This window comes from Capricornis sumatraensis, chromosome 3, assembly GCF_032405125.1.
Source record: "Capricornis sumatraensis isolate serow.1 chromosome 3, serow.2, whole genome shotgun sequence".
Taxonomy (NCBI): Eukaryota; Metazoa; Chordata; class Mammalia; order Artiodactyla; family Bovidae; genus Capricornis; species Capricornis sumatraensis.
Genome location: NC_091071.1, coordinates 38004617 through 38063959, shown reverse-complemented (window position 1 = coordinate 38063959; position 59343 = coordinate 38004617). Strand labels below are relative to the sequence as shown.

Below are 59343 nucleotides of genomic sequence, written 5' to 3'. Positions count from 1 at the left end.
AGAGCGTTCAGTTTAGCCGAGGGCCAGGTAGTCCTCGTTGTTCCAGCACTTTTTCGACAGTCTTTTTGGCAAGGCCCTACGGCAGAAGCGTCGTCCCTTGAGCCTTATCTTATCCCTCCCCCGACTGCTCTGGGACTTCGGTCTCAAGCCCAGCTTCGGGTGCGAGGGTCGCCTCAGGGCCTGTGGGCTCAGGCCGACGCTGCCCTTCCCTCTCCTAGGCCAAGGGCGTTGAGGTAAAGGTGTTGGTTTGCACATTTACCTCAGCCCTGCCCCGTACACGGAGGGCGAGGAGAGACCGAAGAGGACAGCAGGCCCCTCCAGGTTGGTGGGTGGCAGTTTTAATACGTGAGGGAGCTTGCTTGAGAGGCTTGTGTTGGGCACCCAAGGAGTGAATAAACCCCCACAGCCTCCTGACAGAACCCTAACAGTGTATGTGGAGGCCTTCACAGGGTCCAATCAGCACGTGGTCCAGTGTCTCCTCAGCGCCTCGCTCTCTCAAGGCTGCATTCCTGAAACAACTTCTACTGTGGGGACCGTGGGCAGGCCATATTTCTGAGGGCGGGAGAGGGATGAGGAGGCCCTGGGTGCAGCTAGGAGGCTCACCTCATTACCCAACCAGACTCATTTGCCAGACGCTGAGATTTGAGGCAGAGAAGGGATTTATTCATGAGGCAGCAACTCGATAGGAGGAAACAAACCTCAAATCTGCCTCCCTGTGGACGGGCAGGGGAGGGGCTGTGGGGTGTTTATGGACTAAAGAAGCAGGGTGGTTTGGCACCAAGGTGGGCGTGGAGTGAGGTGATTGGAAATAAGTAAAAGTTGAGGTCATAGTTGTTTCATGCAAGGGCAACTAAACTATAGGCTTCTTCATGAGACCATTGTTCAAAAAATAGCAGGTTCTGAAGGTGGAGTTTTTGACCCTCTGACGTCAAAGATCACCAAGCTCCCCCATGCCCAGTTGGAGGGTTGGTGGTCCTAATCAGTCTTAACTGGCTTGAATTAGACACAGCTGACTCCAACTTCCTGGAAAACAACCTGGGTGAACATTTTATTGTTTAGGCTTGGGGGTACGTGAAAATCATTTGTAGCATCAAATAAAGTGAACTTGAACAGTGGAGGCAGGCTATAGGTGTGATGGGTTTAACCATGATTACTCTGATTACATTGATTTCTCCCAACACAGATAGGAACCCTTGCTCCCTGAGACCCCAATTAGGATGTCTCTAACCCACAGAGTCTTTAATTCACCAAATACTTTTTAAGCATAAACTACGTTCCTGGTATGGCTTCCCTGGTGGTTCAGTAGTAAAGAATCTGCCTACCATGCAGGAGACCCAGGTTCGATTCCTGGGCTGGGAAGATCCCCTGGAGAAGGGAATGGCAGCCCACTCCATTATTCTTGCCTGGAGAATTCCATGAACAGAAGAGCCTGGCAGGCTATAGTCCATGGTGTCACAAAGAGTCGGACATGACTGAGCGACTAATACCTCACCTCATGTGCCTGATACTATCAGACACTGAGGATGTAAAAGTGAGAAGAACCAGGAGTGGTTCCCTGCCATCCAGGGGCTCAGGGTTTCATGGGGGAAATAGGTATTGAACTAATTATCACACAAATAAATATAGAAGCACAATGGCAATATATACAGTGCCAGTGAGCACATGGAACTATGGGGGCTTACAGTGGGAACTTTGACTTTGCAGGGGAAAGAATCTGGAAGAAGAGTCAGAATGGTATACAGGTGGGAATGGGGAAGAAAAGAAAAAAAGTTACTTCCATTTGACCTTATTATGTCTTGAGTAAAAAGCAGGACAGTGAAAGGCACTGGTGCTGCCCCTGGAGTTTGAACTGTGTTCAGAATCTAATAAGTTTACCTTCATAAATCTCTTGAAATAACTATTTGGAAGCATTTTGGGAGCTAATTTGTTAAATATACCTGGACAATGCAGTTGATGGGGACAGATGAGTCTTATTACCCCTTTCATATGAGAAACACTTGAGCCCTGCTCAGCTATGAGAACGAGAGGAAAATTAATTCTAATTGAATGCGTTTGTTCTCTTATATCTGTTCTTCTACAAGAACCATGTGAGCACAGGATCGGACAAAAATTGTCTTTTATTCCATCAACAGTTGATTGAAGTAAAGAGTGTGAACTGTGGTTATCACTGTGTTTCTACAAGGAATTAAAGGTTTATGGGTCTGAGACATTGCATAAATCCTGAGTCACAGCATCCTGGGGTAGAAACATCTGATGTAAGATGATTGGATCTTGGTCCTGAAGGAACGATGTTAGAGCCCGGTCATGCGTACTGGCTCACTTGTGCTGTTTTGGTCAGCTCTCTGCCTGCAGTTAAGAGTGGAAACCAATGGGAATGGGTCAAACTCATGAATACCAAGCTTTCTATTAACACACGTCATAGCTATTAATTATTTTTCCTCTGAGGAACCAAAGGTCATACAGGGTCAATACCAGAGTAAGTGATGCTGCATGATGTTATACTAAGATATTAATAAATCTAGGCTTTTCTAGCCTCCCTGACACCATAGATGGGACACCATAGATGGGAGGCAGATTGTGGAAGGCCCCTGAGTGGGCCACACCACTGACCTGCACACAGACGATACCTGTATCTTTGTCTGTGGGCTTTTGGGAGGGACAAAGGTCATAGGTAATATATCTCACACCTGAGCTTGGAAGGATCAAGGCACTGAAGGGATTTGTAATGGCCTATGGACCTCACAGATGTGGTGTGTAGAGGTGTTAGTGAAGATTAGGTCTGCTATTGAACATAGAAAGTGAAAATTCCAGTGGTATTGATGTGGAGAGAAGCTTTAGGGTATATCTAAACAGTCCTTTCAGTGGCAGAAGACATGCATGTATGCATACACTATAGTAAAGATTCAACTTCTGGATTTGAGACTTTCTTTAATAATGATGATGATGGTGATGGTGGATGATGAAAAACCAATACATTTTAACTATATGAAATGGTTATCTTTTAGAAATTATGCTGTGGGAATGGCCATTCAATCAGGACCTTGAGGTTTTTCCTTTCTCTCTTCTATGGCTAATGGTTTCTGCAGAAAAGGACCAATTGATTTCTTTCTAAAATGTTGCTTCAGGGTATAGAGACTTTTATAGGTCATGTTTCAACTTATAGGAAAATTTTATAGTTCAAATATAAATTACATTAAATGTGGGCTTTGTAATGGAGTTAAGGTTAAGTAAAGTTCTGACTTTCCTTAGGCTGTTTATGGTGTTCAGGAGGCCTCCACACTGTTAAGACAGGAGCTCTTTGAAAGCAGAGGCATGGTCAGGATTGAGTGTCACATGGGATGTGAGAGGCTCAGTCTCCTGATGTAACTATGGAGATGTAGAAAGCAGTGTACCAGGGCCAGCGAGTGCTTTTGTTGATGGCAGGACCAGTGTTATGGGTTGAACTGTGTTCCCCCGAAAGGATGTGTTGGAAGTCATGACCCTTGGTACTTAGGAATGTGACCTCATTTGGAAATAGGGTCTCTGCGGGTGTAATTAAGTTAGGAGACCATACTGGAATACAAGTGGCTGTGAATTCCATGATTAGCATCCTCTTAAGAAGAGAGAATGCCATATGAAGACAGATTCAGAGAGAAGTTGGCCATGTGATGGTGGACACAGAGATTGTGTCTACAAGCCAAGGAATGCCAAGGATTGCTGGCAACCAACGGGAGCTAGTAGAAGCCAGGAAGACTTCTCCCCTACACATTTCAGAGGGATCAAGTGAATATCTTGATCTTGGACTTCTAGCCTCCAGTTCCACAAGACAAGTTTCTATTGTTGTAAGCCACTCCAGTATGTGGTGCTTCGTTATGGCAATCCTGGGAAACGAATGCAACTGGAACATAGTTTTTGGTGCCCAGTGCAAAATGAAAATGGAGTCTTTGTTAAAAATCAAGATTTTTGAGATCAAACCAAGCTGGGGGCTCTTCTGAGTCCTGGTCCCTGTACCACTGCCCAGACTGCAAGTTCACAAAGATATCCCTGGTTGTTGGGTCCTCAAAGTGCTGGACCCTGACACACTCAGAAAGTGGTTGAAATGGGTTATTACAGTGTGCACAACCACAGAAAACTCTCAGACTACTCACATCTTTTTCCGACAAAAGACTGTGAATGTCACACCAGCAACAAACAGAACCACAAGGACTCCTGTGACAACTGTGAGACCGATTGCTGTGTTTTGGAGAGCAGATGCCCTCTTCATCTCTGCTCCTGTTAATAAAAAATCAGATAGTTTTAAATGATCTGATTAAGAGGCTGCTCCTGGGTCTCTGGGAAGTTTCCTATCCAGGCACTGGTGAATATTAATTATGGAAACGAAATGTACATTTAACCCAAGAAAGTGCTCACTGTAGAGAAATCTCATAGGACAAGTCATTGAAAGCCGATTTACTAAATGACCTATTCGCCAAATGACCCATTTGCCTAACGACCACTTTGCCAAATGACCAATTTGCTGAAAGCCAATTTGCTGAAAATCAGTTGGTGGGATGTCCTGCTTATCAATAATGGATGATCAAACACACCTCACCCCAGGCTCCCAGGATTACATATGGGGCAGGTGTAGGGGCCAAAGAGTTGTAGCAAAACTCTAAAACTTAAAAAGAAATTCTCAATAACTTAGAGAATTGTCATTCATTTAGTTTTCTGCAGAACATCCTGTTTATAGTAAATTCACATGAAGATTGTGGGTCTAGTTTCAAGTTGCTCAGTTGTGTCCCCAACTCTGTGACCCCCATGGACTGTAGTCTGCAAGTCTTCTCTGTCCATGGTATTCTCCAGGCAAGAATACTGTAGCGGGTAACTATTTCCTTCTCCAGGGGATCTTCCCAGCCCAGGAACCAAACCCAGGTCTCCTGCATCGGGCAGATTCTTTACCATCTGAGCCACCAGGGAAGATGTGGGTAGTGGCTTGGCGGAAGGGAAGAGTGCAGGGAGCTGTTCCTTGTATTCCATTTCGACTGAGTGTGGTTGCTCTAAGCATCTGATAAATCACTGGGCACTACGTCTCCCCACAGAAGAAATGCTGGCGAGTGTTTGTAAACAGCCGAATTCCCAGAGATGCTTCCTTTCTTCCTTTATATCACCGAGATTTAGTTTTTTGAAGTCTTAAGGATTCTCAACCTCATTTACAGGAACCCCTGCCTCCATTTCTAGCCATGAGAAGAGCACTAAAGCTTGTTCCTCTCCTGTGAGCAGCTTTCCTCTGGGTACCAGCATGCACAGAGTTGCTGAAGGAAGGCCGCTTTTCAAAATTTACAAGGGGCATCTGGGGGGCAGACTCTACATGCTTTCTGAGGCTCAGAAGGATTATTGCCTGGTTTCCTTTATGGAGAGCCTTCCTTTTTGCCCTGTAGGCACTGTATAAAATGTCACCAACACAGCGAGGGATTTCCTCCTTCATCTGCTACCTGTTCACAGCTGCTGATGATAATCTTGTGCTGGGGGCACTGAAGCTGCCAGGAAACAGGATTGTTCTACTTGATATTTCCCCCATTCAGAAAACCCCTTTTTGAATCTTCTCTATCTCAGGACAGAACAGGCCACACTACCAATCTCTTGGTGGTGGCTTTTGTGTCTCACCTGTTTGCTGGTCGTAAGTGTCTACCAGCATTTCCTGGGTGACTGCCAGGGAGCCATTGTGGGGCTCAGGGGTAACCCCCAGGAGCTTACACATGAGGGGGTAGATGTGGATGCTGTCAAAAGGCTCAGCCAGGTGATTCTTCTTGAAATCAGGCCCAAAAGCTCTGAATATAGTCTTCATGTCCATGTAGACATTATCAAAACCATGATCTCCTTTGTTGAAATATAGTATAATTCGCTGAAAAATAATAACAACGAAACAGTCATTTAAGATTCCAGTCCTCTGAAAGAAAATTGCCTCTTAGTTAATTCCATAGTTGTTAGATCCAGGAAATCTTTGAGCGTTTAAATGACAAGGAAGGACACTGCTCTCTGCAGTGGCAGAGAGGAGCAGGAATGGAAGATCTTTAAGGAAGAGAATAAAGCTCACAACTGCCCTGGTAGCTCAGATGGTAAAGAAGCTGCCCACAATTTGGGATTCCTGGGTTCAGTCCCTGGGTCAGGAAGATACCCTGGAGTGGGAAATGGCAACCCACTCCACTATTCTTGCCTGGAGAATTCTGTGGACAGAGGAGCCTGCTGTGTGGGGTCACAAGGAGTCAGACACTACTGAGTGACTAACACTTTCTTTTTCAAAGAAAAGCACACCTGTTAGAAACAGTAAAGGAGAAGGCAATGGCACGCCACTCCAGTACTCTTGCCTGGAAAATCCCATGGACGGAGGAGCCTGGTAGGCTGCAGTCCATGGGGTCGCTAGGAGTCGGACAGACTGAGCGACTTCCTTTTCTCTTTCCACTTTCATGCATTGGAGAAGGAAATGGCAACCCAGTCCAGTATTCTTGCCTGGAGAATCCCAGGGATGGAGGAGCCTGGTGGGCTGCCGTCTATGGGGTCTCACAGAGTCAGACACGACTGACGTGACTTAGCAGTAGCAGCAGTAGAAACAGTAATAAGATAGTAATACTGATGGTCCTGAGAGGTGCAAACATAGAGGGCTCGCTGTGCACCAATAATTGTTCTGAATGTTTTATAAAGTGAAGGCTCTATCCCCATCACTGCCATTTTACAGATGAATAACCTACCCTGAGTCATGTAGTAGCCAATGTTGGAGTAGGTATTTGAACCCAGACTGGGTCTAGAGCTAGGAGCATTTATTTTCTTTTTCTAAAATATTTCTTTATTTATTTGGCTTCGCCAGGTCTTAGTTGTGGCACACTCCTAGTTGGGGCTTGTGGGGTCAAGGATTGAATTTGGGCCCCCTGCATTGGGAGCTCAGAGTCTTAGCCAGTGAACCAACAGGAAAGTCCCCAAGTATGTTGTTTCTTATGGCACAAAATTGCGTATATATTTTTTTTTGTGGGAGGTGGGGAGAGAAGGATTAACGAGGAGGGTATCAGGACTATAGGTAATTGTTTAATGAGTACTAGATAGACTTTTGTCTGACCCCTTTTCAAGTGACAAGGTAACATCAGTCACACCACAGCACTGTTTATATTTTCTTATTTTCTTGGGACCAACAGATACTCTGGCATGTCAGACATGTGATCTCTGGGTATTGAAAAGTTGGTCTCATAGTCTTGAGCCTGTCTGCTCAGCTCAGGCTCCCTCACCTGGCTAAAGAAACCAGTCCAAAGGCATTTGAGGTCATGCTGTGCTCTTGTGCTCAGTCACTCAGTTATGTCCAGCTCTGCAACCCCATGGACTGTAGCCTTCCAGGCTCCTCTGTCCATGGGATTCCCCAGGCAAGAATACTGGAGCAGGGTTGCCATTTCCTACTCCAGGGGATCTTCCCCACCCAGGGATCAAATCCATGTCTTGTGTCTCCTGCATTGGCAGGCGGATTCTTTAACACTGTGCCACCTGGGAAGAACTTGATGCCATGGGGCAGCCTGTTAAGAACAGTTAAGTGATCCCAGTAATGCCTTCATGTTCTTTGCAAGCTCTCTAATTCTAAGAGAGAAGAGTCACACCCACTCTGCTGTGCACATCAAGGCAGGCAGGTGGGTGGGAATATGAGCAGTGGACTCAATTAGAGCATTGAGACACAAAAGATTTTCGGTCTAACAGACAGTTTGCCAGAAGATTAAACTGATCACTGCATCCCATCCCTTAAACTATCTGGTTGGTCATGCTGGGAATATGACTGTCCAATTAAATGTCTTATCATCCCTCTCAAACTGTGACATCATTAACCAGGTTTACAAAGAGGTCAGTGCTATGGAAACTTCTTGGCAGGGCCTTTGCCCCCAGCCACGTGGGGGCTTGCAAAATACCAGTTAAGTTTTGCATTTTACTGTAAATGTTTCCACCAATATTAAACAATAACCTTATGAGCTTTCCCAGACCTGTTATACTCTGGACTTTCAGCAACCTAAGAGTATACAGATTGAAAATGTAATTATGATTTTTGGCTTCTGTTCATAGCCTTAGACAAGGATTCTTCAGGTTGTACCTGAGACAGTCTTCTGTCATGTGATATTGAAACATCACTTAAACTTTGTTCTGTCATGAATTACTAGTTGGTAGTTTAAAAAAAAGACCTCATGTATGTCTCACAATTAGCATTGATTTTGGTGTTTTCTTCTTTAGACTTCTTTTTTTTTCATAACAGCTGTGTTGAGATATAATTCATATACAATGGAATGTATCCATTTAAAGTATACGATTCAATGGTATCTAGTGTATTCACAGAGTTGTGAAACTATTATCACAATCAATTTTAGAACACTTCCATCACCCCAAAAAGAAAGCCTATGCCCTTCAGCAGTTACTCCCCAATCTCCCTACAACTTTCTCTGGTCCTAGACAACCACTAATCTATGCTCCATATCTATAGATTCGTGTATTCTGGACATTTCATTTAAATGGAATCATACAATATGTGGTCTCTCCTATCTGACTTCTTTCACTGAGCCTTATGTTCTCAAGGTTCATTCAAATGATAATGTGTTTCAGTATTTCATTTCCTTTTAATGGCTGCATAGTATTCCACTGTATGGCTAGACCCTGTTTTGTTTATCCATTCATCAGCTGATGGGCATTTTGGTTGTTTCTACCTTTTGTTTATTATGAATAAAGCTGCCATGGGCATCTGTGTATAAATTTTTATGTGATCAGGATTGCCTTTTTTCTTTTGACTATATGCAAATAGGAACTAGAAGGTGTTTTTTGGGGGGAGGGAGGGGTGTTAATCTCTTGTTGATCCAACACATAGGCTTGGGTTTGTACATCAGCCTTACATTTCTAATACCAAATCACTCCTCTCCAGCTTTGGTTTCTTCCTCATTACAAAGGGAAGATAAGAGAATCAACCTTTAGGGTTGTTAGGAAAACAAAAATAAAATGTGTGTGTGTGTGTGTGCTCAGTCGCTAAGTTGTTTCTGACTCTTTATGATCCTATGGACTATAGCCTGCCAGGCTCCTCTGTCCATGGGATTCTCCAGGCAAGAATACTGAAGTAGGTTGCCATTTCCTCCTCCAGGTGATCTTCCTGACCCAGGGATCAAACCCACATCTCCTATAATTCCTGCATTGAGGTAGATCATTGAGCAACCAGGGAAGCCCAAACATGAAATAACTCATGTTAAAATTTTAACACAGCCGTAGACACAACCTTGGTCAGAGATATATGTCATTATCGTTGCATAATGGTAACATGGAGCAGGGTGGGTAGGGTGGGATGTGGGGAGGTGGGTTAGTGGGTTACTACTAACTCATCATGCATGCCCTTATGTTTTAATTTTTTTCAGAACAGTCCTTCCCTACTGGCTGCCTTCCACAACCAAGATGGACTCTGGTTTAGAATCCACTCACCCCGCTGATGCTATAACCAGAGTCGGCGTACATCACGATTGGCAGGACCCGTTCATGTTTGGCAAAATGGAAGCGTTCTGGAAATTCCTCCTTCCTGTAGACATTGAGGTGAGGATGAGCGTTCTTCAGCGCTTGGTAAACGGCTTCCTCTTGCCCCGGTTTGGGCAGGAGCATCCCAAAGCCACCATAGTCCACAATGTCAAACTGGACCAAGTCCTTGAAGCTGATGTAGTTGCTCAGGAGGATCTCGGTGATGTTGGGTTTCTTTTTCATGGTGGTCATGCCGTGGTCTGACGTGATGATGACATTGAGGTGCTCAGTCAAGCTGTGCCTCCCAATGGCTTCCAACAGGTATCCGATGGTTCTGTCGATTTGCTGAATCATCGCCCTCCTCTTCTCTGTGTCGGGTCCATAGAGGTGTCCCACGTTATCTGGCTCTCCATAGTACAGGGTCACGAAGTCAAAGTCTTCCTTGGTGAACCAGTTCATGACGATGTCAATGTTCTGTCTCCACTCCGTCTCGTTGCCATTGGGGTGGGTGTACGACTCCACCAGGGACCGCTGAACAGCCTCCCCTTGGTACTTGGCGCCTCCCCCAGGATAGTGGAATGACGCTGTTTTCCTCCCCTGCAAGTGCAAGAATAAAAGCCTGTTAGAGCCATTTCTTCTGTCTTTCTCATCATGTGCAAAGCCCAACATGTTGGCAGCCCTGCCCCAGTCCAGAAACATGCATAGAAAACATGTGGGCTTTGAAGGCAGATGGGATTGGGCTTCATTCCTGGCATTACCAGGATCTCCTGGAATCTAAAACACTGATAATTGGGAGATGTGCCCTTATTTCATGCACTCCTGCGAAGAAAAATGCTGCCAGTGAAACCGCTGACACTTCAGTGACTGGAAGATATGTTCCAATTTGGGATGGCAAAATGAAAAATAAAAAAGTTCCTTAGATTGGGGGAGAAATGGTACTTTCTAAACTGGTGATGGTGAGTGAGTTCTTTAATCTCATAATATTTCAGTGTTTCTACCTGTAAAATGCCAAGAAGCTGATGGGACTTTCTTGAGGATTAATCCAGGTAGCTTTAAGATAGAGTGTTGGGCATTGTGGGCACTTGGCAGGCGCTCTTTTCATTGTCTCTAGACCTAACAAGCCACCACAAGCCTTCCCCAGTGTGTCCAGTGTGTGCAGTGGACAGTTAATATGTTTGCCTGCCCAGCGCCCACTCTGTCTGCAGGTTTGGAGCATCTGACATCCCCTGGAGGCTCTCCTCCCTGCTCTTGCTCCATGTCTGGTTTAGGGTATGTTGGTTCCACATTAGGCTCCAGAGGTGGGGTGTGGCTCTGGGCTGGCCAGTCAGGGGACACTGTGTCCCCTGGCCACAGCAGTTGGTTGAGCCTTGGGCTCGTGTCCCAGCCAGAGCCAATGAGATGAGACCTGGGGACTCCCTCTGGGGCTGTTAGAGATGAAAGAATCTGCCTAGCTGTTCCCATCTCTAATGTTTATAGACTTTGGGGTGTTTGTAAAAGCAGAGGCTGTCATCTTATTCCCTGTGCAGATGTCTGCTTGATGCCGGACCCAGAGGAAGGCAACAGAGCAGGTAAAGGTGTGCTTATTGCTGGATTGCCTGGGTTTATCTTTTCTCTTTCATTTGGATGTGTGTTACCCAAATGCTCTCCACCTCTGTCTCCTCATCTGTAAAGTGGGGACGTTAATGCCACCTCGTGGGGTAGTTGCGGGGACTAAATGCACGTGGAGCACATGGGTAAGCATTCAGTGAGCTCAGCTTTTATCTTTCCTGGTGAGGAACAAAGAGCACTGGGCCCAACCGCATGGTCAGGTAAAGAGGGGCAATGATTATTTCCTCCAGTTTCTGTCTCCTGAGGGGCACTGAAGGTGGAACTGAAATGTGCCTGAAGACCCCAGGGTTGGAGTCTGCAGAAGGAAGCTGAGGTTGGAGCCTCTGGTCATGGCAGGAATGGCTGCAACAGGGAGCGTGGGATTCCTAACATCCGAGGAAGGTGGTGAGTCATCCATGACATGTGGCTGAATCTTGCAAGGCCTGACCAGGGCCTGGGGTTGCTGCTTGACCTTGAAACTGTTGTCAGTGGCCCAGCCACCTTCACCCTGTCTGTCATGCGGTGGGAAACCAGGCAGGGCAGTAGATTAGAGCCAACAGAAGAAGAGCCCTGGCCTCCTTCAAAGCCGTCATGGGAAGAGCTGCTTGTCTCTTCCCTCTCCTTGTCTCCAGTGGGTAAACTGGGGAAAGAGGGGTAGGGTGGGGGCTCAAAAGAGTGGACCATGGGTCATGCTCCTTTTTTCCCAGGCAGCTGGGGCCACCAGAGAGTCTGTGGTGGGGTAGAGAGTGTGCTAGGGATCAGAGCTTTGACTCATATCTGAGATCAAGGTTTTACCATGAGTGGAACTGAGTCTTCAGACCAAAAATGAGGCTGTGTTAGCAACACGAGTAATTTCAAAGTCATGAAAATATTAAGTGATAATGCTCCTCAGCAGAAAGGTTTTAAAAACATTTTTTTGGATAAAGCCTGGTAAAATTGTTAGGAAAATAAAATAATTTTATGTACACTCACCAACTAGTTAACAGTAAGATGGACCCATCTCACTAAATATGTTGTTGTAAAGCAGCTTCTCAACCAGGACTGGGCACATACTAGGCACTTGATACATTTCTGGTTCCATAAATGACTGACCTGGTTATTCGGGGAGCAACTACTTTCCTTCTTGGCTGTTAACTTGAGGGCTGTTCTATGACTCTTCTTGTATTACCCAAGATATGGATATTCTGAAAGACTCTTTACAGTTCATTGGCTTTAGTAGAGCCAAGAGCTCTACTAAAAAGTTTGGAAGAAAAGTTATGACCAACCTAGATAGCATATTGAAAAGCAGAGACATTACTTTGCCAACAAAGGTCCATTTAGTGAAGGCTATGGTTTTTCCAGTGGTCATGTATGGATGTGAGAGTTGGACTGTGAAGAGAGCTGAGCAACGAAGAATTGATGCTTTTGAACTGTGGTGTTGGAGAAGACTCTTGAGAGTCCCTTGGACTGCAGGGAGATCCAACCAGTCCATTCTGAAGGAGATCAGCCCTGGGATTTCTTTGGAGTGAATGATGCTAAAGCTGAAACTCCAGTACTTTGGCCACCTCATGCAAAGAGTTGACTCACTGGAAAAGACTCCGATGCTGGGAGGGATTGGGGCCAGGAGGAGAAGGGGACGACCAAGGATGAGATGGCTGGATGGCATCACTGACTCGATGGATGTGAGTCTGAGTGAACTCTAGGAGATGGTGATGGACAGGGAGGCCTGGCATGCTGCGATTCATGGGGTCGCAAAGAGTCAGACACGACTGAGCGACTGAACTGAACTGAACTGAGGGCCAAGAGAGGATGTAATGGTGTCAATTTGGTATAGGGAATAAATTATGGGAAGAACTGTGGGGTATTAGCACCTGGGTCATGGCTATGTGGCGTACGACTGGGCAGAAAAGTATAACCAAGCGTAATGCCAAACTTACCATGTACCGTTTTAGAGAGAGAGGCAGGTAAGCTATTTGGAGGTTGTAGGGGATGCCTTTGGGGTCCCATCCAGATCCCCTTATTGGGCCTGTGCAACCATATCAATTTCTGTGAGCTGCTAATGTCTCACTGTTCCTCCATGTTCTGCAAAAATCCCGTTGCCAAGTGGCAAGACCTGCCTCACCTGAGTTGGTAGCCTATACTGCTCCTTTATCCTCAGCAGCCACAGCCAGTGACCGGCAGCAGGACATAAAGCCAGCTCCCTGGCTTCAGGGTGGGATAACATGCGGGTGCAATTCATGTTCCTGTGCTTCCTGGGGGATCAGGCTGAAGCTGGTGTCCAGCAGAGGGCACATCTCACTTAGCTCTTTCTCCTGCCACGTCAGTTTTCCTTACTCCCGTCTCCTGAGAGCTCTCTCTTCATATGTTACGTGCACTACGTCCCTGCCTCAGGCTCTGCTTTTAGGAAGCTTGACCCAAGACAGAAGTCCTAACACTAAGCGCTTTGCACAGTTCCCGAAACTCTGCTGTCCACAACTGTAGGTGAAATATTGTCCCTTCTGCCTTCCAGCATTCATTTCCTATTTTGGGATCCAGTTTTATTTTCTCTAAAGCACTTTCCCCAACCTGAAATTACCTTAATTTGCTTGCTTTGAAAACTATCTAATTCCCTCCTCTAGAAAGTGTGGCTGTTCTTGTTGAGTGCATTTTTCCTGGGACCTAGGACAGGCCTGGTTCAGACTTCAGTGCTGACTGCTGATTAAGTGCATGCTGAATGAATGCATGAATCACATCTCCTTTTAGGGGCAGGAAACCCACCTTCTCTCTTGATTAACTTATGGAAATAGTTTCAGAAATGCTTTGTCTTTTGGGTTCTAGTATCTTATTTGTAACCTCTACAGGTAACACATTTTCCTTTCTGATAATAGAATTTCTATGGTTGCTTTAACTTGCAAATCCTCTAATATTTATTTATTGCATTTCTGATTGGCATTAGACATAATTCTCAGTTTTTAGCAATGCTAGTTTGTTTAACTCTAAGTGTAAATTGACTTTGCTCTCAAGTATGGATTGACTGGAAGGATGAATCTTCTAACGTTTTGTAGAACACAGTTTGGCTATTTTATTATTTAGAATAAGCTGACATTGACATTGTGAGGGACTTAGGCAGTACTGCATATTAGTTAAGTTCCTAGGTATTTGCCTGTTAAATCTCAGATGTTCCCAACTTGAAATTGTTTTCTCGTGCTGTATTCTTAACACATATTCTTTCTTTAAAGGTATCCAAGCTGTAGTCTTAGGAAGCTATGGTTTTTCTCACTTGGTCCCATAGAAATTTTAGGATTTATGATGCTTTGTGAAATGAGCTCCAGAGAGAAATATATATGTGAGCATGTGTACACATACAAATACATACACACACACTTGACTCTGTTTATTTGGGATCTACGATAATCAAAAGTGCTATTTTCAACAAATACTTCTGAGAAGCAATCTGAGCACTTAATTGGATGCAAAAGAGTGGGTATTTACTATTCTACCCTTTAATTAGCATAATCAGTGTTTCCAGAAGCAATAGCAATTGGAAAATCGCTAGTTTTATTAGGTGCATTATTCTTCCTTAGTGTACTATTGCATCAGTGTGGCTATTACTCTTAAGCTGCTGCTTTAAAACAATAGTTGATACTTCTTAGGGCAAAGCCTGAGTGTTGGCTTTTGTATAGAATCTACAGAACTCTTCGGGGCTTCCCTGGTGGCTCAGACAGTAAAGAATCTGCCTGTAATGCAGGAGACCTGGGTTCCATCCCTGGGTTGGGAAGATCCCCTGGAAAAGGAAATGGCTACCCACTCCAGTATTCTTGTCTGAAGAATTCTATGAACAGAAGAACCTGGCAGACTATAGGCCATAGGGTCGCAAAGAGTTGGATACGACTGAGCAACAAACACTTTATAGAACTCTTCAGAACCAATCATTAGTGAAAGAGTTTCAGTTTGGTTTTGTGTTTTGTCTTGTCTCTTCTTTTAGTGGACAGCATTAATGTCACCAAGGTGCATAGGTTTTAGGAAGGCCCCTGAAGTGTTCATCCCATTGTACTTTGATGGAGAGTATGTTTAGTGGTTTAGGGAAAGGAGTTAGTTACACGTTCTTGGGAATGACTGAGTGGAAAGATATGGACTCCATGTATTGGGCTGGCCAAAAAATTTGGGTTTTTCTGTAATAGCTTATGGAAAAACCCGAACAAACTTTTTGACCAATCCAGTATTTGAAATCATACGTTGGTTCTGAGTGTTTTCATTGCTCTTCTGTGTTCTGGAGGTGTCACTGAACAGAAGGAATAGAGAGGGCCAAGAGTCTGTGTTTTACCCCTCCCATGCCCTTTTGGAGGTCGGAGTATTATTCTTAGAACCGTTATGATGCGTGATGGAGACACAATTTGTACCAGTACTGGGATGGATTATGTTTCTATTAATGCTCTTCTAAGCAAAAATTGCTGGCACCCTCTTTCTCACAGCTTTTCCAAGTTTGGAAGCTTTTGTCTAGGAGATCTGGCTGACACTGAGAACCTTAGCTGCCCTCCCCACCATCTCTCCAAATCCCCTCCTGGTGGCAGCCTACTGCGGTCCTGTTACAGACTCTTGGCAGACATGAGTATCTCACCCACACCATTTCACAACTTAATAATCTCTGTGTCTCCTCCATAACAGGAGAAACATGCCCCTAGGTTTTCATGGCTTCCCAGGTAGTACTGTGGTAAAGAACCCACCTGCAATGCAGGAGACCCGGGTTCGATCCCTGAGTCAGGAAGATCCCCTGGAGAAGGGAAGGACAACCTACTCCAGTATTCTTGCCTGGAGAATCCCATGGACAGAGGAGCCCGGTGGACTACAGCCATGGGGTTGCAAAGAGTTGGACACGACTGAGTAACTAACACTTTCACTTTCCCGGGTCTCCCATCCATAGCTGCCTGCCTTTCTCTGAGAATTAGGCCTTCTGAACTTGGTGAAACACCTTAGTCGTTGATCAGGTTCAGTTATCCCAGGAGCTTGTTTGAAATTCCAGCCTGCTCTTTGGAACTTCCCTGGTGGTCCAGTGGTTAACACTTTGTGTTCCCAGTGCAGGAGGACCTGGGTTCGATCTCTGGTCAGGGAGCTAGATCCAGCATGCTGCAACTAAAGATCCGCATACTTCAAAGCAGATCCTGCACATGGCAGTGAAGATCACGCATGCTGCGACTAAGACCCTGCTGCTGCTGCTGCTAAGTCGCTTCAGTCGTGTCCAACTCTGTGCGACCCCATAGATGGCAGCCCACCAGGCTCCCCCGTCCCTGGGATTCTCCAGGCAAGAACACTGGAGTGGGTTGCCATCTCCTTCTCCAATGCATGAAAGTGAAAAGGGAAAGTGAAGTTGCTCAGTTGTGTCCGACTCTTAGCGACCCCATGGACTGCAGCCCACCAGGCTCCTCCGTCCATGGGATTTTCCAGGCAAGAGTACTGGAGTGGGGTGCCATTGCCTTCTCTGCAACTAAGATCTAGTGCAGGCCAAAAAAAAGTCCCAACTTGCTTTCAGTGGAGCCTCTCCATTCATAGCCTGACTGTTAGGGAAGTCCCGATGGTGTGAGGATACACTCATGGACTGTGGAGACTGGATGCACAGGTGGCTGAGAATCCTATCTCATAGGCATCATCTGCCAAGAGACGCTGATTCTTATGGACCTTGATGGACTCTGGCAGCGTTAGTGTCACTGAAGAAAAACATTTTAGTCCTATTAAAGGTTAATGCATCAGTATCCACAGAGCCTGCCTGGAAGAGACTCAGAAGAAGGATGGATTTTCCCAGTGATGGATACAGGGCGGGCCGCCTTCCTGCAACCCCACTGGCAATGAAAATGTGCCCGCCCCTTGGTGTCTGGCATCTGTCACCCTGTTTCGGCAGGGGCGGGGTGCTGACCTGGGACCACAGGCTTGCTCTGATTGCAGGAGATTTTGTGCCAGCTCCTCAGGGAGTTGGCTGAATGGCCCTTCCTGGGCAGGATGAGATACACCAACTTGACATTTGCTTGCCAAACGAGTGGTGTGTTGTCAGCTGCCTGGCCCTGCACCAGATCCTCATTTTGCACAACCACTTATGAATTCAGTAAAGAGGAAAAGCACTCTGATTATGAATTGAGCAGGAGGAAAAAAGTCCTGCAAATAAATGACAAGAAGACAAGAACCATGCATAAGAAAGTGCCAGGAAGGGAGAATGCCACCAGAAGCCTCTTGCCAGTGAACAAATTCTATAGCGAGAGAGGTTCTCGGTTTTGAATAGTGAATTAATCAGGGCTTTACAGACATTCTTAGCAGCATGGCAGATATAACATCACTCTGAAGTCCATGACTAAATGCTTTGGCCACAGAAGAAATATTATGTCATGGTTAGAGTTAAAGAGTTGCTGAACCCAGAGTGAGTTCTAATCCCAGCCCTGCCTCTCACTAGTTTTGTGACTTTGAGAAGTTATGGTGTCACTTGGTGCCTCAGTTTACTCATCTGTTAAAGGGGTATAACCTTAGCACCACCTCAGGGTTGTGATAAATTAACATACGTAAAGCACTTAAATCAGTTGCTGGCACATAGTGAGTGTTATGGATGTTATTTTTATTAGAAGGACAGAGTTTATTTGCATGGTCTATTCATCAAAATTTTAAAATGTGACAGATTGGGGAAGGAAGCTGCTGCTGCTGCTAAGTCACTTCAGTCGTGTCAGACTCTGTGCGACCCCATAGACGGCAGCCCACCAGACTCCCCAGTCCCTGGGATTCTCCAGGCAAGAACACTGGAGTGGGTTGCCATTTCCTTCTCCAGTGCATGAAAGTGAAAAGGGAAAGTGAAGTCGCTCGTTGTGTCTGACTCTTAGCGACCCCATGGACTGCAGCCCACCAGGCTCCTCCGTCCATGGGATTTTCCAGGCAAGAGTACTGGAGTGGGGTGCCCTTGCCTTCTCTGGGGAAGGAAGCTAGGGCACAACAAATAGGGGGAGAAAATGAACCTGAGGTAGAGAAGGGTCATGGCCAGCCTCCTGTGATTCTTCTAGAGCTGTGTTGTCCCGTATGGGAGTCCCACCTGTGTAGTATCTAGATTTAAATAGAAACTAATGAAAATGAAACACAAGTGAACATTCAGTCCCTCAGTCTCACTCACCACATTTCAAGGGCTCAATTACCGCCTGTGGCTCATGGCTTTCATATTGGACCATGCAGAATAGAACATGTCCATCATCACAGAATGTTCTGTTGGGTAGTCTTGGCCTAAAGCTCTAGTGACCAGATGAAGTCCTGCTAAAGTGCCTCAGCTTCCATTCATGACAGTGACTGATCATTTCGAGCAGTGAGTGCTAAGCAACTCACGTGCGTTATCACAGTTAATCCTCCCAATGAGCCTGTGAAGCACGAAGTCTGACAACCCTCATTCCAAGGGTGGGAGCAAATGAAGCAGAGAACAGAGGTCATTGCCCAAGGTGAGGCTGCGGGAGAAGGGTGGGGCTGGCTGGATCTGCTCTGGGAGTCAGAGTCCACAGCCTGTGTTCTGAGCTGCTGCAGTCACCCCCCTTTGCCATGTAGCATGCACGGCGTAGGCTGGGAGCACAGAGAGGAAGGGTCAGGACTCAGGGAAGCTTGGAGCCAAGGCTGGTGTCTTGGGGGAAGAGAAGAAGGATCTGTTCTGAAGTGATGACTTTGGAAGCTCACAGAGAAAACACAAGACTGGCAATAGGCTTGGAGCTTGGAGTTCAAAGTACAACTGATTTTTGCCTTTTCGAAGCAATAGTGAATGGGTGCTGGGATATTATTCCTTGCAAGTGAATGTTCTCCATTAGAGCTTTTCATGCACTAAGTGGTCAGCTTCGCTCCTAAGGGCTTTCATGCCTAAGCCAGAGGCAAGAGAAGAGATATTTATTAAACAGTGGCTGGGTCCAGACCCTATGAGCCCTGGAGGGACAGTTGAGATCAAGCGGACTCTGCCCTCATGGGGACTTATCCATCCGTAACAGCTGAAACTTGCTGAGCTATGCATAAAGTACACATTGTATTCAATCCTTACACCAGCTCCATTAAATGAGCACATTATGATGATGCCTGTGCCACATTTAGGGAAACAGGAGCTTAGAAAGGTTAAGTCCCTGACCAAGACCACGCAGTTTCTAACACCCCCACCCCCCACCCCACAACACGCCTAGGAATGAGAGGTGACGTCCCAGGAAGTCAGCCCAGGGGTTCTGGTGATACCTGTCTCTGGGCTGTGATCCAGAGGGGGAGAACGCCATTGTCCCACCACTCAGTCTTGTTCTGTGTGGTCTTGAAGGAGTACTTCCAGAGTGTCTCTGTGTTGAACATCATGTTGTGAATGACTCCGTGATCTTCGATCCAGCGACCTTGGGGGTGAATAAAGGAGGGAAGGTATTGGTAAGTTCTATGAATGTTGCTGCCAGGGTTGTCCACGTGTTCTTAAGATGGCCCCTCCCAACATCCTTCCCGTTGGCCTACTTAATATGAGGGCTGACCCTATGGGCTTCAGACTTGTTTTTCTGAGGTGCAAACGTTGGCAGCCACGAAGGAAGGGTCATTATATCTCAGACCTGCCAGATTGGATTTGCTTCCTGGAACAGACCTCACAGTCCTGGGGGAAGTTAGTGTTGGCTGTGGAAGCTGATGAGGGAGGTGGGAAGCAGGGCACAGGAAGGCCAGGTTCCTCAGGTTGTTCTGTGTCCAGAAGCTAAGAGTCTGGGAATGGGACATGTCCTGTGGGATGGTTTTCCTCATTTGCTTGTGATGACCTGGAATCTCCAGTGGGCTTGAGTCCATGCAAACATCCCAGGGTTTCTCCCAGGATTCCCACAGGCTTGGCTGTTTGAGGGAACCAAGGGAATCAGGAAGGATTTAAATTTTTTGGTTAAAAAAAAAATTTTTTTTTTTGGGGGGCCACATGGCATGTGGGATCTTAGTTTCCTGACCAGGAATTGGACCCATGCCCCCTGCATTGGAAGCACAGAGTCTTAACCACTGAACCACCAGGGAAGTCCCAGGAAGGGTTTCTAGACATGTCAGTAGATGGAGGCAGACTTATTTCTCTCTGCTTAAGGGAGAAAGGCAGGTACTGGGGAATATGAGTAAGCTAGGTTGTTGTTGAACACATAGGGACTGAACCAGATTTGGGGAGAAAACCCTGTGCTGTTACATTGTACCAGGGAAAAGGGGACTGCACCTGAGGGTCAGTCTAAAGGGGAGCTGAAAGGTTCAAGGGGAGAGCTGAGAGTCCATGCCCCTCTCCTCCTGGGACAATGAAGCCTCTGAGTAACCCTGCTGATCATAAGACTGTGATGATTCCTCCCCTGTCCACACTAAGAAGGACAGGCTGTGACTGGGGCTTGTGGTTCTGAGCACAGAGAAGGGAAATGCTCTCTGCTGGGTCAGAGTCACTGCCAGACTGCTGATGGGTAAAGTCCCCCTAGGGTGGCCAAGGCCAAGGCTTTCAATGGGGAAGAAGCAAAACCAGTTGTGGCTTTATTGTTTCTGCCTTGCAGGCAGGCCTGACAGCCAGCCAGGCATGGGGTCACCAGAAGTAAGTTGTGCTGCTGCCAGGGACTGGGGCCTGGAGATGTCAAGATTCCTGGTTAGGGATTAGGTCAGACAGTTGACAGGTAAAGAGCATGGACTTCGAATCCATGAGAGCTCAGTTCCCCTCCTAACTTGGCTTCTGAACTTGCTGTGTGCACGTGAACAAGCCTTGATTTGCATGTGTAACAGGGGTAGGGTCTGTGTGAGGGAATTATGGCACACGTTCACCATTAAGCCATATCACTTCAGTTCAGTTCAGTCGCTCAGTCATGTCCGACTCTTTGCGACCCCATGAATCACAGCACGCCAGGCCTCCCTGTCCATCACCAACTCCCGGAGTTCACTCAGACTCATGTCCATCAAGTCAGTGATGCCATCCAACCATCTCATCCTCTGTCGTCCCCTTCTCCTTCTGTCCCCAATCCCTCCCAGCATCAGAGTCTTTTCCAATGAGTCAACTCTTCGCATGAGGTGGCCAAAGTACTGGAGCTTCAGCTTTAGCATCATTCCCTCCAAAGAAATCCCAGGCCTGATCTCCTTCAGAATGCCATATACAACACACACTTTTTCAGAGTACTTTGGAAACATTAGCTCATGTGAAGCTCCCAATAGCCCTGCAAGGTGGGAACTATTATATCACTTTCACTCTTTGCTGGAAATGGAGGCACAGAGTTTGCTCAAGGTCATGTGGCAGAGCTGGGGGCGGAACCTGTGAGGTTTAATTACAACTCCCTGCTCCCCCTACCCCCAGGTAAAATTCACATAAAACGCTAGTGGTAAAGAAGCCGGCTGCCAATGCAGGTGAGATAAGAGACGTGAAGTTGATCCCAGGGTTGAATTCCTCCCAGATCAGGAAGATCCCCTGGAGGAGGACATGGCAACCCATTCCAGTATTCTTGCCTGGAGAATCCCATGGACAGAGGAGCCTGGTGGGTTACAGTCCATGGGGTTTCAAAGAATCTGACACAACTGAAACGACTTAGCATCGGCAGCAGTAAAACTAACATAAAACATAACTAACATAAAACTAACCATTAACATTTTAAAGTGACCAATTCTGCAGCATTTAGTGCATTCACGGTGTTGTGCAACCAGGACCTCTTTCTGGTTCTAGTACATTTTCATCACCCCAGAAAGGGACTCTGCCTATTAGCAGTCACTCTGCAGCGCTCCACTCCACACCTCCTGGTGGCCACTAATCTGCTTTCTATCATAGAAATGGACTCATTCAGTCTGTGGTGTTTTGTGTCTGGCTTCTTTCGCTGAGCTTCGTGTTTCCTGGCTTCATCCCCACTGTAGCATGGATGTATACTCCATTCCTTTTTACAGCTGCGTAATATTCCATTGTTTGGATAGACCAGAATTTGTTTATTCATCCATCCATCAGTTGGTAGACATTTGAGTTGTTTCCACTTTCTGGCTGCTGTGAATAATGCTGCTATGAACATTCATGTACAAGTATCTGTTTGAGTCCCTGCTCTCAATTCTCTTGGGTAAATACATAGGAGTACAATTGCTGGGTCATATGACAACTCTATGTTTAACTTTTTGAGGAACTACCAAGCTATTTTCCACAGAGGCTGCATCATTTTACCGTCCCATTAGCAATGTTCAACACTTGCTATTTTCCTCTTTTCGATTATGTCCAGCCTAGCAGGTGTGAGTAACTGACTGTGGTTCTGAATTGCATTTCCCGAATGCCTGATGATGTTGAGCTTTGCAGCCTGTGAATACCATGAGTGAGAGTACTCTGTTAGGAGCAGGTAGAGTTCGCATGGGCAAGAATCTTTGGAGCCTCACAAATAAATAATGGAAGCCTTCTGAAATCTACCAGGAGCCCTCTTGTTACAGCTTCCTGATGACTGAGCCATGTCCTCGCAGCAGATGACATGGAAACACAGACATAGACACCCAGGGAGCTCTCTTTTGCCTTTATTTTTTTTTAAAAACCTATAATATCCTGAATCCTGTTCTATGTGACTCTTCACCCAGGAAAGAGCAAATCACGTGGAATTACAAATGCCTACCATTTCACCCATTCTAGTGTTTATCTATGGTATTGACTACCATCAACGTTCGAATCAATTGAGTTGCTTTTTAAAAACACAGATTCCTGGGTCCCCACTCTAATCCTTGCTGAACATAGAGCTGTGGGTGGGGGCCAGGAGTCTGCATTTTAACAACCTCTCTCGGTGGTTTGCGTGCACACTGACATGTCAGAACCACTGGTTCAGGGACTGTTAGTCCTTCACATAGGCATGTGGATTAGTTCCAGCAGACTGCCCCTTGCTCCAAAATCTGGGTTGACTGTAGCCCTACACCCTCTTCCCTAAGGGACCAGGGAGCCCTCAGACCCTAGATCATTCTGGTATCTGGGGAAATGTGGGGGTGGCGTGTCTAGAGCCACGAGGAGGACATGGGAGGAGGGACTGGAGGAAGTCAGTGCAGGAGATGCAAGAGATGTGGGTTGATCCCTGGGTCCGGAAGATTTCCCTGGAGGAGAGCCCAGCAACCCACTTCAGTATTCTTGCCTGGAAAATCCCATGGACAGAGGAACCAGGCGGGCTAGGGTCCATAGAGTCGGACACGACTGAAGTGACTTAGCACGCACACACATACACTGCAGGCAAAGAAACTTGCCTCCTCCTACACCCTACAAATTCTGGCTTCCATGCCCTGGAATATCAGTTAAGTAGGCTAACCAATCAGCATCCATTTCCCCCTCAAAATAATATTACCTGAGTTTCAAACAACTAACCTAAAATGAGCTCAGGGAGGATGACCCTTCCATTCTGTGGCATGGCTTATTCCAAGTAATTGTACAAAGGGAATCAGTTCTGTTGTGGTTGGGTTATTCCCACCCTGACACTTAAAGGCAACCCAACTAGTGGCTGGGGACCACTCATCACCCAGCGGAGGTTTCCATTGCCCTGTAGGTTCCTCCTTCTCGCTGCTCAAGCCTCTTTACCCTGGTCAAAGGCCAATTATGGAACGTGAGCAAAAGAAGACAGAGGAGAGGGGAAGCTAGGAAACACGCGGCTGCCAGGAGCAGCCACCCCAGTTTTACTTGAATTGCATTTTCTCTGCTTTATACTCTGGGGCTTCCCAGGTGTCGCAGTTGAAAAGAACCCACCTGCTAATGCAGGAGACACAGAGACGCAGGTTCAATCCCTGGATTGGGAAGATCTCCTGGAGTAGGAAATGGCAACCTGCTCCAGTATTCTTGCCTGGAGACTCCTATGGGCAGAGGAGTCTGGCGGGCTACAGTCCATGGGGTCGCAGCGTTGGACATGACTGAGCGACTGAGCACGCACACTCTCTGGAGACAATCGGGAGGGCCTGGCTGGGAATACTGCGTGAAGGCAGCAAACGCCTTTGTCTGTGCCTAGACTTCCAGAGCCTGCTGGTTTCCCACGATGCTGCCCAAGCGGATTGTGTGTGCGTTGGGGGGGGGGGGGGGGCGGCGGATGGCTGGGCTTGTGAACCCTTGATCTCTCTCCAGACCTCAGTTTTCCTGTCTGTAGAATGAGTGGGGTTAATGGTTTCCAAGGGCCTTCCAGGCTCCATCATTCTGAGAGTCTGTCATCGCTGTCATTTCAGTGTCTGGTGAGGAAGGTAATTATGCAAGTGAAACAGGAAGTAGGATGAGCTCTTCTAGTGAATGGGATTCCTGCTGCTTGCTAATTACACTTTAATTAGGGTACAATGCAGACTCCCACACTGTATCAGTTACGACAAGGTGCAGGTAAGTCACCCAGCTGAGCGTTTCAGGTCTCGGAGCGAACCCAGCTACATTCAACTCCCTCACCTGGTTCTCAGGGACTGATGTGTATTTATTTCTCAAATATGGTTTAGGAAACCAGAGTTGAATTCTATCCCTTCTTTTCTCTCCTCAGATATTTCGAACCGAGTACTGTGGTAGACTGTCTCATGGTATTTATACTCTAGGGGGCGGGAGAGAGTTAAAAATAGAATGTGTTCTGGGTGCTTCTGATACTCACAGCTATTTTTTTTTCTTGGAATTCCTCTACTAATAGGCCCTGCTAACAGACATGTCAAGGTATACTGTGTTTGCCCCAAGTCTCCTCCCTTTGTTCAGTTGGTTGGCCAGAAACCCAATTCTCTGTTTCTTAAAATTTGAACCAAAAGACACAGTAACGAATCAGCTGGTGGTAGGCTCTGCTGTCTCCCACGATGAACCAGGAGTGAAAAGAGAAAGGCGGTCACAAGTGAGGGAAGCAGAGACAAGAAAGCCCAAGGGGCAGATAACAGAAATCACAGGGCTTCTGAGAGCCAGAGGAGGAAGTTTGGTTTCTGTAACTGCAGTTTCTATTTCCCAGTTGCCTCTAATTTGGTTCCCATGATCAAAAGTTTGCCCATGAAGAGCCTTGCCTTGCGGTCCTTTCCCTTGTGCTAGTATGAATGGATTTCTGTTTCTTACAGCTGTTACTTCCTGATGTGGTTGAGAGTAGGGCTGTGCCTCATTCATTTTGGTGTCTCCCTGGCACAAAGCGTAGACCTTTGCCCACAGTAGGCAGTCAACAAATGTTTGTTGGATTTAATTGAACAAATTTCCTCCCACCCTCTGCGCTAATCATAGATGGCCAGTACTAACTGGACAAGTAGGAAGCAGACCTTGATTTAGTCCAAACTCAATTTGGGAAAAAAATTACTGTAGTGGGATGAAAATAAGCCTATAAAGAATAGTTAAAATCATTAAATAAACCTATAAAATAAACCTTTAGTGGAATTAAAATAAAATGCATAACTTAATATATTCAATAAGAGCATCCCGCTGCCCCCCAGGGGGCTTCCCAGGTGGCGCTAGCGGTGAAGAACGCTCCTGCCAATGCAGGAGACATAAGAGACGTGAGTTCAATCCCTAGGTCAGGAAAATCCCCTGGAGGAGGGCATGGCAACCCACTCCAGTATTCTTGCCTGGAGAATCCCCTGGACAGAGGAGACTGGCAGGCTACAGTTGCAAAGAGTCGGACACAACTGTAGGGATTCATCATACATGCATGCCCCCAAACATTTGCTCAATTCCTACCACAAATTTTCAGGTGCAACAGTAACTATCTGCCAATAGATTGTATGGGCATAGACACACTTTGTCATGCATTCATTTATTTAACGATATTTTAAGGACCTACTGGGCTTCCCTGGATAGCTCAGTTGGTAAAGAATCTGCCTGCAATGTAGGAGACCCTGGTTTGATTCCTGGGTAGGGGAGATCTCCTGGAGAAGGGATAGGCTACCCACTCCAGTATTCTTGGGCTTCCCTTGTGGCTCAGCTGGTAAAGAATCCGCCTGCAATGTGGGAGACCTGGGTTGGGAAGATCCCTTGGAGAAGGGAAAGGCTACCCGCTCCAGTGTTCTGGCCTGGAGAATTCCATGGACTGTATAGTCCATGAGGTTGCGTAGAGTCGTACATGACTGAGTGACTTTCACTTTAAGGACCTACTGTGTGTCAGTCAGTAATTCCTTTGAACCAACCTACCATATTAAGCTATAAACATATCTTCATTTTCCTCCTGATTTGTGGGGTCCAGTACTTCATTAAGTTCACATTCCCCAAACCAAAGAAGAAAGGTCTTCTTAACCAGCTGATATGAAATCAATGAGGAAGAACAGCCTTTAAATGAAATCAATCAACCACCTTAAATCAACCCATGCTCCAGTCTGGAGCAGACAAGCTCAGTCAGACCTACAGCCAAGACCCTGGTGGATAAACAACCCGCAGTGGGGCTCAAAACTACACTCAACCGAAGTCTACACACTCAGAGTGCCACATGGATGATCCACTGGACCTGTAATAAAATTGCTGGGGACAAGAACAGGTGGTTCAGTGTGCCATTCAAAATTTAAAACCTCATCAACTCCTGCTGCAGTCATGAGGCTTGACCCCAGCAGGTCACCCCACAATGGCAGCCCTTTTTCTGGACGGGGAAGTAAGACCCTAGCGTCCATTTTAGTAAACTGCTCTTTCTCATGTGTAAGTGCAGATGAAAAGTGCTGACTGCTTCTTTTTTGGCGTTGCTTTTTAATTATGACCATCAATAAATCATTCTATCCCTGAACAGGACTTGAGAATGGCCCGAAGGCAGAGGCACAATTCCTCAGTAACTAGGCCAGCAGAGAACAGCTTTCTCACTCCCCATCTCTTCTTTTCATCCTCTGTCAGAAACAGAAACATTCTCTCTTCAAGAAGCTGGCAGTGGACAGCCGCACTTGCTTTCCGTCTGGGAACCCTGTTAGCACCCAGTTCTACCCTTGGCCTGCCTTACTGGCCACTGTCACAGAAATGGGATCTGTCCTCTGTTTTGCATTTTTTCTCAATTCATTTTCCCTTCTTACTGGTGGAGTGGCCTGAATGGTCCCCCCCACCCTTCCTCAAGGATACGTCCATGTTCTTATTCTCAGAACCTATGCGTGCTGCCTTATTTGGGAACAGGGTTTTTGCAGATGTAATTCAGTTTAGGATTTTGAGATGAGGAGATTCAAAAAACTGAGATCATGGCATCTGGTCCCATTACTTCATGGCAAATAGATACGTAAAAAGTGGAAAGAGTGGCAGATTTTCTTTTCTTGGGCTCCAAAATCACTGTGAGTGGTGAACTGCAGCCACAAAATTAAAAAGATGCATGCTCCTTGAAAGGGAAGCTATGACAAACCTAGACAGCATATTAGAAAGCAGAGATATTACTTTGTCAGTAAAGGTCTGTATAGTCAAATCTATGGTTTTTCCAGTAGTCACGTATGGATGGGAAAGTTGGACCATAAAGAAGGCTGAGCACCAAAAAGTTGATGCTTTCTAATTGTGGTGCTGGAGAAGACTCTTGAGAGTCCCTTGGACAGCAAAGAGCTCAAATTAGCCAATTCTAAAGGAAATCAACCCTGAATATTCATTGAAAGGACTGATGCTGAAGCTACAATACTTTGGCCACCTAATGGGAAGAGCCAACTCACTGGAAAAGACCCTGGTGCTGGGAGAGATTGAGGGCAGGAGGAGAAGGGGACAACAGAGGATGAGATGGTTGGAGGGCATCACTGATTCAATGGACCTGAGTTTGAGCAAACTCTGGGAGATAGCCAAGGACAGGGAAGACTGTACAGTCCATGGTGTTGAAAAGAGTTGGGCAGGACTTAGCGACTGAACAACAAAGACAATCTGCATAGGCTCTAAATGCAAGAGCAAGTGTCCTTATGAGAGGCAGAAGAGAAGAAGGCGCAGATAGAAGAGGAGGAAGCAATGTGACCACAGAGGCAGAGACTGGAGTGATGTAGCCACACACCAGGAGTGCAGGCAGCCAGTAGAAGTGGAAGAGGTGAGGAAGCCTCCTCCTTCAGAGCCTCTGGAGAGGGCCTGGCCCGTTGGCACCCTGATTTTGGACTTCTGGCTTCCAGACTTTCTGTTGCTTTAAGCAACCCAGTTTACAGTTCTTTGTTACAGCAGCCGCAGGTAACCAATACACCTGAGTCCTCAGTCTCAAGTGGTCCCAGCTTCTTCTTTCACTCAAGGCCTTGGGATCCCGAGCAGTCATGATTTTTTGCTTCACTGCTCTGGTGTTTTGGGTTAACCCTTCGGGCTCAGATGGTAAAGCATCGGCCTGCAATGCAGGAGACCTGAGTTCAATTCCTGGGTCGGGAAGATCCCCTGGAGAAGGAAATGGCAATCAACTCCAGCACTCTTGCCTGGAAAATCCCATGGATGGATGAGCCTGATAGGCTACAGTCCATGGAGTCGCAAAGAGTCGGACACGACTGAGTGACTTCACTTCACTTCCTCTGTGTGATGCATGGATCTGCGGCACTGGGAACATCTGGGAGCTTGTTGTTGTGTAGTTGCTAAGTCATGTCTGACTCTTTGCGACCCCAGGGGCTGTAGCCTGCCAGGCTCCTCTGACCATGGGATTTCCCAGGCAAGAGTACTGGAGTGCGTTGCCATTTACTTCTCTGGGGAGTCTTCTTGACCCAGGGATTGAAACTGTGTCTCCTGAACTGGCAGGCGTGTTCTTTACCACTGAGCCACCTGGGAAGCGCAGATGATTCATATACATGTTCAAATTTGAGAAGCTCTAGTAGGATAAACTGTATGGTGACAATCAGATCTCTTCTCTACCTGCAAGGATTCTAGTTTATTCATGTCAAATCTGTTAAATATGAAGTGGGAGCTTTGTAGCTACAAACCAAATGCTTAGGATAGAATGGCACGCCAATGTGTCATGCATGCAGTGACTTGATGTCTGAAACTTGCTTTAAAAGATTCAAGGAAGGAAAGAAGGAAGGAGGAAAGACAGGGCCTTGGGTGGGGACAGTGGAGGACAGGTGAGGCGGAATGTGTACACATTTTTGCAGCTCGGTGCTGGGTACACAGAGCTTCATTGTGAAATTCTCTCTACTTTTTCTGCAAGTTGGAAATTTCCACAATGAAAAGTTAGGAAATGCCTTGTTTTCCCAGCCATCCTTTATCTTTAGTTTTTTCCCCATGAGTCCCGTTTTTATCCTCTTGTGGAAATGCCTGGTGTTGGAGGGACACCTTTTCTATCTCAGTCTGTGGTTTTCTTTGCTTTGCGTCTTCATGTTTGTGGGTTTTGTTGGCTTTCAGGACATTTTCGTCAGAGTGTTGTTTCCAGGGGAGCAGGATAGGAGCTGATGACGGTTTACGGCATCATCTGACTGGGTTTCCAGCAACATCTGCTGGGCTTGTGTTGTTACCGGCAGCAGGAATTTGATTTCCTTTCTCTTTCCCTACCTCTCCTACCTCTTTCATTCGGTCTTTTTTGTCCACTGGCTACAGTGTCACGTATATGACCTTCAGGTCTCTGATTTACATGTGATTTGCATATTACACTTCTAGTTCAGGGGTTCTCAATTAGGGGGTGGTTTTACCTTCTAAGGAACATCAGGCACTAGGAGAGGGATGCTGCTGGAATCTAGTGAGTAGAGGCCAGGGATGCTGCTAAACCCTCTACAATGCACAGGACAGGCCACCCCTCAAGACAAACAGTGATCTAGCCTCAAATATCAATAGCAGGACAATGAGAAACCCTGATCAAGTCTTAAAGATCATCCAAGTGGGGACTTTCCTGGTGATCTAGTGGTTAAGATTCTGCACTACCAATGCAGGGTGCCTGGGTTCAATCCCTGTGCAGAGAACTACATGCCTCAGCAAAGACTTGGCACACCAAAAAAAAAAAAAAAGAAATCATCCAAGTGCCTTTGGCCACACTTTTTTGCTTTGCCTCATGAAGGAGAGGTGGACTCAAAACTGACTGAGTATCAATGAGGAATATTTACTCATAGGTTGATTTTGGGATAGAACGTGATTGCTCATTTGTGCAAGTGGTGCCTTGCACACTTCCAGGGGGCACCGTCCATATAATATTAATGAAAACAACCCCCTCAAAATTGTGCAGCACAGAGTCCACAAAGCCATAAGTGGTTGCTCCAGTTTTGGGGTTGCCCTGGTGCTTCTGGGACTGAGAGAGACTTTTTATTCTGGCTGCCAGAGGCCCTAAGAATGCTGTTGAGTATCCTTTCAAGAAAAGAGGAAATGTGGAACTGTGAGGGCCTCACTTGCTTTATTCTAGACCTTCATTCCCTGGTGGGTTAGATGGTAAAGAAACTGCCTGCAATGCAGGGGACCTGGGTTCAGTCCTTGGGTCAGGAAGATCCCCTGGAGAAGGGAACGGCTGCCCACTCCAGTATTCTTTCCTGGAGAATTCCATGGACAGAGGAGTCTGGCGGGCTAATGTCTATGGGGTCGCAAAGAGTCAGACATGATTGAGAGACTAACACTTTCACTTTTTCACTTTCATCTCATTATAGAGCATCTTCTTTCGCCCCCAGGCCATATCCATTTGACTAGATCTAAAATTGTCAGATTACAGTATTGTGGCTTTCATCTGAAATGTGGTGGTGTTAGCTTCTTATTTTCAGTCAGTTCCTTGGGGGAGGAAATGCATGCTTTCATAAGACTTCCTATCCACCCACTATTTGCTTGGCGGGATTTCCTTAGTTTCAGCAGCATAACTTAATCTTGCTGGTCCTCAATCACTTTGCAATAAAAACTGAGATTGCAGAAAATGTTCATTGTCATTACCAGTGATGGAGCAGTAAGTACAGGCTTCTGGAGAGAGAGAGGGAATTGTGTGATTTAAACTACCGAAATGAGCTGCTCGCCCCCAGAGAATGGCTTTTCATTTCAGCACGGTCTGAGGGAAACTATGACAGAGTTCAGGGACACAGAGGGACAGAGCTGGGAGGTGTGGTCACTGAATCCGCTGGGCACTCCTGCCCTGTGGACAGACCCATGGACGGAGTTGGGATTTCTTGAGACTCGGTCTTGGGTCACCGACTGCAAGCACACATCCCCACAACACGGGGCCCAGGCTGGGTGGTACATCCCTGAGGTTCATGCCAGTCCTTCTTCTGTTGCTTCTCTGATGACAGCCCATGACTTTCCACCTGGGACCCATTAGTCCCCCATGGGTGACATGGTTTGTGTCAGGCTTGCCATTCCCCACCCTGACCTGGGTGTGGGCACGTGATTAGCATCATTCCATCCCCCTGGCCACAGAGATTGGTTCTGAGAAGCAAACCGGTGCCGGGAGAGTCAATCTTAGGAATATGGGTTTGAACTGTGCTCCTCAAAAAAGGTATTTTGGAGTCCTAAACCTCAGAGCTTCAGAATGTGACCTTATTTGGAAAGGGTCATTGCAGAGGTGAGGTCATTAGAGAGGAGGGTATGCCCCTAGTCCAGGTGACTGGTGTCCTAATAAGACAGCCACGTGAAGACAGAGACGTAGGAAGAACTCCACGGGCTGGATGGAGGGCTGGAGGGGTGTAACTACAAGTCCAGGAATGCCAAAGATCATGGGAAAACCACGAGAAGCTTGGAGGAGACAGAGGATTCCTACAGCTTTCAGAGAGTATCACTCTTGTTTGTTGTTCAGTTGCGAAGTTGTGTCTGACTCTCTGCAACCCTATGGGCTGCAGCATGCCTGTCCTTCACTATCACCCAGTTTGCTCAAATTCATGTTCATTGAGTTGGTGATGCTATATCTAACCACCTCATCTGCAACCATCCCCCTTCTGTTTTTGCCTTCAACCTTTCCCAGCATCAGGGTCATTCCCAGTGAGCTGGCTCTTTGCATCCGGTGGCCAAAATGTTGGAGCTTCAGCTCAGCATCAGTCCTTCCAGTCAATATCCAGGGTTGATTTCCTTTAGGATGGACTGGCTTGATCTCCTAGCAGACCAAGGGACTCTCAAGAGTCTTCTCCAGCACCATAGTTTGAAAGCATCAATTCTTTGGCTCTCAGTCTTCTTTATGGTCCAACTCTCATGTATGTACAAGAGTACTGGAAAAAACCATAGCTTTATTATTCTACTGACTCCTTGATTTCAAACTTCTGGCCCCTAGAGCCATGAAGAAATAAGTTTCTGTTGTTTTAAGCCACATGGTTTGGTGGTGCTTTTTTATGACAGCCCTAGGAGATTAGTATATATACTTCCAAATTAGATGTCTTCCTCCTTCTCCTTCTTCAGAATCACCATCATCATCATCACTTTTGTCTAAGCAACAGAGAGGGTCTCCTATGGATGTGGAGACTGTGATATGGGGTAGTCTGGCCTCCATGGTCAGTCAGTGTGCCCTTTGGCATTAGGGATTAGACTATAATTCTGGGGCTTTCTGGGGCTCCATGCTGGGGCACCATCCCCTATTACCTGTCACCTTTCCACAAAGACCGATGCTTCCCCCCACCTCCCCCCGACCAGTTGTTTGAGTCTCAACCATGACCTACTCATGATAGGCAGAATTAAGATGGCCTCGGGATTGATGCCCCAGATATACACGCTTGTAGAATTCCCTTCCCTTGCTCATGGGTGGGACTTGTGCCTGGCTTCTAACCAGTGGACATGGAAAAGTTGAAGGGATTTTGCAGAGATAACTAAGGGCCCTAACCAGTTGACTCTGAGTTAATCCAGAGGTGATTATCCTTGCTGGGCCTGACCTCAGCAGGTGCGCTCTTAGCAGAGAGTCCAGAGGCGATCTCCTACTGGCCTTGAAGGAGCAAGCTGCCTGGGTTCTGCAGCTGCGGGGAAGGAAGTCTCGTAACAATTGCATAACCTTGGGAGAGGACCCCGAGCCTCAGATGAGACCACCCCAGCTGGCGCCTTGACTGCAGCCTTGTGAGACCCTGAGCAGAGGACTAAAGCCAACCGTGCTCAGAGTCCTGACCACAGGACCGGAGAGAAAATAGATGGGTGTTGTCCGAGGCGATGGCACCCCACTCCAGCACTCCTGCCTGGAAAATCCCACGGATGGAGGAGCCTGGGGGGCTGCAGTCCATGGGGTCGCTAAGAGTCAGACACGACTGAGTGACTTCACTTTCCCTTTTCACTTTCATGCATTGGAGAAGGAAATGGCAACCCACTCCAGTGTTCTTGCCTGGAGAATCCCAGGGACTGGGGAGCCTGGTGGACTGCTGTCTATGGGGTCTCACAGAGTTGGATACTACTGAAGCGACTTAGCAGCAGTAGCAGCAGCAGTCCTAAGCTGCTAAGTTTGTGTGGCTGTTATGCAGCCATAGAAAACCAATGTGGCATTCCATTTAAAGGAATGGTTAGGTGCTGTGGCCAAGACCACTGGGTGTGTGTGTGTGTCTGTGTGTGTTCAAGGAGGTGGGGGTTGATGAAAGGAGCAGGGTGGAGCCAGGTGGAAAGAACAAAACTACCTTGGAGGAAGTAATAGCCCTTCCAATGAGAGAGGGAAGCAGCTCAATCAACATGCAGCCCTGCCCAGTGCCCGGCCCTGCGGGACTAGAGGAAGCATGTTACCCAGGTCTTAGGAGCCTCCATCCTGCCCAGAAGTCCCACTTGCAGGCGGTGCTGGGCGGAAATACTTGGAGGAAAAACACACTTTGTAAGGATGCAAAGATCTTCTGATGTGGAGTGATAATGAGGTGGGATATTTTAAATTAATAGCCAGCTTTGTTTTTAAAATCCTCTCTCCTGGGGCTTGCCTGGTGGTCCAGTGGCTAAGGCTCCATGCACCCAGCTCAGGGGGCCTGAGTTCAATCCCTGGTTAGGGAACTAGGTCCCACATGCCGTGTCCAAGAGTTCGCATGCTGCCACAAAAGATCCTGCAATGCCTCAGTGAGTATCAAAGATCCCGCATGCTGCAACTGAGACCCGACACAGTCAAATAAATATTAAAAAAAAAACACACACACACAAAAAACAAACTTCTCTCCTTTAGTCTTTCCTTCATTTAAGCAGTCAGGATTTCTGTTTTCATGTCCCGAGGAAAGGATCCCATGGGAGAAAGTGGAGAAATCAGAGACTCCTTTTGGCTTTGGGGTTTCACATAAGCCTCTTATGGGAGACATGGAGGAGTTGGGGTGTAGAGAAAAGTTTGAGGGGGACACACGGGAGTAAGAACAAATCCCTCCTGTCTGGTTCCCTGAGAAAGGAAGCCCAGAGGCAGAAGGATCGCCAAGGAGGGGGCTCCTTGTCCTTGACTCTGGTGGAGTTCCAGCGAGAAGGAAGCGAAACCTCCCAAAAGATGTGTGGAGTTTGGGAACAGAGTGGGCGGGAGCCTGGGACTGTGTGCGTCAAGCCCTGCAAAGAGGGCCAGACTCTGGAGACACGTTAGTGGGAAGCTGGCCGTTGTCTACCCTGCTCGGCTCCACAGGGATGCTCCAACAGTATTCGTCAGTTGACAGGATGAATACAGTCCTAACAAACTCTCCAGGAAGACTTTCTCCACCAGCATCAGGACAACTGATGAGGGATTCTAGGTCTGGGATGAGGGCCCAGATACTACACACCTGACAGCTCCAGGCACGAGGAGGCCCTGCTGCTCAGAGTTCCGATCTCACCAGACAAGTCAGCTACGTCTCATGGCTGGGCCACGGCCTCTCCCTGCTGCACTCCTTGCCTGGGACTGCCTGGTCTCTAATCTCTTGGCCTCTGTCTGGGAAGCTTGGAGGAGTGGTTGCTTGCCTTTCTGGGCTGCGTGGAGCCCATGTGGGAGCAGCCGCCGGTGCAGCTGAGCTGAGCAGCAGGACAGCAGCGTCGTCTCCCCACCCCTCTCCTGACTTAACTGGCCCTGAGGTGTTTGTAAGAACTCCAGTTAATTAGTCGTTGGGCCCAGAGAGCCCCTTTCATCATACTTTGTGTCAGGTCTACCCCCTGGAATCTGAAGAGGTCTTCGGGTGCTGGCAACACCAATTTTTATCCATTATTTTTTTCTATTACGGATGATCCTTTTCCACAGTGGAGTCAGACAGAGGTCGGCTTGAGCTCAGCTCACGAAGACAGATGCTGGTGCTTTTGCTGGGTCCAGGGTGGCCTCTGTGTCATTAACACGACATATTCAGGATGTCTCCCTGCTGCCCGGAAGCTCTGAGTATGTGCAACATTCAAAGGTGTTTGGGATGACTACCTCATGTGAAGAGTTGACTCATTGGAAAAGACTCTGATGCTAGGTGGGATTGGGGGCAGGAGGAGAAGGGGATGACAGAGGATGAGATGGCTGGATGGCATCATGGACTCGATGGACATAAGTCTGAGTGAACTCCGGGAGTTGGTGATGGATAGGGAGGCCTGGCGTGCTATGATTCATGGGGTCGCAAAGAGTCGGACACGACTGAGCGACTGAACTGACTGACTGACTGACTTAATTAGAAGGAAGAACACCAAACGGCTGTAGGCGTGCTAAAGGTAGGGAGAGAGGACCAGTGTCTGGGACCATCCAGGGCTGAGTTCAAGTCCTGCTTTGCCCCTCAGCAGAAGGTCTGCTTTGGGACCTCAGGAAAGATTTGTGCATTCATGGGCCTTGGGTATCTCATCTGCTCTGACTTTTTATCACTGCTATGAGAATTGAAGGATATGGTGACTGGTACTTGCTGAGCATTTTTGTAAGCCAGGTTGTGGTTAAGTCACTTAAGACAGGGGTTTTCAGCTGAGGGCCAGTTTGTCCCCCAGGGGGTGTTGGGCAATGTCTGAGACATTCTTGGTTGTCGGGGAGGAAGAGACACTCCTGGCACCTAGATGATGCACACCAGGAGTCTGCCCAACATCCCACACTGCACAGGACCATCCCCACCACAGAGGACCATCTGGTCCCAAATGCCAACAGTGCTGAGGCTGCAAAACCTGTTTTAAGGCAGTGACTTGTTCACCACCTCAATAAATGGCAGGTTGGTTATAAATAAGAAGGATAGAAGAACATGCTTTTTTCTACAAAGTGGTGAATTTATGTATATAGGCATTTTATAGACCTATAGTACTTTATAGGCAATACGTACACATGGTCCAAGATCCAAAAGGTACGCTGAATGTACAATCCAAAGTCTCCCTTCCACCCTGTCCCCTTCCTGGAGGAATCAGTGTTACCATTTCCTTGTTTATTTCTTTAGAGGTTCTCTGTGCATCTATAGGCAACTATATGCACGTATACACACACATGCACACACATATGCATGCTACCCATATTCTTTGCATCTTGCTTTTGTCACTTAATCCATCTTGGAGATAACTTCCTACCAGACACAAAAAGCTTCCTCAGTTTTTCTTAGTTAAAAAAAAAATTAAGAGTATTTTTGGCTATGCTGCGCAGCCTGTGGGATACTTAGTTCCCTGACCAGGGATTGCACCTGTGCCCCTTGCAGTGGCAGTACAGAGTCCCAGCCACTGGACTGCCGGGGAAACCCTTCTCAGTTTTTCTTTTAAAGGTGACAGAGTATGCCATTCTGTGCATGTCCAGTATTTTATAGCCACTCCCCTCTGGATGGATAGGTTGTTTCTCTTTTCTTTCACTGTTGCAAACTAATGTAATGAATGACTTTGTATGTGTGTCATTTTCCACCAAGCAAATTAGTAATGGTAGGATAGAGTCCTACAAGTGGAATTGCCAAATAAGAAAGTTTGTGTGTTTGTAATATAGGAGATGTTGCCAATTACCCTCCACTGAAGCTGTAAGTTTTCCATTTCCTGCTGGCAGTAGTGTTGGCATGATTTTGTAATTTAAAAAAATTTGCTCTCACCGTGTGTATCATCTCATCAAAAGCCTTCTGGGGATCAGTAAAAGGTGAGCACGCCTTACAATATTTTGTGCCCCTTGTATTCTCAGCGCTCAAGGACCCAGAATCTGCCCATGGGAGATCTTTAAGTGTTATGAAGTTAATGCCGCTGGGGAGTAAAGTGCTCTTTCGTTCCTGCTTCCTGGTACTAATGGTTCCCGAATGACTTGCGTCTGGAAGAGTTTACATGTAGGAAAATCCCTCTCAGCAAATCTCCCTCTGAGTGGTTGCTTAGCTTTATTTTTCGAGTTTCTGATTCAAGGGTCCCTTTGAGAGTTGGGTGGAAGTCCCAGCAAAAAGGCACCAGCAGTTTGCCCATCATCATGTCAGAGGTTCCCAGAGCTGCCCTTGGACCCTAGCAAGCGGTTCTCTGGGTGTGTGTGTGTGGGTGAGGTTCACATTACTAGCGCCCCTCCCTGCCCTGTGAGAGGGGTCTGCCTATTTCCAGTTCAGAATGAGCAGAACCAGCTCCGTGTGTCCAGGGCCACCCTGGTTCCTAGTCTGGCTTCTCCCTCCCCACTTTCTGACCATGTGGCTGGTCAGTTACTCTGCCTTGTGGAGTTGTTGTTTTCTCACCTGTGGATGAGAAAACTTGCTTTGCAGTGTTGTCCTGAAGATACCCAAGGCAAAGCCTATGGCACAGAGCCTGACATCAGGCTCACATTTGAAACGGAAGCTACTGTTAGTCTAGTTACAGGGGAGCCCTTCGCATCCTGACTGCCTCCTCCCCTGCCTCTTTAGACTGGAATCTCTTTGCTTAGTGGCAACTGGCATTCTGGACCCATCACGTTCCTTCTCGTCGCGGAGACCTTGTACGTGCTCTTCCCTCTGCCTGGAACACTTTTCCTGCCTCTGGACTCCCGAGGTCTCTTTCTTTTTATTTATTCATGTTTGGCCGTGGTGAGTCTTCACTGCTACGCAGGCTGCTCATTGCGGTGGCTTTCCTTGCTGTGGCGCACGGGCTCTGGAGCACATGGGCTTTAGTAGTTGCAGCATGTGGGCGCAGGAGTTGCGGCCCCCTGACTCTGGAGCACAGGCTCAGTAGTTGTGGTGCATGGGCTTAGCTGCTCTGCTGCCTGGGGGATCTTCCTGGACCCAGGATTGAACCCGTGTCTCCTGCATTGGCCGGCAGACTTTTTACCACTGAGGCACCAAGGAAGGACATGGGATCTCTGATCTTCTTTGCAGCATGGGGATCTTTAATTGCAGCATACAAGCTCTCAGTCGCAGCATGTGGATCTAATTCCCTGACAAGGGATGAAGCCAGGCCTTTTGCTTTGGGAGCACTGAGTCTCAGCCACCAGACGGCCAAAAAGTCCCCCAACATCTCCTTCATGGGCAGCTCACCTTCCTCCAGGAGCCCTTTCCTGTCTCTCTGATGTCAAGTCCCTCTGCCCTTGCTGTCTTCTCCCAGAGAGGCTGCCTTCTTCCGTCTTGGTGCCTCTCTGGCTTGTAATGACATCTATGCATGTGTTTACTGCTCTGATGTCTGTCTCTCCCAGTAACCCGCATGCCCCAGGTGAGCTGGAGGGGCCAGCTTGGGCAAGACCCCGAGGCAGGTGGGGGCTGGCTGGAGGCACGTGCAGGGGGCCTTCATGATCTGGAGGGAAGCTTGTGAGAGGAAGAGAGATGAGAGAGGCTCGGAGTGAGCAGGTCAGGGGCCAGGCCATGGGGACCTTCTGGGTCATTGAAAGACAAGATTTAACTTCTCTTCAAAGATAATACATGTCCCTCCAGTGTACCAGCATTAAGCAGGGGACCTACCTGATCTAACTGATTACTTTAGGCTTTAATATTTTATTATTCTCAATAAAACTCTTTTAATGATTTACTGTATACAAGATCACCAGCCATGATATGAAAGGCAGGATGGAGGGTAGGGTGGGCCTAGGGCATTGGGGAGATGCCTTTGGAGTCTGCAGCTGTGGTCCCCATCCTGTCTGCAGGCCATGGGTTCTAGAAACAACCCTGTGTATCCCCAGGCATGCTAAGCTAGCACTTCTTCCAGGGAAGTGATCCCAGGTCGCGTGGGCTGCCTCAGTCTCCCCAGAGGTGCCAGAGAAGCTGCTCTCTGTTTCAGGGAACGGCGGACGCCAGGCTTCTGCCGGCACAGTGGCCGGGCTGCGGGGCAGAGCTTACCTGAGATGGTGGTGAAGTGGGACGGGGAGGTCATGGTCACGAAGGGTGGCGTGAGGTACTTGGCCTTGACCCCCTCCTGGGCCAGGCGGTCCATGTTGGGGGTGTCCACGTCCTGGTCATAGTCCCAGCGGAAGCCATCGAAGGAGATGAGCAGCAGCTTGTGGAAGCTCTTTGTCCTGGGGACAGGGTGGCCACCGGCCCAGCCCAGCAGGACGGGCAGCAGCAGCAGCAGCAGAGTGAGGGCCTGGGGCTCTGTCATGTCCCAGCGCCTCCCACGCTCTCACCGCCAGGGTCACAGCCTGCTCCCGTTTTCTGCCTTGTTTTATCTGCGGTTGAGCAAAGTCCACATTGATAATTCTGCCCCAGCTCTAATGTGGATCAGAACACCCGGAACCTGATGAGATGGCACAGGTCTGACATGACGGAAGAGCTCTGGAGGTCGGTGGTGGTGGGGGTTGCACACCTGATGCGCTTAGTGCCCCGGCCCCGTGCGCTCTGAAATGGTGAAAGTGCTCAGGGTTATGCGCATCTTACCATGATGGGAAGAGGCCAGCCATGTGAGATGGTTTGGGCAGATTCCACTGTTGTGAACACTTGGAGAACAAATTAGGTTGGTGCTTTCCTTTACTCGATATAGCCTGTTTTTATAGGGAGAGCAAATGACTGTTCCTTATGAAAGCAGCCACTGCGGATTGCGTGCCCACGAGGTCTGGGAACTGTACGTACATCATCTATTCTATCCCATTTAATATTTGTTTTTTGAAATTCTAGAAAGGTTATTAAGTTGAACATTACCCATAAGAATTAAAAAAAAAATCATTGTGGTCCGATACACAAAAGATAAAGGTTACCATTCTAACCACTTGAAAGTGGACAGTCTCAGCGACATTCACAGGGCTGACCTTTAGGCCATTCACATTCACCACTCTCTAGTTTCAGGCTGTTTTCATCCATGCACGTTAGCGGTCTCTTCTCATTCCTCCCTTCCCCCAGGCCCCCAGCAACCACTAATCTTCTTTCTGTCTGTCTGCATTTGCTTATTCTGGACGCTTCATGTAAGTGGAGTCATACAGCACCTGAACTTCTGTATCTGGCTTCTTTTGCCGAGCATTGCGTCTTCAAGGTTCTTTCGTGGCGCACTGGCATGCATCAGTACTTCACTCCATTTATGGCCAAATAATATTCCATTGTGTGGATGTTCCATATTTTATACATCCGTTCACCAGCTGATGGGCATTTGGCTTCCACGTTTTGGCTGTCGTGAATAGTGCTGCTGTGAACATTTGCATATGAGCTTTTGTTTGAATACTCCCCACTTTCCATTTAATTTGTACAACATATCTCTGAGGTAGTTTTTACTTTGTAGCTGAATAAGCAGCTCAGAGAGGCTATAGAACCTCTCCAAGGCCACCCAGCGGAAATGAGGCTGTGACTGTCCTTTTAATACTTGGCTACATGTTTGGTGCACACAGGGATATAAAATTCCCCAAGGGAACAAATGGCTGTGAACAGGCTTAAGCATCTATCCCTCCACCCCACATTTACTGAGCACGTTCCATGTGCTATGGGCTTCCGCAGTGACTCAGTGACAAGGAATCTGCCTGCCAGTGCAGGAGGTACAGAAGACGTGGGCTCAATCCCTGGGTCAGGAAGATCCCCTGGAGGAGGAAATGGCAACCCACTCCAGTATTCCAGTCTGGAAAAATCCCATGGACAAAGAAGCCTGGTGGGTTACAGTCCATAGGGTCACAAAGCGTCGGACATGACTTAGTGACTGAGAACACACGTGATATATGCTAGGTGCCAGATACACACAAGCTTAGATGCAGAGTTTGCCTGTATGGCTCAGAGTCCAGGGAACAGGCAGACACATAAAGGGGAATCCTGCCACAGGTGCTCATTGGGGCTGGGAGCACAGGGAGAGTGTCCTCACCTGGGGAAGCCAGACAGAGAAGGGCTCCCTGGAGGAGGTGGCGCTAGATTTGGGTTTTGCAGGCTGGGAGGAATTAGCCTGTTGGTAACATCTAACTTCGGGTGCTCATCTGGATGTGACAACCCTCTCCTAACAGAGCTGCCTGTGGCCACCTTCTACAAGTACATGGATGACATTTACCTTTCCTGCTTTGAAGGATCTGTGAGCTGTATAAAGCTGTCACCAGTGGACTTTCCAGTGACAGGAGGTGACAGTCTGCCCAGGTTTTCGGGTAAAGTTTTCAGAAGGTTTTTGTCTTGATGTGGGTGGACTGCAGGCAGGATATCAGACCCAGATGAGGTGACCCATTTCCCTCTTCCTGAAACTGCCTGAGAATTTTGATCCAGGTATTTGCTTAGGTTGAGTTTTTGGGGTGAGGAGGTGGAGCATCAGGAGAGCTCCACTCTGTATTTGCGTAACTTGGCCTCTCTAATTAATTAGCATGGTGTTTTGCTCTAGGATGGAATTTCATAGAATTTTGTGATGAGTGTGCAGCGAAGCAGCTGAGAGTGTTTTGCAGCCTGCAGGCTGGGCTCACAGCTCTGCCCTGGGCTTACATTTTACACTTGGGGAAAATATTATAACCTCTCTGTGCCTCTCTTCCCTTCTCCGTACAAAAGGAATAATGATATATTTCCTGAAGTCATGAGCCGCCAATGAAATGATGTATGTTGACATGATTGCTTACTGCTCATGGGATATCCACCTGCCCCCACCCGCACCCCCGCCACTCCCCATCCCCCTTGTAATCATGGCCCTTGTGTTTTGTGTGGAAGCCACGTGTATGGCTTCCAGCCTAAAGCTCCCAAGGACTGGTGCATAACCGCCTCACCTTGTCAGTTGCTGCCACAGGAACTGTGGAAGCCTTGGGTTGAGACGCCAGAATTTCCATCATGCCGGGTTTCTGAGTGATCAAACAGATCATAGTTCCAAGCTAACCCATGGTGGATGTGCAGTGTGAGAGGTCAGCCTCTGTTGCCAAGCCACTGAGATTTTGGGATAATTTGTTACTGTGGTATAACAGTCTACCCTGTTAATGCAGTAGGTAAAGCACTTACATTGGTCCTTAGTACTGGTTAAGTACTGGTTAAATGTTGTTTACTTTTTATACAATAATGAATTGCCACTGATAGCTTCCATATCTGATCTAATGATGCCAATGATGCTATTCTGTGCTTGGATAAATTGGACTTGGCACTCCTTCCAGCACATGGAAAGGACAGATGACTGAGGGCCAATAAAGCATCATTATCTTTAGTTTGTGTCCCTGGATATCCTTGGTGGCAAAGAACAACATATGCTGCTCTGGGAAACCCAGGCCTGGAGGAGAGCTGCTGTTGACGCTGGGATCAGGACTGTCCCAGGCCAGGCATTCTTTGGTTCAAAGAGAACCTTGAGTCCTTGGTGTGTAGATTCTTGGAGGGAATGTGAATATTTGTACTAAGTAGTTTGGCCCTTTGAGAATTGTTTGTTAATCATTTAGGCCCTTTTAGGAACAATCCACATACATCTTAACATTCTGGAAATACAGAAAACACATACAAAACAGCCAGCAGTCATGCAACAACCCACCATGTCTCCTGAGTCTTCCCCAAAGTGTAACCTTTGGTGCAATCAGCAGAGACTGGTGGAGGAGGCTGGCTAGAGAGAATTCTAATGGCGACCACTGTGATGCTTATTGTCACAGCGCTGATATCTTGCTTTCTCTTTGTTGAGCTCTAGTTTGGAAGGTGTAAATCCATCATCTGTTTTAGCAAATATCTATTGAGCAGTTTGGATGTGGTGGAGGATGAGATATGGAGGAGAGGGCAAATCTCGTCCTGGCCACTATGTTTTCAAGCTGTTCTAGCACTCAGCTGTGGGTCATGCAGGCTTGAGGGCTCTCCAGTTCTGGAAACATCTCCCACCCGTGCCGTCTTGGACTAGATTCTTTTTTGCTAGCCCAGTAGAGCCACCTTTGACTCTTACTTTCTTTTGCATGACATTTGTATCAGTCACTGGGAATTTGTACAGAAGTGCAGTGCATTTTGTGAAACTTTGGTTGAAATCCCATTAAACTTTGTTAAGAAAAAAACATATTTATGACATAGTCACTGGAATGGAGATGAGGAAATTTCCAAACACATTTTAGGAATCATCCCAGCAGAAGGTAATGGTCAGAACTCTTGGTTGCAAATGACAAAAACCTACCTCTTACTAGGGTAGGTAAGAAAAGGGACCATGCTTTAGTCTCGTTTTCCCTCAAAGCAGATCCTGAAACAAGGATGGGAGTGCAAGTGGCTTATTTGGGCCCATCCCCAGGGAGTACCCACGGGGGAATGGGGAAGTGACTCGAGGCAGGGAAGAAGGCCATTGTGGGGAGTTTCAGCCCGGGGTGTATGTAGGTCTAGAGCAGTTAGCGCCCATGGGCTGCAGACATGGCATCTGCATGCGGCCTTTCTGGGTGTAATTTCCCAGGTCGTGGAAGTCACTCTGCAGAAAGGCAGGGTCGCAGCTTGGCTCCAGGGACTCACACCCCAGATCTCTCTCCCCATCTCTGTGTCTGACTTTGTCTGCATATCACCTCAGTTTCCTCTTGCTTGGGACTGGCTTTCTCCAAAAGTGAGGAGTGTGGCCACAGAAGTTCCTCTTTGTCTCACTCCATAGTTCCTGTCATCACAGAGGATGACTGTGTTTTCCCAGTTCCAGCTAGGAAAAAGAAACCTGAGGGAAGAACTCTGATTGGCCTGTTTGAGTCAGATTGCCATCCCTGGACCAATCAACTGCATGGGGGCTGGGAAGTGAGGGGGTGGGGGAGGGTGGAGTCAAGTAAGAACATGGAACATGTGTGCTAAGTTGCTTCAGTCCTGTCCAGCTCTTTGCGAACCCCACCAGAGCCATGTGACTATGGTAGGAAGAGATGAAAATCTCAATAGAAGGGAGGGTGGTAGGCTGAAAAAAAAAAAAAGAGAGAGAGAGATATCTGTGATGAAAGGAAAGGATTAGGAGATGTATCCTGTTAAACCTGTTGATGACTGGGGCTTTGAACATTTCTTTGGATATAAAACCACACTGTGGTTCTCTCAGCTTGATTTAGCAGCAGGGAAAAACCTAGCATGGGCTGAACTGTTTACTATGGGCAGGCTGTTGCTGCAGATTCAAATACTTACCAACTGATCCAAAGATCAATTACAATGCTTCTCAAGGGAAGTAAACTCTGATGGGGTCTGCTTATGATAGGGCTGAAGTCAAGCAAGAGGAGAGCTGGCATGTGGGACACTCTCATCTCTTTCTTCCATCGAGTACTGTCCAGTTCAGGGTCTGGCTGGCAACAGATGTACCTGGAGGGATGGTTGCACATAAAGGAGTGTGTGGGTGTGTTAGGTATTTTCCAAAGATGAGTGCAAACCCCCAGAAATGCCTTTTGGTACTCTGATTGCAAATTCTTCATTAAGAGGTGGAGTTTATTTCCCTCTTCTTGAACCTGCACTGGCCTACGACTTGCTTTGATCAACAGAACGCAGCTGAACTGATGGTGTCTGATGTTTGGTCCTGCGTCTTGAGAACCCTTCAAGCTTCCCTTATTTTTGCTCTCGCGGCAGGCAGCACCAAGTAAGCCCTGACTCTCTTGCTCAAGGGGCCAGGTGGAGACGGGCTCTGGAGGATGAGAGGGCACATGAAGAAAAACCAAGTTCCCGGCCACTAGCAGCACCATCTGCCAATCACATCTGTGAGGCCATTATTGACCTTCCAGCCCAGCTGGACCTCCAGCTGCAAGTGAGCCCTGATAAAACCAGCAGAGGAAATGCCCAGCCAACTCACAGAATCACAAGAGATAGTAAATGGTTGTGGTTCAAAGTTACTAAGTTTTGGGTGCTATAGAAATAGCCCACGAGGGTATGAACTTGTCGGGTACACAGATCCCATCTGATGAAGATCTATGAGTTCCTAGGATCCAACTCAGAGCCAACTTATGTCCTCAATGTCCTTTTTGTTTGAAAGTTTTATGAAAATTTTCTTTGAAGACAACATTTTTAGAGCAGTTTTAGGCTCCCAGCAAAATTAGGAGGAAGGGACAGAGATTTCCCATATGCTCGCTGCTCCACGAATGCACCGCCTCCCCCACGCCCAACATCCCCACCGAGTGGTGCATTTGTTCTACTTGATGGACCTGCACTGGCACATCATAGTCCCCCAGAGTCTATAGTTTTACAGTTCCCTCTTAGTGTTGTCCATTGTATGGGTTTGGGGTGAATTTCTGTGAAATTTTCACAGGTTTGGACTATCCTCAAGGAAACTCCAAAGCTCAGAAATTATTTTGCTTTCTGGAATCTTTCACATGTTGTTGAGCCCTGGAAATTCCAAAGAAGGGTCTGAAATGAAAGAAAAGTTAAAAAAAAAAGGTATTCCTGTGGTTTCACTTCGGCAAGGTTCACGTTGAGTGTTTTGCGAAGTGCTAGTGTTAAGCCAGATCATGTTTTCAAACACTCCTTCAGCCTCAGGGTTGGCAGGATTCGAATGGCCTCCCAGCATCTGTGACTTACCTGCAAGGGTTGGTTCAGTGGGAAGGGACCCAGGTCTCTTTGGGTTAATATGCTGTTTCCTTAAGACAAATGCCACATTTCATCCACTCCTGGAAATCTTCACAAGTACAACCCCAGAAGCATTGAAAAAAATATTAATATTCCTTTAACAGAAGATTTTGGGAGAATATAGAAAAGACTGTCATTAAAAAAAAAATCAGGTAATTGATTTGGCTGTGCCAGGTCTTAGCTGCAGCACATGGGATCTTTCCTGCACCATGCAGGATCTTTTGTCGGACCATGTGGGAGCCATAGTTGTGCCTTGTGGACTCTAGAGCATGCAGGTTTAAGGCCTGTGAGATCTTAGATCCTGGACCAGGGATCAAACCCTCATCCCCTGCATTGCAAGGTGGGTTCTTAACCACTGGACCACCAGGGAAGTCCCAAAGAGATTATGTCTTACATCGCACGGTTAAGCCTCTTTCGTGGAGTTCCTCACTCTATGGCTACCTCACTCTCCCTCCTCCCCATAATTTCTCCCTTCTGCTGTCTGCAGCCACAGCCCTTTCTCCAACCTCACCCTGCCTTTCCAAACCTCTTCAGCTTGCGTGCTTCCTTTAGCAAAATCTCTAGCTAAACCTGCATGCCTCTGCGGGACCTTAGTCCACTTGACACACCCAGTGACATCATCTTCACTGCTCCAGGCAGCCCTTCGGGTGTGGAGTCCTGCCAGCTGGAGAGCTCATCCTTGTGAGCAAGGACAGGCTGAACTCTTGTCCTATAGCTTCGAATCTGTTGCTCCTTGTTTGATATCTTTGTTGTTGTTGTTGTTTTTCAGTCACTAAGTCACCCCAACTTTTTGCGACCGCATGGATTATAGCACACCAGGCTCCTCTGTCCTTCACTATCTCCTGGAGTTTGCTCAGACTCATGTCCATTGGGTCGGTGATGCCCTCTCACATCTCATCACTGCTGCTCTTTCCTCCTTTTGTCCTCAGTCTTTCCCAGCATCAGGGTCTTTTCCAGTGAGTCAGTTCTTTGCATCAGGTGGCCAGAGTATTGGAGCTTCAGCTTCAGCATCAGTCCTTCCAATGAATATTCAGGGTTGATTTCCTTTAAGATTGACTGGTTTGATCTTCTTGCACTCCAAGGGACTCTCAAGAGCCCTGTCCAGTACCACAATTCGAAAGCACCAATTCTTCGGCGCTCAGCTTTCTTTATGATATCTTGGGCCATGCTAAAGAAATCAAATTCCTCTTTCTTACAGTAGATGTTTGGAATACAGCCATATTCTGTCTCTTCTCTCTTGCCTCCCTCCCTCCTTCCTTCCTTCTTTCATTCCCTTTTCTTTCCAGAGCAGGGGTCGGCAAACCTTTCCTGTGATGACCCAGATAGACCCTGCAGGCCTGACAATCTCTGTCACAACTACTCAGTTCTGCTGCTGCAGCATGATAAGCAGCCATAGGCAATATGTAAACAAATGGATGTGGCTATTAAGTTCCAATAAAATTTTATTTGTAAAAAAAAAAATGGTAGCTCGCAATTTTCCTGACCCCTCACCAGCATGTTCTGTCTAGACTTAATGTCTCTAATTCTTTTGAGCTTCTTTGGTGTATCTTTGATTTTCTTCTCCATCGTGGCAATCATATTCTGAATGCCTGTTAGTTTGTCCACCTCTCTTAAAATGTGGCCCTGAGAACAAGGCATGTGCTCTACAGATGTGATGATGTAACACTCTTTCCTGCTGTGTTTTGAGCAGGAGAAAGAGAGCAGGAGCGACTGTCACCCTTGTAAGGGTGACACTCCAACCTTGTGAAAATTCGGTGAGACATCTCTGAGAAGGATGTAAACCTATTCACCCATGGGCTGAAAGAAACCAGGGGCATGGCCTGTCGAGCATGAACTTAATGTCTGATGTACAGAGATCTCTGACTTGTCTGATTGAGATTGGAAGTGGGGAGGACTTGTCCACAGAAAACAGTTTCTATTCCCAGGTGAGGAACCAGCAGGTAACTGTGTAAGCAGAACTTTCTGAGAACAAAGACGAAGGAAGGGGTGGTGCGAGAAGAGTGAAAAGGTCAATAATTAAGGCGATGACTGTGCTGGGAGAGTCGAATGAAGAAAATTAGACTGCCAGGCGTGAATAACGAGAAATCTGATGGAATTAGCAGTGCAGAACAGATGCTGAAGGCTTCTTTATTCCTCTCATACTCAAAAGTTTTTGCTTAGGTTGGATGGGGGAGGAGAAGGCAGGTATGTTGAGAATCCTGTTTCACTAAGTGTGGAAGGGAGGTTTTGGAAAAGGTCTCAGAAGAAAGAGAGATACCCGGGGGCTCGTTGGAAGTCCGCAGAGGCTGAGCCACATCTTGGCATGTTGCAGGGTTGGGAGGGAGGGGGATGGCACCGGATCACGTCTTTGCTTGTCCAACATAATCACCTCTCACCTGTTGGCTGTTCTCATAGCCTAGTCCAGACACTCTCTCCTTCTCCCTCTGGACTTGCTCCTAGGTGGGTCTGTCCACCTCCACTGCTTAATCTGCCAATCCTTGGCCGATAACTCCTAAAGGTCCATCTCTAGCTCACACTTTTCCTTTAATCACCAGCTTATGCATCCAATGTTTTTCTTGCCTTTTCCCTCCTTGTCAGTCGTCAACATCTCACGCTTAACATGTCCAAAGTCACCAAAGCTAGACCCTCGCTCTTCCTCCCCTCGTGCCCTGGGCCCCAGTTGTGTCTCCCATTCCTTAAATAGCACATAGACTGTTCAAGGCAGTAACCCAGGCACTGTCCTCTTTCCCCCTCTCCCCACCATCCCCAAGTCCTGTGATTCTGAACTTGATCTCAACTTTTCCATTCTCTCCATCTTTGCTGCCATTGTCTTAGCCCAGGACATCATATATCAGCTGGGCTATGGCAGCAGCCTTGGAACCGGTCTTCCTGCCCCTGCTCTCAACCCTCAGCAATCCATTTTCTACTTGGAAGCTAACAGGATCTTAGGGTTCCTGCTTTGGCTTCCCACTGTGTGGAGAATAAAATCCAGACCTTGGGCCTCTTGCAGGCTCCTGCCCAGCTCCCCACTTCCCCCCGCCTCCTCTCCTTTTCCTATTCTTCTCAGTCACACTGACCTTTTGGTTCTTTGGACCCAACAAACTTTTCTCCTACCCCAGGACCTGTTGTTTAAGCCTGGAATGATTTTCCTCTGCTCCTCCCTAAACTAGCCTCTGATCATCCTTTCAGTGTTAGGTTAAATATCTGCTCCAGGGGCTTCTCTGGCAATCTAGTGGTTAAGACTCCATGCTTCTAATGCAGGGTGCCCACGTTTGATTCCTGGTCAGGGAACTAGATCCTGCATGTCACAACTAAAGATCCCACACGTGGCAACGAAGATCCCATGTACTGCAACTAAAATCTAGCACAGCCAAATAAGTAAATACATGTTTAAAAAAATGTCTACTCCATAGAGAGGTCTTTCCTGACCCCCTTTATAAAGCGGACTCCTTATTATTCTCCACCTCAGCCTCTTGCTACTCTGCATGGACTTTCTTATTTTTCATTTGTCTCCCCCAATAGCCCATAAGCTTCTCAAGGGTGGGGGCACACCTACCCTGTTCAGCGTTTTAGCAAGAGCACCCAGCACAGTGCTTGACACACGATAGTTGCCCGATAAAGAAATCTAGAGTGAAGGGGTAAAAAAATAAATAAATAAAATGGAGAGCTGCTTCTCTGAACTATAGATAATGAGATTAAACACTTGGTGTTTTCCTTAGACATTATGTGCAATTGGGGATACAATAAATAATGATGATGACAACATCTGTGTCTTGCCTGATGTTCTTCGCCAATCGCTTAATTAGTCAGTTGTGCCTCTTTCGACAGTTCTGTTTCCAATCTGATGATTTGTTGCTTTTATGTCTGTTGGCTCCGTTTGGGTTCATTAGCCTGACAAAGTAGCAGATTTTATTGGTATTTGCTCGTTATTCACATTGTCATCAACTCAAAGATTGTCTTAGTCTTTGGCAAGAAGCCCTAGTTAGGGCAGTGTATTAGGCAGGATGGTATGGTTTGTGCTGCTGTAACAACAATCCCCAGATCATAGTGGCTCAGTGTCCCAAGTTTTATTCTCGGTCATGGTACGAGTCTGGCGTATATCTAGGCATTTTAGGGGGTAATCCGTCCATTCTTAGACACTCAGGGCTGCAGGCTGATGGATGGTGCATCTGTGTGTGTCTCCTTGATCACTAGTGCAGGGGAATCACACAGTCTTCTGCTTGGAAACAACACATGTTACGTCTGCTCTTGTTTTATTGGACAAAAAAAAAAAAAAAAAAACAACACACACGGTCACGCCCAACTTCCACGTGCCTGGAAGGAGAGCCAAAATATTTGTGAACAGCCTCATTGCTCTTCAGTTACACAGAAGAACTCACTTACATATGATTCCTTATTTGTGATTCCCCTCAAGTTTTTTCCTTTAACTTTTTATTTCATATTGGAGCAGAGTCGCGACAGTTTCAGGTGCACAGCAGGGCGACTCAGTCATCCGTATACCTGTATCCATTCTCCCATCCAGGCTGTCACGTTAAGGCTGAGCAGAGTTACACGTTTGAAGCAAATTGTCATCCACTAGCCTTCATAAGATATGTGTGTTTCCAAGCTACGATCAGGCGCCCACTTGGTTCAGAATGTCAGACTTGAGAGGTTTGTGGGGGGACAGTTTGGTGTGATGGTTAAGGCGGGTTGGGTTCAGGTGCTATTTCCACGGCTTGTTGGTTGTGTGGTCTCTGGCAAGTTCCTTTACCTTTTCAGGCATCATCAGTAATGTGGAGGTAACAAGAACAGTAATAATACCATCTATCCCTGAGGGGATAGCCCAGTGACGGAGACAAATGGGCTCAAAATACTATTGATTACTGTTGTTGTTGATCTGGGGGTTACTCAACTTTGTCAGAATTAAAAGTACGATACCTTGAAACTCTTGGTTGAGATTTCTCATTGAAGAAACAGGTTTCTGAAGAGCAAGGCTGAGGGGGAGGGGCAAAACTTAGTGGGTGTCTTAAAGACTGTGGACTTTATTTGCTGGGCTTGGGGCTGAGTTCTAGCTCAGGTGTCAGATAGCAAGGCGGCCTTCAGTAAATTCCATCGCTTTCCTGGGCTTCAGACTTATCTGCAACAAACGGAGTTAAAAGCATCCATTTTTCAGAGCTGAAATAAAAAGAGGGAGTGGAAGTAACTTCCACCGATGGTCAAAAGGGTTAGTTTACTTCTGTATTAAATTTCTATTACTGGGCAACACATTAACACAAACTCGGCAGCTTAAAATAGCACCTATTTTTTTTTTTTTTACGTTACTGTTTCCATGGGTCAAGAGCCTGGGCAGGACCTAACTGGGTCATACGGGCTACAGTCTGTGTCAGCTGAGGCAGGGGTCTCATCTGAGGCCTGGGCTATTCCTCTAAGTGTTTTCAGTTTGTGCGCCAGATTCAGTTTCTTGTGGTTGTGGGTCTGAGGCCCTCAGCTCCTAGAAGCTGCCCCTCTCTCCACAGGCAGCTCGCAGCATCACTCTCTGCTTCTCCTTGAAGGCCAAGGGGGTGGATCTCTTTGAAACTTCACCTGCTCTAATGGGCTTCCCTGATTAGGTCAGGCCCACCCATTCATGGTCTCTCTTTTAGCTCCAGGTCAACTGATCAGGGTCCTTAATTGCATCAGAAAATCCCTTCCCCTTTGCCATGTAACCTAATTGCAGAGTCTGACCACACTCAAGGAGAGATTATACAGGCCATGGACACCAGAGTGTGGGAATCTTGGGGCCGTCTTAGAATTCTGCCTACCACAGCTTCCTTCCTCCCAGATGAGCAGATGTGGGCGGGGGCGGGGAGGAGGGATTAAAACAGATAAGTGCCTCCCAGAGTTCGAGGGAGCCCGGTGTCGGGCTAGGATGGAGGAGGCTGAGAGGCAAGTGTGAGAACTTTGTCTGAAGTGTGAGAACTTTGTCCAGCTTTGTTGGGGCTACAGTCTCCCATCCAGCCATGACAAAGGTAAGACTTGGTTGTTTAGAGTCTTTTTTTCTCTCTTCCTCCTGATGCAGTGTCTGCCGCCCCCCAGCCCTCCCCCTCCCTATCTAAGACCTTGTAGCCGTGAGTTGGAATACGAGGTGCCATGATCAGAGAGGCAGTTGAGAAACAGCTGGGACCACAGGGATAGAGTAGCACCCGTGTGCTTCTTCCCAGTGGCTCCGCAGACTGCAGGCTGAGGGAGATAAGTCTTGGATGGGATAAAACCCAGAGAGAAGACGAATTTTAAGTGGTGATTCTTTTTTTTTTTAGGGGGGGAATCTACCAGATGTCAGAGGCTCTCTGAAACAACACAAATGCTGTCTCAGTTCTGCAGGAGGAGGCTCAGAGAAGCTGGTGTGAGGTGCCAAGAACCAAATTACCAGTTACCTGTGCAGAAAAGCCGTCTCTTTGTGCACACAGGGCCGTGGGGTACACTTGATAACAAGCCATATAGAAGTCAAGGTTGGCTAGACACAAAAAGCCACTCACCCTGAGGTCTCTAGATCCTTCTCAGCGAAAGCTTGAGTGTAATGAGGTCGTTGCCAGGGAGCAAGCCGAGATGGTCATTCCGAGACCCCTTTGGGCCTGTGGCAGATGCTCACAGCTCCACTAATGGCACTGCAGGGGAGGAAACCCCTGGGGGCGTCTGGATTGTCTCCAGAGCCCCCGCCTCCCCTCTGCAAATGCAGCTCCTTCTGCTCTTTGAAATGTACTCAGTACCTGCCAATGTCTGTCCCACAGAAGGAACGGGAATCGCTCTCTTGTACATCACTGCCAGGCAGGATGGAGGCGGACCCTCCCTCTCTCAACGAAAAAGGTGGTATGACAGAGTAAGATGGAGCGTCAGCTTAGATTATGAAGGATTCTTCAGATCGATATAATTCCAAAGGAGGAGGGAGGGCCAGCCTGGGGTGGGAATGACAGTGATAAATCCCATGTCGCTTGTGGGATACAGATTAGAAGAAGCGTTTGTCCTCGCCTGATGCTAAATGGGCTGCCTGCAAAATGAACTAAAATTCGGAGCCGGGAAACAATTGCAAAAGCCCATGATATCATCGAGCTTGTTGATAAATGTTAATGAGACCGGATCAAGCACCGAGATGGGGCAGTATTGATCAAGAGAGGAAATAAAAAGTGCCGAGCAGCTCCTGACAATCTAGGCATCTTATTTAAAGATTCTCTTGCCACAGCATCCATCCTTGTACATCTGAGCTGTGATACATGTTACTGTCAGCCCCTCTTCTTCCTCACGCTCTCCCTTCCATTCGTTCTGTTTCTTATTCATTCATTTAACAAGCATCTGAGCAACTGCTACACATTCACAGAGTGCTGCACACTAGAGTGAAAATAGTGGATAAACTCCCTCGGAGTTTACAGACTGTGGTAGGAGAGAGAGACTCTTGAAAGGTCAGGGCGAGGTCAGGATGAAAGGTCAGGGCGAGGTCAGGCATGCCTGGGCATGCCCGGGCATGTCAGGACATGTCCCAGCAGAGGGCGCTGCAGACACACCCCAGGGACGGGCCGGCAACCAAGCCGACCAATCAGGAGCCGACACGAAGCCCTCGCCGTCCAATCAGGAGCTGACACGGAGCCCTTGGACACCAATCACCGCTGAGCCCACGTTTTCTTCCTTATATGGGAGGCCCGCCCGGGCTATAAAACCCCTTCCCCACCCCTCACACCTCGCAGACTCCACAGACTCCTTTCCCCCCGCTGACTCCCTTTGCTTCACAGACCCCCTCGCTCCCCTGCTTACCTGCCCCCGGGAGTTCTGCCCGAGAGCGACCGCCCAATAAAAGGCCCTGTTCAACGGTCCATAGGGGTGGTTCCTTCTTCCCGCGGCGTTTCTTACAACTCTGAAACGCAACCTCAAGACATGGTGTGTGACTTGGGAAAAGACAAGGGCCGCTTAAAGTGGGACTGGGGGTCAGAAGGCTTCCCAGGAGATGTGATGGCTGGGCTGGGACTGAGATGGGGGCCAGGAGGAGGAATGCTGAACAGCATCTCTGAGAAGGTTCAAGGGACAGAGCAGGGCTTCTGAGGGTTGTGGTGGGCAACTGGGATGGGCAAGGGGAAGGATAGGAACTGAGGTGGAGGGGAGTGTGATTAGTGGTGAGCACTAACCTGAAAAGACATGTCTGAGTCCTAACACCTGGCACTCATGAATGTGGCCTTATTTGGAAATAGGGTCTTTGTAGATGCAGTCAACTCTGAATATTCATTGGAAGAACTGATGCTGGAGCCGAAGCTCCAATACTTTGGCCACGTGATGTGAAGAGTTGACTCATTGGAAAAGACGCTGATGCTGGGAAAGATTGAAGGCAAAAGGAGAAGGGGACAACAGAGGACGAGATGGTTAAATAGCATCTGACTCAGTGGATGTGGATTTGAGCAAACCCTGGGAGATAGTGAAGGACAGGGGAGCCTGGTAAGCTGCAGTCCATGGGTCGCATCGGACATGACTTAGTGACTGAACAATCAGGTTAAGGTGAGATCTCACTGGATTGGGAGCAGGGAGTTCTAATCTAATGGCTTGTGCCCTCGAAGGCAAAGGAGAGGGAGGTTTAGGTCTGGAGACACAGAGTCACAGGGAGAAGGGAATGTGCAATGGAGGCAGAGGCTGGAGCCGCTGTAGGCTGAGGACACCAGGGCTCGCCAGAGCCACCAGCGGCTGGAAGAGGTGAGGAAGGAGTCTTTCCTAGAGTCTTCAGAGGCGAGCACAGCCCTCCTGACACCTGGATTTCGGATTCCTGACTCCAGAAATGTGATAGAAAAAACTTCTGTTGTCTTAAGCCAACTTGTTTGTTATAGCAGCCATGGAAAACTGACACAGATGGGTGGCATGTGTAAGGGGGTAGACATGTTCCTCCAGTTTCCCCAAGGAGGAGAGCCATATGAACATCAGAAATGTGATACAGGGAGTTGATGACATCATCGCCCTCGGGGGTTTGGTGGAGCTGGGGGCAAACAGAGGTCCAACCTAGAGCGACGGCCACCCCTCAGCTTCATTTGACTGTGCTACGTAGTCTGGTTTTTCAGTAGAAGTTAGAAATCAGATTTTCAAAAGCACATGGAAATCCTCACTTAAAAGTATTGGCAGCTAGTTAACAAAAATGTAAGAACACTGTGCAGGCGAAACCCAACAGGTGTGCAGCTCTGGACTGTGGTCTAACTGTCTGAGACCTCATGACAGAAGTGTAAGTGAAATCAGGACTTCCCAGGTGGTCCAGTGGTTAAGAATCCACCTTGCAACGCAAGGCGATGTGGATTCAACCCCTGGTCAGGGAACTAAGATTCCCACACGCCCAGGAGCAAGTCAGGCCACGAGTGGCAACTAGAGAGTCTGTGAGCAGCGACAAAAGATCCTGCATGAGGCAACGAAGATCCTGTGTGCTGCAACTAAGACCCGACGCAGCCAAATAAATAAATAAATACAATACAGTTGAAAGGAGCTTAAAAAAAAGTAAGTGAAATCATCTATGTAAATTGCCAAATACAGCTCTGTTTGTTTGGGGAGTGTATAAAAATGACCGATTTCCCATTAATATGGAAAAAAACATGCTGGAGAAGACCTGGGTGCGGTCTCCAGGGAGGCCTAGAATGACTCTCATGGAGATAGGTAGGTCCTTATCCCCCTGACCCCTAAGCTTTCTGAGGCAGGGTCACTGAACATGGAGAGGACTCCAGGCCTTATTCCGAGGACAGTGAGGACCCCAGACTTTGACGTGTGCCTACAAGTCACATGATGCTGCTGCTAAGTCACTTCAGTCGTGTCCGACTCTGTGTGACCCCATAGACGGCAGCCCACCAGGCTCCCCCGTCCCTGGGATTCTCCAGGCAAGAACACTGCAGTGGGTTGCCATTTCTTTCTCCAATGCATGAAAGTAAAAAGTGAAGTGAAGTCGCTCAGTTGTGTCCGACTCTTCGCGACCCCATGCACTGCAGCCCCCCAGGCTCCTCCATCCATGGGATTTTCCAGGTAAGAGTACTGGAGTGGGGTGCCATTGCCTTCTCCGTACAAGTCACATGAGGATCTTGCTAAAATGCAGGTTCTGATTGAGTGCGTCTGTGGTGTGGGGGTTGGCGGGAGGGGGCTGAGGTTCTGCATTTCTGGCGAGATCCTGAGTAGGTGTGTTGATGGCTGCTGGCCAGGGGACCAAAGTTTTCGAGGCTGTGTGCACATCAGAGGGGAAATTCCTCAGCTCTGACATGCACTGCATGTGGCCTGTCTGCCCACTGTCTGGAGATGGATGCGGGGATAAGCAGGCAAGGTGGGAGCTACTTTCACTCTCAGAAGCAGGGGCTAGGGAGTGTCATCGCTCAAGGTGACAGAAAGGTTTGGAGAAGTTGCTCTTGCTGCCTTTGGCTCAGGAGGTGGAGTGGGAAAAGAGTGAATCTGAGACAGCGAACAAAGGTGTCTGGAGAGCTGGCTACCTTCCCCAGACCAAATTCCAAGTTCGTCCTGGTGAAACGCGGCTGTCTCTCTTTCTCACCCAGGCCTGTGGCATCTGGCTGTTCTCATGAAAACATTTTTCCTTGCATTCCTGGAAAAATTGGATCCACCTTCAGGCAGTATAACTTGCATGGCTAGCACTTACTCAGCAGATAACCACCAGCCTCGTTAACCTTGGTTCATTCTCAAGGGTTTTGTTTTGGGGAGGGTAGAATTGGTGGTGGTTGTGGTGGTGGTGGAACATGAATTATTCTATGATAATTTCTGAGTATGTCAGGAACACAGTCCTTTATTTTGTTGAGTCAACACAACTGGTGTTCCAAGTCCTAACTGTTGGTGGTGTTGATGTGTGCATGGATATCATGTGAGTTCACGTGTACATATTGGTGTTGTTCAGTCCCTCAGCTGTGTCCAACCCTTTGTGATCCTGTGGACTGCAGCACATCAGACTTCCCTGTCCTTCACTGTCTCCCGGAGTTTGCTCAAATTCATAATCACTGAGTCGGTGATGCTCTCTAACCATCTCATCCTCTGCTGTCCTCTTCTCCTCCTGCCCTCAATCTTTCCCAGTATCAGAGTTGGCTTTTCACATCAGGTGACCAAAGTATTGGAGCTTCAGCTTCAGCATCAGTCCTTCCAATGAATATTTAGGGTTGATTTCCTTTCGGATTGACTGGTCACGTGTATGTGCTCATTTTAAAAGCTGAGTAATGATCTCTTCTTGGAAGCATCTCTTACCCACGTAGTGTTGCCAGGAGACCTGAAAACTTTTGTTCTGTTAGCACCTTACTTCTCAAAATGGGGTCCTGTGTTCCACCTGTATTGACTCACCAGGAGAACTTCCTAAAAATACAGATTCCTGGGCTCCACCAGGGACTGGCTGTATTAGAATCTCTGGTGCCAGAGCCCAGGAACCTGCATTTTATCAACCCTCCCTAGTGACCCTGGTGCACAGATTCTAGACAATCAGTGCTGTAGGTGACTCACAGCATCCTTTCTACATGTCTGTGGGGTTGTTGTCTTGCTTCGGCTTGTGTTTTACATTACCAAGCACTCATGTTTCTCAAGGATCACTGGGTTGACGTTTTTACGTGAACACTGTGGCCCAGTGCAGTGACCTTTGCTGCTCACCTTCATGTCCTTATGTTCAGTCACCATCCCTGGTTACCAGCTGGGGTCTCTTGTCTCCCCTACTCCCTCAAGGCCCCACAGTTTGTAGGTGGTAGGGTCAGGAATCCACCATAGGCAGCCCAGCTTCGAAGTCTGCTCTCTTGCTCACTATAGCATGCGGCTGTTGCAGGCACTCCTGTGAGCACAGAGTTTCTTCTTGCTCCCATGACCACCTGCTTGCTCAGACACTCAGGGGGTAGACCAGATGCACCAGACTGTTATTACGCCGGGAACATCCTAAAGCCAAATACAGGCAGCTTCTTTCCACAGCCCAGCTTCCTTCCCCTTCAGCAGACAAGGTGCCGAGCCTTACTCCAGGTCGTCTGCCTCAGTTTCCCACGACAGGGACCACCTCATCATACCTCCTGTATTGGCTTCCCCACTGTCTCACATTCCCACTCCCCATTCAGTGCTTTTGAAGATCGTCTCCCAGGTTAGCTACTTATTTTGCTGTTGTTTCATCGCCAAGTCATGTCTGACTCTTCATGACCCCATGGGCTGCAGCACACCAGCTTTCTCTGCCCCTCACCATCTCCCGGAGTTTGCCCAAGTTCATGTCCATTGAATTGGTGATGCCATCCAACTATCTCATCCTCTGCCACCCTCTTCTCCTTCTGCCCTCAATCTTTCCCATCATCAGGGTCTTTTCCAATGAGTCAGCTGTTCACATCAGGTGGCCAAAGTATTGGAGCTTCAGCTTCAGCATCAGTCCTTCCAAATAGTATTCAGGGTTGATCTCATGTAGGATTGACTGGTTTGACCTCCTTGCAGTCCAAGGGACTCTTAAGGGTCTTCTCCAGCACCACAGTTCAAAAGCATCAATCCTTCGGTGCTCTGCCAAACCCTTATCCCAAGGGGTCTGCTTCTAGGACATCATCTCATTTAATTTTAAGCATATAATCTCATTTAATCTTCACATCAGCCTTGCCCAGTAGGAATCATCATGCCCCACTTTATAGATGAAGTGGAGGCTTAGAGAATGAAAGCTACTTGAGCCCAGCCAGGACTGGGGCCCAGGTCTGTTGGCGCCAATGCCCAAGCTCTCAGCCTGTACTTAAGTAGTGGTTGGTGTACGGTGTGTGTTGGGTTGGGCGAGTTCTGGTCTTCTCTTGCCACACCCCGCACCCCACCTCCACCCCTCCAGCTGAGAGGGTGGACATCTTTAAACTTACAATACAGGTAGGGAAGGGAAGAACCCTGATGTCAGGCACCACACCCTGTGTTGAGCCAGTGTGCCTACCTGGAGGCTGGCTCACTTGTGTCCAGGCCGTTTGATAATGACTTGGGCTGAATGCAGAGCAACTCCCTGGCAAAACAGACCCTTTCTGGTGGAGCCCCCGACCCCACTGCTCTTGACCTAAGTACTGCCTTCCTTCCTCCTCCCCTCTGCCACCCCTGTGAGCCAACCTCTGGGTACCAGCAAAATGCTTCTGTCAAAACCTACTTTTCCTGGTGGGAAGGCTTGCAGGGGTTGTGTCGATCGATTTTGAGCCTGTGATCTTGTTTGCGGCTGTCTGGGCGGCTCCGAAGGTCTGCCTTCATGTTATAATTTTGCACTTGAGCCCACAGGCTATTCTGCCAAGAGCAGAATTTCTATTTTTTTAAAAAAAGTAAATAACCAACTGCTCCAGAATGGTAATAAACTTTCAGAGTCTCCTGGGGTCCAGTCTCTCACTTACTCATTCGGTGAATTCAGCCAGTTCTCGGGCTCCACAGGTACAAGGCAGTGAGGCCACATACCTGGCAAATATCCATGGAGTTTTAATATGCACAGGCCTTTGTGTCATCACAGAGTTGAGACGTGCTGTTGTAGAAAAGAAATGGTGATTTGAGACAGAACAACGGCGGGCCAAATTTTATCACTGTTACTGGGTTTGTCATATAGATTATTACAGAATTTATAAATTTAATAATTAAATCATTATACATCTTGTAATTATTACCTGTAATAATGATTATAGATGATTCTCCACACTTAGTCATATAAAGTACTCACACACAAATAAATGGGGTTTTACTGCACATATTATTCTTCAATTTGCTGCTTCTTTAAAATAAGAATATATCATCAACCTCTTTCTAAGACAATGCAGAAAGCCTACCTCATTTAAAAAAAAATCCTTATGACAGACACTTTCAAACACATGCAAAAGTAGAGAGAACAGTAGGATAAATCCTCCTGTGCCCAACTCAGCAATGATCAGCTCTTGGCCAAACATATTTCATCTAGGTGTTCCCTCCATCTGCTTCCCCCCTCCTCATATTATTTTAAAGAAAATCCCAAGTGGTATACTACTGAATTTATAAATATCTCACTATACCTCACTCCTTTTTAACTACAGTGTAATGTTTACTGGTAAACATAGCGTCACTTATTTATCGTGTCTCCCATCAACAGGTTTC

The 59343-nt window shown here is 47.5% G+C and overlaps 1 protein-coding gene across 1 annotated transcript; it reads right to left on the bottom strand.

Annotated features, from left to right (window-relative positions):
* Positions 1 to 2302: 2302 nt before the first annotated feature.
* On the bottom strand, positions 2303 to 39049 carry LOC138076184 (ectonucleotide pyrophosphatase/phosphodiesterase family member 7-like). The gene is made up of 5 exons (XM_068968402.1): positions 38791 to 39049; positions 19231 to 19376; positions 9436 to 10062; positions 5623 to 5860; positions 2303 to 2346 (listed from the first exon to the last, which is right to left on the bottom strand). The coding sequence occupies exons 1-5, from the start codon at positions 39047 to 39049 to the stop codon at positions 2303 to 2305; spliced, it is 1314 nt and encodes a 437-aa protein (XP_068824503.1).
* Positions 39050 to 59343: the final 20294 nt, after the last annotated feature.

What these genes read in the sequence shown, in the direction of transcription:
- LOC138076184 (XM_068968402.1), bottom strand. Translation starts at nt 39,049, where the DNA reads ATGACAGAGCCCCAGGCCCTCACTCTGCTGCTGCTGCTGCTGCCCGTC. An exon ending in GGATCACAGCCCAGAGACAG is followed by an intron (nt 10,063 to 19,230) that starts GTATCACCAGAA and finishes TTGCACTTGCAG; the next exon opens with GGGAGGAAAACAGCGTCATT. An exon ending in CTGGTTATAGCATCAGCGGG is followed by an intron (nt 5,861 to 9,435) that starts GTGAGTGGATTC and finishes ATTATTTTTCAG; the next exon opens with CGAATTATACTATATTTCAA.